A 54,909-nucleotide genomic window follows, 5' to 3' on the forward strand; every position below is an offset into this window, starting at 1 on the left:
TACTCTGTAAGTCACCCCACTGCTGAGAGGTTAGAAATGCAAACACATGCAACATATGGGCGGGATCTAACTTTTCGTAAACTTTACATGGCCTTGGGTGCTTTTCTATTCCAGGTAGGGGTTGAATGTGTGGTACTCCTTCACACACGGCCCATGTACGCACACATGGACCCACCAGGCGGACTCGTATATGTACCCCCTAGGCCTGGCTTGGTCGGGAACAACGTATTACATATCGTCGGACACCACAGAACAGAAAAGGACCCGCATGATATCATGACAAACATAAATATCGTATTTCATTCTTTCGTAACATAAAGGGGAAGTATCCCTATGCAAGTGACATACATATATGCATGAGGTCCCTTAACATACCTATCATGGCAATTACATGAGCATTGCTAACATCACATATACGTTTCTTACATTACATGACATATCACATAACTCACATTACGTGACATATTACATAACATGGAAATACATTCCAGTTCCATAAGCATTTCATGGCATGGCTCGATAATACTACGTATATCCATGGCATCGATCAACATTTTCATGGCATTTTACTAGTAGATCAACTATCTTTTCATAGCATAAACAGTCAACAGTCAACATCATCCATAACTTTTCATAGCGTAAACAGTCAACAGTCAACATAATCCATAACTTTTCATAGCGTCAACAGTCAACATAATCCATAACTTTTCACAGCGTAAACATTCAACATAATCCTTAACTTTTCATAGCGTCAACAGTCAACATAATCCATAACTTTTCATAGCGTAAACAGTCACATAATCCATACATCATATAGTCATCTCACATAAAATATGGTGCATGCAGGGGCTACAGGGCACGCACCATCATACAACACGTAGTAACCTAACTCCAACAGTAAGACCACTTACCTCGATGGTCTTGGTCGAAGTCACTCACAACAAGCTAATTCCAACGGTTAATTACGTCCTATAATAACCACATAAAAATTTATGAACCATTCATAATATACCCTAGCTAAATCTCATGCTATTTATCCAAATAAACTCCCAGCACAATCTGTCTTTGACGATTAGAAACCATACTGACCTCAGATAGAAAAACTAAGGGCAGAAATGGCTTTAGAAGGGCTGAAAGCCTTGGAATCGATATATTATAGTGATATTAAGCCGATAAGCTGAGCTGCCGAGTTGACCAAATAAGCCGCCAAGCTGAGCTGCGGGAGTTGATGGAGCCTAGCCACCGTACGCGTGCGGAGCCGCCAGGTTCTTTGGACGTGCGTCTGTGGAGTTGGGCCGCCGATGGAAACACGGTACGTATTCGTCCGTGGGCTGGTTCAGAGGCACCCGACCCGATTCCAACCCACGTCTTCCTTACCCGCTAGAAAGCGAAACCCTAATTTCTGCCTCCCCGCTTCCGATGACGCGCTGACTCCTTCACCTATTCTGACGCCTTTCCGTCACCAACGACCCACGACGTAACTTCTTGCTTTTGTCGGTCATGCAGCGTCTTCGACACAAGCACGACGATTCCGATGTCTATATCTTACTTCTACTCGAATCCTTTTTCCGAAATAGCAACCCTAGTGTTCCGAGAGAAAAGTTTGGAGAGAAAATTCTTTTCAAGGGATGTAAAAGGTTGGGCATAGAAATATAAAAATAATCTCAAAACATTTCCCAATAAGGCATTCTAGGGTTTTAGAATAAGGAAACTTACAGAAATAAGAATGTTTCTATTAGGCATTAAATGTCTAACCGAAAATTCCGCGATTTCGAAGGAGATTTCATGTGACCATTTAATTATTTATTTTATTTTATTTTCAAAAACTCGAATCGTTACACTGACCTAGGTCATCGTCTAGCAAACCTAGCTCTATGCAGATAAACATGCTCCACAGGGAGAACGCACAGTCAAACACCTAGAACTAAGACATATTATATCATGCACACAAACAAGCAAACAAGATTAATGGGTAAATAACATCTATTAATCACCTAGAGCACATATCGCAATATCTGATCTCCTTTTTAACACAATGGGAAGCATATCAAACAACATTCACCATAGATCTCATCAAAGGGGTAGTTTGGTAATTTCATACGTCATGCATAACATCCTGATTCATATTGTCCAACCCTATTTTAGTCATGCATATTCTCTTTCTACCTTAGCATAATACATAAAACAACATGTTTCTTTGAAATCTCAACCCAAAGACATACGTTAATTTTACCATAGCATACATATAGTACATACTTATCCAAAAATATCATTCCGAAGTCCTTAAGATTCGGTTTCTAACCACCTAAAGTAAGAAATACTCGCATGCTAGTACGTCCTAGCGATCCCTACCAGTATTACTTGTCTAAAGTCTGTGTGGTTACTTACTTGGATGACACGTGCCTTCCCGTGCTAGCTTTTCTGCTTGTTAGGAGTTATAAATTTCTAAAATCTCTCTCTCACGTGTTGTTACGTGTGCATTTGATTCCTCCGTTCAAAATTTCCATATTTCCAAACCTTTTTTTTTTTTTTTTTTTTTGACAAATTTGCGTGTAAACTCGAATTGAATTTTCAAGTTTCAACCTCCTTCCTCTAATGGTAGATCGAATTGGGGAGCTATGTTTGAGGCATCTTCTGATGGTGTTAATATAACACATGCGGAAGCAATTTGGATCTTAGGCACTTTTAGAACATCAATTATAGTAAATAACTAGCATGTTCATAAGTATTAAAACTTAATGAGTTTAGATACTAACCTTTTGTAGTTCAAACTCCTTTTTCCTCATGAACCGGTTTCGAACCACCACTAGTGTCTTCTCCACTATCCTCCGGCCTTAGAACGGGATTGTGGAATCCGATGAGTGACTAAACTTGGGAGGGATTTTGTATATGTGAAGAGAGTGTTTGTGAGAGGTTTTTCTCAAGGTTTTTCACCAAGAAGAAGAAGGCCTTCTATGTACCATGATCACTCTATTTAAAGAGTCATGTTTGCATGTTCATGCAAATTTGAGATCACCAAATTTTGACACTTAAAATTCCACTCAAATGTTTAGGATTATGTGGCAAGCATGCATGTTTTAGTTAACCAAATTTTGACACTCAAATTTCCACTCAAACTTGCGGGGTTTATTTGGCAAGGATGAAGTTTGGTTAAACCAAATTTTGACATCTCAAAATTCCACTAACATGGATTTTTCCATTAAATGAAGTCAACATTTTGACTTTCTTCATTTTAATTCAACAATTAATTTGAATAATTAATTTCAAATTAAAGTAATATTAAATTATTAATTAAACTATTTAATTAATATTTAATATTAACTCAATTTTGACATATATTTGATTAAAATATTTAAATCTTATTTAAATATCTCAAATTCTCTTTTTTTTTTTTAATTCGTAAATAAAACAAAAATGTGGTTAAATATATCGTATATATGTAGCGCATATTTCCTAATTTGAATTCGAACACTTCGAACTCACTCGTCACACTGTTCTATGGTTTAGCCCGATATGAGCTAGCAGAGAGACCTAATGGACCTATAGATCATGGGATCCAACGATCCAAGATTAACCGGTTAAACTCATTAACCTTGTTAACCAACATTCGTTAACTACTAGGACACTCCACTATAGCCTAGTAGTTGCACTCCCCTCACTATAGATATATTTCTATCCATTTGATATAACCATGATTAGTAAGTCAATTCTTCACAGGTTGTTCGTAACTAGAGCTGGGTCAATTTACCGTTTTACCCCTAAAGTTACTTCTTGTTCCTTATGTCTCACTGATCCTCTAATGAACAATTGGTTTGTGGTCCAACCAGTAAACTTAATCCCTCTCAGGCCAATGAGAGGGTGGGGCCCCTTGTTCAAGACCTGGAGTCAGTGCTTAAGGGAACTACCTCTCTTCTATCCCTAAAAGTGGGTAGGAGTGAATTTCATCTTGCACCCTACGTCCCCAACCATTCACCCAGTCTTACCCCTGAAATGGGAGGCCTATTGAGTCGGCGAACTAGAGCCACTCTCACCCATGCAAATCTAAGGATAATTCCGAATAAACAGGAGTTCATGGTTAGCTCAGGATTAAAACCGAGTTACCTAGGTTATCGAATGAAAAGAAAATCAGTCTCAACAGTAAACGACATTATAAAGTGAGAGTGGTTTTCTTCATGGTCCGATCTTATGCAATACTCATTGCATAGGACGCCCCCACTCACATGTCTCCACATGTACAATTTAGTAATCACATTGTTTATATCATATACAAAAGTGGGCCGTATCTATAGTGTCCCCAGAATATGGTACTCAGCCTTATCCTTATACTATAGATTATTTTGACTATATATACTTGAACTTGATCCACTCTTATGTCTCTACATATAGTTCAAGTAATCATACTATAGCCAGAGTGTTCTTAGTTTATTGGACTTAGATTAATGATCGTAAAGTTCACTTTATTCAATAACAATCTTTACTGAATAAACAACAATAATAACTTTATTGAAAATAGAATACATTTTTGTTTACAAACGATGAGTTTTAGGACATAAAACCCAACATCTTCAACATTCGATTCCTTTACCAAACTTGTGGGTAATCTTATTTAGAAGGTGTAAAAAATGAGTTTGAAAGAAAATGGTGGACTATGGCTCTCATATTTGTAAGAAATCCGAGAGTAAGTAACCCAAAATTTGAGTAGGAAAATGGTGGACTGTGACTCACGGTCGATTCTTGCTCCAAATGAAAGCCCCTACCATTGAAACCCTCGGAATCATCGTGAATTTGAGGTTGAGTTTTATGAATATTTCGCTGGAAACATCTTCTCTGATCAATGGACAACCGGTCTCCATTTTAAATTCTAGGCATTAGATTTGATGAGCCGTCTCCTCTAGAACATACTCAGATTTGATGAAGATTCAACGCTGAAAAATGAAGATACATTATATTTTCTACCGGATGCTCACTCTACGGTTCTGATTTTTGATCCGTGACATTTTTATAATTCTTTGAAGTTCAAAGGTATTTTGATACTTTCCCATTTTTCGAATATTTTTTAAAAAAATTCAAAATTTTTCTAAATATTCTTTACCATTGCTAATCATTTTTTCATTTGACCATCTTGATATTTCTTATAGATAAAGGAATTAAAAATTTGAGAAATTCCTTCGAAATTGTAAAAATGACACTTTTACCCTTTCGGCTTACTTTTTCCTTTCCAATCCTTTTCCAATGGCCCTAAATCCATATGAAACTTTATTGGGCGGCAATAATGCTACCTTCTTAACGTCCTTATGTGCCTTTTCTTTAGGCTCCTTTTCGGGTATTACATACTTACTTGGATGAAGCGTGCCTTTTTCGAACTTACTTTTCCACTTGTTGGAAGCTCCAAAATCAGAACAAAAAACAGTCGAACATAACAAAATAAAGATTACACACGTAGGAGAACATCCACGCGCACAACTCACGAGCAACGATGCACTTCTAAAGAAGAAATCATGCTCCAATTGTACCACGTGTCGTGCACCAATTGGTTATTTCAGGTCTAAGGGCATGTGTTGGATTAGTTTTTCCTCAAATTTTCCTATGCTGACCATGGCACACACAAAGTCAAGTTGGGTCAGATGCAAAGTGGTTCGGACGCAGGTGTGGAACTCAGATCAAGTCGAGTGGTTTGGGTCACTCGATAGCGTTACGACGCATTGTGCCTCTTGTTGTGAGAAACGTGTCACCTCCGATACCATATGCATTCACCAACCCTCCGCAAGACACGTATCGTCTTCTCTCCATCTTGTACAATTGTTTTCAAAATTTTTCAAACAAAACTCAAATCACTTACCATTTCTTGAAAAAAACGCTCGAAACTACTCTTTCCAATTCGATTCAACTCCAAATTTCTTCACGAAAAAACGTGCGATCATCATATTGAAATCTCGACTCTCAGAGTCTCGATAAAAATATTGAAATGAACGAGAGTCGATGATGGTTAGATGTCACGTGCTCCCACCAAAATATCACACAATCAAATTTGTAGGAAGAAAAACATTATCATGTCAATTAAAAATATCCACATGCGTTGAACATTGAAAGAACAATAGAGAAAGGTGGGAGTTCGTCTTTTTGTTGCCTCCTCCTATTTTCTCTCTCCTCGCTCTTCAAAACAAAAGGAAGAGAGAGAAAGAGAGTCATCAGCTCCGCGTCGGCGTTTGCCTCTCTGTCATTCCATTTTTTATTTTCCGTTTCTTCCCCTTTTCTTCACTTTCAATCCAAATCCAAACGCTAAAAAACCCCCCCATCAATTCCCAGACCCCAACACCAACTACAGGTACTCTCTCTATCTCTCTCTCTTGTTCTTCAATTTGATTTAGAGTTTCCAATCTGTTCATTTCTGGTACCAATTTCTTATATTCAGTTCGTTTGTAACTTTCTTTATTCGGTCAATTTCTGCTGAGTTTTCGCCGCTTGATTCTTTGATTTGTTTCAAAACGCGTATTGATGTGTGTTTTTTTTTTTTTTTTTTTTTTTTTTTTTTTTTTTTTTTTGTTTCGGTTCACGCTGATTTGGGGATTTGTTTTTATAATCCTTTTTTCTTGGATGTTTCTTATCGTGTTCTGATTTTGATTTCTCTTGCTTTTTTAATCGAAGCCTTGGAGTCTCAATAGGGATTTGCTAGTGACAACAATAATCCATCTCATCAATTTTAAATTCTCAAAGTGAATCACCTTTCACTAGTTTAAATCTTTTTAGTATCAGTTTCTGGAATATCTTGAGGATGATAAATAATAATAATGAAGTGATTTTCATCCAAAAAGTTTTTGTTTACCCAATTCAATGGCAGGTGAATTTCTTCAATTACATCAAGTTGTTTAGAAAGCCGTTAATCGTTTCTATGCAACCTTTTAAATCCTTGTTATTATGAACTGCTTGTTAGCTAGCTAGATGGAGTATATTGGACGAGTTTATTATTGTTAATAAATAACACTTCCATGACACTCTTAATGAAACTGTGGCATGATTGTGCAGGCTTATGCCCCTCCTCTTGGCTACCTATTATTACATCCGGATAACAGAAGTACTGAGGGTAATCAATATTGAAGGAAGAAAGTGAGAATGCGCAAGTGGTTTTGTTGTCTTTTTCAAGTTGAAGATCCTAATGAAACAAATGAAAATGAGCAATTGAAAAGCCCCAATAATTTTGGAGATGGTTAGTGTTCTTAGCTACTTTGTGAACACTTTGATCTTCTATATACTTTCTTCCACGCGAACATTTTCAAATTAATGAACCTCTTGAGTAGACACATTGCTCTAAGGATAATGTTTCTTCTGCACATACATGACCGTTTATTTATACAGTATTCAGCACCGTGCTGGTCGAAACTATTGGACTTCTCTGGTTGTTGGTCTGAATATTTGGATTTAGGAGGAACACATTGATCTGTAAAAGTCTTCTCATAAATTTTTATTTGTTCAAAGAAAATTTTTGTATCTTGTTTTTTAAAAAAGTCTACCCCCAGATGGCCTACCCAACTGGAATAGATCGACAGTTTCTATTTGGTTCATAAAGAAATTTATTCTGCTTACCCACTCTGTAGATTGGTGCAAAAGTTTGTTCATGTTCATACCAGTTTCTGGGCATGAATCAAGGGTTCTGTTGCAGTCAACACATGTTAGCAACTCTTTTAGCATTAGACTAGGAGACGTTATGTAACAGCCCAAGCTCACCGCTAGTAGATATTGTCTTCTTTGGGCTTTCCCTTTCAGGCTTCACCTCAAGGTTTTTAAAACGCGTCTGCTAGGGAGAAGTTTTCACTCTTATAAAGAATGTTTCGTTTCTCTCTCCAACCAATGTGAGATCTCACACCTTATCCAAGCGCACAACTCAGTGCTCCTTAGTGAGGTTATAACATATACATTTTTTCTTTGTTTTTCCCCTATGTCTTAGTGAGGTCTATAATTTTTTTTTTTGTCTCAACTTCCTAGTTCCTATATATATTTCTCTGTCTTTTGTTTCCCAATTGACTCAACATATTTACTCTTTTATGTATATCTTTTGAAATTTTATTGCTAATTCACTCAATTGGGCACGTTTTAGAACAATAGTGTACGTCCTGTTCATTTTTCTTCTCTCACCCATTTCCTGAATATGCTTGTTCCGCTGAAGCTGTACCATATTTGATGCATTTAGGTCGCCCAAAGGCCTCAAAAGCGCCAGCTCCTGTTGTAGATGGAACAGAAAAGGCAGCACCAACAATTGAAGTGCCTGCACTCTCCCCGGATGAACTGAAAGAAAAAACTGATAATTTTGGGTCCAAAGCATTGATTGGAGAAGGTTCTTATGGTAGAGTTTACTATGCGACCTTGACTAATGGGAAAAATGTGGCTGTAAAAAAGCTCGATGTTTCGTCTGAGCCTGACAGTAACGTTGAGTTTTTGACTCAGGTTTGTCAATTATTTTTTTGAACATTTTATCCATAGTGAATATCCTGTTTGATATCACTATCTAATATATGGTGTTTCAATATCCTTTGACTGCCAGGTTTCTACAGTATCAAGATTGAAACATGAAAATCTCGTGGAATTGCTTGGATATTGTGTCGAAGGAAATCTTCGTGTATTGGCATATGAATATGCAACCATGGGATCTTTGCATGATGTGTTACATGGTATCCCATCCTCTTAACTTATCTATATGGATATGTTACTTATAACTGATTGAAGATCAGGCAACTGATATAAGTCCCTCTCATGATTGAAGGAAGGAAGGGAGTACAAGGAGCACAACCTGGTCCAGTGCTCGACTGGTTGCAGCGAGTGAGAATTGCAGTTGATGCGGCCAAAGGGCTAGAATATTTGCATGAGAAGGTCCAACCGGCTATTATACACCGGGATATCAGGTCCAGCAATGTGCTTCTTTTCGAGGATTTTAAAGCTAAGGTAGCTGATTTTAACCTCTCCAATCAAGCCCCTGATATGGCAGCCCGTCTTCATTCAACTCGAGTTTTGGGAACTTTTGGATACCATGCTCCTGAGTAACGTTTCTAAAACTCTCTTCTCTTGTTCTTGGTTGATTGTATGAAGACCTCTAAATAGATGGTTCGGGAAACTTTTGTGCTTTTGAGAATCTTGTTCAATAGCATTTTTATCACTATTCTTGACAAATAAAATTTCAAGCAATGTCTTAATCTTGTGTGCTCAATTTTTCATTGATGCAAACCCTTTATTATTAACCTAACCAGAAACCTAAAGAAATGATAATGGATTGTCTTTCTGCAGATATGCAATGACTGGACAGCTAACACAAAAGAGCGATGTATACAGCTTTGGCGTAGTTCTACTTGAGCTTTTGACTGGTAGGAAACCTGTTGATCACACGATGCCCCGCGGACAACAAAGTTTAGTCACCTGGGTGAGTTTTGTATATTCCCTGTTAATTGTTTCTCATTCGTATCCTCTCAGTGTGCTTGAAAAGTCTTTCAAGAACTGTTCCGAGGCACCCTTCTCAAAACGAGGAGGCAAGTAAGGTGCCCTTGCAAAGGCTAGCCCTCCACGTCAGCTCTGAAAAGGCTGTTATGCTTTAGACGCACTGGAAAAACATTATCTGCCCTCCTGTCCAATTAGTGACAGTTGTTGTATTCAAAATATAGCTTGACGTATTTGATTCCTTTAGGCTACTCCGAGGCTAAGCGAGGACAAAGTGAAGCAATGTGTAGATCCAAGACTGAAGGGAGAATACCCTCCTAAAGGAGTTGCAAAGGTACTCATTGGAACAAAAAGTATATAAGCTTGGAGTTTGTTCAGCTGATTAACGAATCCACTTTTCTTGTTTGGTGATGCAGTTAGCAGCTGTAGCTGCATTGTGTGTGCAGTATGAATCCGAATTTCGACCAAATATGAGCATCGTCGTGAAAGCCCTCCAGCCACTTTTGAAACCCCCCGCACCTACCGGTCCACCTGCCCCAGAGTCTTGATGGAAATGCACATGGTTGGTTTCGTCTCGAAGTTTGAATTCTTGCGAATGCTTCAAATAGTTTCTCTCTTATATGCAGCGAAATTTGACTGGATAACTTCATGCATACCCCTTTTATTTCATTGTGTAAATGGCGAGTTCGGATGTGGAGAATTGTGGTACCGGGTTTCGAGCCTCGGGAGGTCTTAAGAAGAGTGATGATTGCTGGATGTGTGAAGTATCTGTTTCTGAATAATAATGGAATTCCCTCCATTTACACTTTCTTCTGTCTTCTCAAAACTGCAGAGTGCAGATTCACACGAGGCTTATAAGGTCTTTTCTTTTCTCTTGTTATATTTTGTTCTTCAACTCTGATCTAAACAGAAACTTGCTTTATGGATTTAGCTTTATATCGAAATGAACTTGAGTCCTATGGGGATTGAATTGAATGTGTATGTAAGGAAAATTTTGTGTGTAGTTACAATTTCTAAAATGTGTATGAGTATGTATATTTTTAAGGAGTTATTTCAGGTGTTGAAATGTTTCAAGAAGCAAAGTAATTGTAGGTAGTATTGCTTTAAGAATCATTAACTACGGACGTCGTGCCCACCCTTCTCTATTTCGAGGGATTCTTTATATTTAGGATTCTTAGCTTTTCTGACTCGTAATAGATGGCTAGGAACAAGAAGAGGCTCAGTAGTCTTTGTCGTTGCAGGTCCTTCTTTCTCCTTCCGTTGAGTCGGTTCTTTTTGTTTTATACTGCAACACGAAATCATGAAGAAACTGAAATAACTCAAAAAGAGAGTGGTGCTTAGGCATTGAGAGCGTCTGTTGTCTTTGTAGAGGAAGAGTAGGATTTTGAACTGGCCCCCTTTGCATGACCTAGAAAGAAAAATAAGTTCGTGCTACTTCAAGACACTATTGTGTTGGTCATGGGAGGGGTAGCCCCGACTTCCACAGGTCCTTGGTTCAATCTCTTAATGAGAATTGAGGTCCTTCCACGGGCGTTTCATTCACAGAACTTGCTTCCTTTGTATGGGTTGCCTCGTGGTTCTTTGAGTGCCAGTCGTGGAGAGAGGAATGTCATCAACTCTGTGAATGATTGATCCATCCATCCAATACCCATCTTGGCTGATTTATATATGTGTAGGCCTATATGGGTAGGCCATAGGGTAAAAGTTCCTATGTTTAATAAGTTGGCTAGAGTCTATTGACACCGATCGATTAATACGGTTCGAGACCAACAATATGAGGGACTAGTTGAAGTCTATCCAAGGGATTTAGAAAAAGTTGATTCGAGCATATGAACTATAAGATGGGCGAGTTAAAAGACCAAACCTCTAAGGGAGAAGAAGAGAACACCATTGTTGACGTTTGAAAAGGTTAATCATGACCGAAGTGCATGATTGGAAAACCCACTAGAGAGATAATGAGTTGGTTTATAACAATTAAGGAATGTCGAGTGTTTCTTAAAGAAAAAGTCCCTCTTTAAAGCTATTTTATAGACCTAATTTTAAGATGAGTATAGAAGTATATGTTAATTAATACCATATTGATGCTCGATATTGTTCATTTTGACAATTTGCTTTCTCGATTGCCCAACTTTCTATTGACGATAATGGTGCAATGTAACACTACTTGTCATTGCAGTTCACAAATTGTATTAGCATCTCTCTTAAATTGATTTTTAGGTTAAATTAATTGAAATACTTCTAAAATTTGTATGACGTCTAAAAAATACCTCTAAATTTTCAAAAGTTTCAACAGTACCCTTAAACTTTAAAAATTGTCTAAAAAAATGTTCCTATCATTAGTTTTTTATGGAAACCGTTAGTAATTTGTTTCAGAAATACTCTTAAACTTTTAATATTATTTCAAAAATATCCTTAAGTTTTAAAAAGTTTTATCAATACGTTTCAATTTTTAAAAAATTTCAGAAATACCTTAACCTATTATGTTAAAACAATATCAATAACAATATCTATGTAATTGTAAAAGTAGCATTTACACTTATCTTTTATATATATATATATCAAAACGAAAACCATTTATCATAATCCAACCCTTTTAATATTACTATTAATTCAATATTACTATTAAAGTTCATGAACATTTTTTAAATGTGGGGTTAATGGTAAATGTATTTTTTTAATTTTTTTTTTTCAAGTTCAAAATTGTTTTTGAAGTTTTTTTTTTTTAATTTTAAATTAAGGGTTTTAAGGAAATTTTTAAAAACTTAAAAGAATATTTTTTAAACACTTTTGAAAATTAAAAGAGTATTTTTGAAACTATTTTGAAAGTTTAAAATATTTTTGCAAACAATCTAACGTATTATTAAAACTTGTGAAAGTTCAAAGGAATTTCTTTCAGACAAAATACAAAGTTTTAAGGATACTTTTATTAATTTAATCTAATTTTTATGACCAATAGACTCAAAACCTATACCAATGAGCTATATACTTTTATTATTGAATTTGATTTGAGTGATTCAAGAGGTGTTGGAATCTTTATTACAAGCTTTATAGGGTGGAAGGTTCAAATTTCTGATAATTGTTAATAATTAAAGGTAGTTTTGTTATCCTCAAAACATTAATTAATTAATTAATTTGAGATTAAGGGCCAAAAAGCCAACACATATCATGTAGGCATAGAAGGACTCGGCAAAGACAGCGTGAGCGACGCTGAAAACAATGCATGTGGGTGTGGAACGTGTCAAGGAAGCAAATGTGCAGACCTTGAAGAGTAAGTTTGAGCCTATCTGCATGAAAGACGATGAGTCAATAGACGACTTTGCCATGAAGTTGACAACGATTGTCAGCAAAATCCGTTCATTAGGCGACATGGTGGAGGAGAGCTCCATCGTCAAGAAGTTCCTTCGAGTTGTTCTCCCAAGATTCATGTAGATTGTTACCTCCATCGAGTAGTTCGACGACCTCAAGAACATGTCAGTTGAGGAGGTCGTTGGGTCGTCTTAAGGTCCATGAGAAACACCTTTTACTCACACGAGTGGCTTGCACAAACGAAAAGGGATGATGCAACTGACCCTTCTTTTTCAAGTACGAGGGGACGTGACAGCCATAACAAGGAAAACAGAGGTCATGGACGTGGTGGCATACATGGCCGCAGACATGGTGGCAGAGGAGGTCATGACAATACCTCACAAACTCATGACAATGTCAACCCTTGGAAAGACAAGAGTATGATCAAGTGTTACTGGAAAAATATGGGCACTATAGGGTAGAGTGCCGCAAGAAGAATCGTAATGAGGAGGCAAATCTCACACTCACACAGGATCAAGAGCCTACACTGGTGTTGGCCGAGAAGATGTCCAACCTGTTGATGCTCAACGAAGAGAAGGTTATGGCAAATCTTCTCACAAAAGGAGAATACTGAGTGGAGACCAACATGTGGTACTTGACAACGGAGCAAGCAACCACATGACCAGAGATCGAACAAAGTTCAAGGAGCTTGATGAGAAGCTTATTGGAAATGTGAAGTTTGGCAATGGATCAATTGTACCGATCCAAGACGAAGGACTCATCTTGTTCCAGTGCAAGAATGGCGACCAACGTTTACTGACCAAGGTATACTATATCCCAAACTTGAAGAGTAACATTATCAGTCTTTGTCAGGTGACAGAAGAAGGAAACAAAGTGGAGTTAGTTGACTCGTTTATCAAGATGATCGACAGAAATGGAATCTTTTTGATGTAGGTAAAACGGTCGCATAACCTCTCTATTAACGGCACTTGCAGACCCAGCTTGACTATAGCATGCAAGACTTAGGCACGTGAACTTTCAAACACTCAAAATGATGGGAGAGAAGAAGATGGCTACAAGACTACTCAAAATCATACACCTGAACCAGCCATGTGAAAGTTACCTAGTCTCCAAACAAGCAAGATTGTCGTTCCTAGCTCAAACAAGTTTCTGTGCTGAGCGACCACTGCAACTGGTTCATGAAAAAATATGTGGCCCAATCACTTCATCATCGATTGCTGGTAATAAACATTTTCTCTTACTTGTTGATTATTATAGTCGTTGGATGTGGGTGTACATACTCAAAGAAAAAGGAGAGGCATTATGAACGTTCAAGAAATTCAAAAGACTCGTTCAAAACGGGTCTGATCACAAGTTGAAAACCTTGCGCACCCACCGAGATGGCGAGTTCTTACCTGAGAACTTCTCAAAGTTTTGCAAGGAGGAAGGTATCAAGCATCAACTCACTGCACCATACACTCCACAACAAAACAGTGTGGTCGAACAAAGAAATTGCACCATAATGAACACTGCAAGAAGCTTACTAAAAAACATGCAAGTCTCGACGATTTTCTGAGGCGAGGCAATACGTCATGCAGTTTATCTAATAAACTGTTTACCGACAAAGGCGCTGGACACTCGCAACCCCTACAAAGCATGGTTCAGCAAGACATCTCACTTCGAGTACCTAAGAGTCTTCAGTTGTACAAAACATGTTAAGACTGCAAAACCATATATCTAAAAGCTTGATGATAGAAGCCAAAAGATGGTGTACCTTGGCATAGAGGATGGAACCAAGGCACACAGATTGTATGATCCGCAACATTAGATTATGTAAGTAGAGACGTCATATTCGAAGAAGAGAAGAAGTGGGATTGGTGCAACATTGGCGATAACAAGCACACTGTTATAAAATTCACTGCTCTGGAAGAAGAGGGAGACACAACAGATCTAGAAAGTACACCAACAGTGACACCAAATCCACACATGTCATCACCGCCGTGACACCGAAAGACATGATGAATTTTCTGGAACCAGAGAGCTCAGGCGAAAGCACAGGAGGATCTACAACAGAAGATGGACTAAAGTACTTTTGTTCTCTTGCTGAAATTTATGCGAATACACTTGAAGAAGAATTGGATCCCGAAGAATTAGTGTTGCTCACGGTTAAGGAGTCGACAACCTACCATGAGACAGCAACTGAGACGATGTGGCAGGAGGCCATACAAAAAGAGCTTGAAGTCATTGAGAAGAACAAGACGTGAGCACTAGCTAACTTACTGCCCGGACACAAGCTCATCGGTTTGACGTGGGTGTTTAAGTTGAAGAAGAATAGTGAAGGAAATGTCATCAAGCATAAAGCAAGACTCGTGGCAAAGGGATATGGCTAGACTGGACACTCTAAGGTTGATTCTTGCCCTCGCAATTCAACACGGGTGGGAGGTCCATCACTTGGACATCAAATCAACATTCCTAAATGGCGACCTCCAAGAAGAAGTGTATGTTGCCAACCTGAAGGGTTCGTCATCAAAGTCGAAGAGCACAAAGTGTACAAGTTGTCAAAGGCCCTCTATGGTTTATGGCAAGCACCAAAGGGCGTGGAACATACATTTGGGCAAGAGGTTAAAGAGTCTAAACATGATGAAGTGCTCGCAAGAACAAGCAGTGTATACAAGAAACAATGGGGCTGAAACACTCATAGTTGGCGTGTACGTTGATGACCTGATCGTCACTGGTACAAGTGTGGAAGGTATCAAAGAGTTCAAGTAGCAAATAATGAAAGAATTTGAGATGACTGATCTCGAGTTACTCATGTTCTACCTCGATATTGAAGTGGACCAAAGGAAAGATTGTGTCATGCTAAAGTAATCAGCCTATGCTAAGAAGTTGTTGTTGCAATTTAAGATGGCAGAGTGCAACCCGACCAAGTATCCCATAGAAGCAAAGTTACAACTCGAGAAAGATGCTGAAGGAAGCTTGGTGAACGAGTAGTTAGCCAAATTGTGGACTAAGTTTTATGCTTTAATTAGGAAGATTCTTGAGGAAAAAGAGTGGATCTGCAGGATCCCAAATGAATTGCCTTATTCGAAAGAAGTCTTGTTCGTTGGAAGATCTATCTCGTGTCTGGTACTGCACGGTTCCACTAAGCCCCAAGAGTGCCATATTCTAGGAGCACAAACTATGTGATTGAATAAATCCTCCTCTATCTGTTGCGGGTCGAGGACTCCTTCTCCTTCCCCTTCTTCAAACTCCGATTCGTATTGTTCATAGAAAAATGCTCATAAGGTTTATGCTCTTCTCACAACTACAAGAACAAAGAGAATTGAAAAGTTCGCCTCAAATTTTTCCTTTGCTTCTTTTACCTGTTTCAACATATTTTGATCGTGGGTTAAATCCAACCGATGCAGCGAGCATATGATGGTGAAAGAACTGCAGAGGCCACTTCCATGCAGAACGGACCACGGTTACTCAACATCGCTACGATGAATTAAAGGAACTATGATCCAACTATTTACTACAACGATCTATTAGAACTGTACTTAGGCATCACTATGCAATTATATCACATCTGAATGGGTGTCTGTGACAAAAGCACTTAACATATAGATACTTGTCCTTAATTGTCCTTAATTGTGATTTGCTTCTTCCCCCACAAACCAACTAAAAGTACACCATGTAACGTTGTCAAAATAAATGAAAAAATATAAATAATTATGAGATTCTAACTTACATGTCTATTTACATTTATGTGAGTACCACCATATTTATATGTCTAATTTACATTAATCATTGCATTTTAACAAATTTTATACGCGTTTAAAATATGAAATTCTAATCAAATATCAGAAATTGATTGACTAATTAACTTGTGAAAAACTTGAAATTCGTACAACTATAAGTTTAGAGTTTTATTTAATCCAACTCCAAAGTTTAGGGATATAAATGGAATGTTTGTTCGTTCCATTTACAGATTTCATAAAATTAAAATAGATCATTGAACACACACCCTGCCTTGAAGCAAGTAAAGATTTAAGAGTTATTGTCCTCCCAAAGACATACAACCTAAGTGAAAACCCAAAATGTTCTGATAATGATTATAATCAAACTTATATTTTTAATTCAAATCCTAACAACTTCTGAATAAAAAACCAGGCCAACTTTCCACTAAAAATCACATCAGGAACAGTTCCTTGTTGTTTATAAGTTAAGATAGTCCATCAAAGTCAGCATGCTGAGACATGAATTAAAAAATTTCTCCATTCCCAATTAAGCAGACTTGATGACACCTTTCAAACAAAGAAAATGTATCTAATGTATAATATTTCCATTATATGTATAAGATATAGTTTTACCATAAGATCTGAATTGTAGCACTACATTTTCAAGGGGGGGAAGGATTTATAAAAATTAGAGATATTGGAAGGAAAGAGAAAAAAAATATTCATTATAATCAGTCTGGGGTAAAGAATTAATAATACATGTTACTAAGACCACAACTTGAAAAGAAGGTAAGAGCTATATAGACCTTGGTATATGATAATACCCATATTATTATTACCTAATCTAATTCTGTAGCAACAAAATTTTCATTTCCAAACCAACCTGAGGAACGCTCTACTGCAACCTTGGAGGGCCTCATCAAAAAAAAAAATTTATTGATAAAGGTTGAGACCCGTCGTCGTCGTCTTCGTATGGTCCGATGTACAAAATCCTGCAACAGAAGTTGATGTGATTTGATGTCGAACTCTAGCTTATAATGCCAAATTTCCAGATTACAACCTTGATCAGCCAAGAGGTCATATCTAGTGTGTGTACTGACTCTATTGGGATCAGAGTAGATAGATTATGGAATCACCAAACTTAACTATCTGGTGAATTTGGAGCTCCTTTTTTGCTAACTTGAGAAGTTAAATAGTAATTATAAAGAGTTATTATAAAAAGAAAGAGAAAAATAAAAGCATCAAAATACCATGTCCAGAAAAAGCTTAGGTTGGAAGAAGTGGCTTTCTCTCATCAGATTCAACAAGATGACTAGCCTGCAAATAAATCAAAGGCGAGTCATTCACGGTGCGTAATCCGAGAATTTTTCATAGAATACTCTGAAAACAAACTCGGAAGACGAGCCAAATCCCCACCTCTTCATTTGCTCCTGCTGCAATATTTACGAAGGAACCCTTTGACCTGGAAAGGAAAATCCCAAAAAACTAAATATCCAGAAAGAAAAACAATCCAAACAGGTTTTCCACCGAAGAACAAATCAGTCTCCATAGTGAGATCCCAAATCAGTTGGGAAGGAGAATGAAACACCAAGAGTGGAAACCTCTCCCTAGCAAATGCGTTTTAAAAAACTTTGAGGGAAAGCCCGAAAGGAAAAACCCAAAAATGACAATATCTGCTAGCAGTGAGCTTGGGTCGTTGGTTGAAATTGTTTTAAGTATAACAAAAATGAACCCCATGAAAACAAACCACACCAGATTGGTCTCACACTATGAATAAGTTCCTACCTCTGGTTATCCACATCCACCATTTCAGTAACCCCATTCTGCTCGTCTTTGACTTTTGAGAGGGGTGAGAAGAACTGAAACACAATATCAAGAATTAGTGGTCGATAATTACGTTCTTGATAGCATATTTAGTCTTTTCAGTGTTATCCCCACCACGAAGTACCTGGTGCATAGAGATGAACACTATAGATATTCCCAAGACAAAGTTCATAGTCAACTGATGACCAAACAAGATGGCCGACGCTATGCCTGTAAATATGGTAGCAACTGTTGAGGAGTACTTCTTCAGAATTGTATCTGCAAGATACAAAATAGAACTCTAATCAGACGTGAGATATTAATACATGGACAAAAGTGACCAGAAACTTGTAATATTAAAGCAGTTTTCTACATAAGAAAAATGAATGCTTTAATCAAAAAAATTATTAAGAAGCCTTTTAAAAGTTTAGTTTACCTGCATATTTGAAGAAGAAAGAGGATAGAATTCCTTGTGCTGCATTATTAGCTATAAGCAGCATTGTGGCTTTAGAATGACCTTGGAGTATATCAAAGCTGCTAGGACCTGACATATACAAAAAGCCAGAAAGCAGCTAATCAGAGCTCTAAAATGCCATTGAGCTAATACATTCACAATGAAGGCAGCCAAAATCAAAGACAACATCCTGAAAATGTTGAAAAAAAAGCATAATTGGCAGCTTTTGATCAAACATTCCAAACAAACCAGACATTTAATTCATTAAAAAATATCTAATCTGAAGAGAATTTAGTAAGAGAACAAAGTAAAGAATATAAAATTGCCACGTATGTTATCTAAACAAGATTTAAAATGACATCCGTTTTGTTAAGAACACAGATCAAAACAGTATGTTAAAAAGATGACTCAACGTGAAATTACATCTGCCAAGTCATGATCAGTATTATAAATATCTCGGTATCAAAAATAAAAAAGAACAAGAGACAAAATCCAAGATGTCGAAGCAGCATCTTCTGGAAGGAATCATACAAAGTCTTCTGCTTATTTATTTGGGAGGTAGTAAATAAGAGATTTATATCTTACCTTTCATAAGAACTGTTCCTAATATTCCCATGAAGTTGAATATCGCGCCATATCCATATAAAAACAGATTCTGCACTTCAATAGAAATCCCCCATTCAGAAGACAGACCCAATTATTGAGTAAGCAGATATAACGAACATTAAGAAACATGAAATATTTGTATAAGCTTAGAATGCTATGACATCAACATCAAAAAGAGAAGCTCTGAGATAAGGGAAATGCCACTCAATATCCCACACCCATTATCCCAAAGTCTAATCAAACGGAAATAGTTAGTGATAAAATACTTTATTGGCTACAGGTGTGGACAGGTATTCTTACTTTTCTACATAGAGAACGTATGAAACATAGAAACGTATCTATAGCTTATTCTCCAGATTAAATTTAACACAAGAATAGTATCATTACCTGAAGATAGATGCTAGTATCATACTGGCTCTTCAAAGCATATTCGTTATAAACAGAAGCTAGAGATGGAACAGTTACCTGTAAAAAAAAAAATTCAAATTACTTGAAAATATATAGAAACCAAAGGAAGAAGAACTAGCTTGTATGTAAGACAGTGCTAGCATTCTAGCCATGAAACAAGATCCACTTACAAAAATCAGTGTGTAGACATATGTGCTCATGGTAACTGTGAGACCCAAAGTGGAGGTATCAGGCATGGACCGCAACTGATTTACACTTATGCCAATAAGCAGCAGAGCAAGTGCTTCCCACTGGGGCAAATAAAAAATAAATATCAGTTCCATTACCTTCTTTGTTCTTCAATGGTAAGCCTAGATGGATGTTCAAGCCTTTCAGGCATAAGATACGGAGATCTACCTTTTGATTTATATGGTATTTTGAGTAGAATGTCTAAGACATTAAAAAAACAATTATGTGAAAGGTTTCTCCATACTGTTATCTCTTCATTGGTGAGGGAGACAAGACAAGCTTGAGAAACTAGTATAACATTCTAAGATAAGAAATAGATATTTAACACTTTTGTACTCTTTTTAACTTTTTCAATCATTAATGAAAATCTTTATTCCTTGTGGACAGGAAATAGTCCTTAGCCATTTGCTGGTGGTGATCACAATGTAATTGATGGAAACTTCCAGCCTCTCATTTATCATCTCTAAAATATCAGCACCAAAAAAGATTCCGTTTTTATAACTTGAAGAATCAAATGGCAGTGGGTTTCTTGAAAAAATAAATATGAAAGCCAACCCATAAAGGAAATAAAGAGCGACGGAATCCATCCCCTACTCGCTAACCTATTGTGAAGGACAGAGTTGGAACCTTTTGTTTAAAGAAAATTTTAATAAAAGAGAGTAGTTCATGATGCCAAAGGTTGAAACATCCAGAGTCGTTCCAATTCCATCATCCCAATAAAAGGTGTCACTTAGACACCTGGTGTCAGCTTTCTTGCAAATCTCCAAGTACATCTTACCCCTCCCTCCTTATTTCTGTCGAAGAATATGGAAGAGAAAGGTTCTAGAGAAAGTGAAGTTCTTCCTTCAGATGGTTGCCTTGGAAAAACTCAAACCAAATGACATCACAAAAGATTACTTTGTAGGATCTTTCTCCTAGTTGTACCATGAAGGTGAAGATTTCCAGAAATTCAATCAACCAAAACTCTGTTGTTGGTGTTCCCTTCCAAAACATAATTATTCCCTTTTGTGATCAATGTCAATCAGAGAGCTCTTAAGCTCAATGTCCTCTAATCTGCCTTTATTTTGTAGCTTTCCATATTTTAACAAAAATATATTTTTTTGGTCTTCTAACAATTTGGTTTATCGTTTAAATAGTAGTAATAATAATAATTCCTGATGCAGAAAAATGAAACAAGTAAAAGGTAATAAATAACCGAAGGTAATTACTTTCTATATTTGATTTTATAAACATATGCATAAACAATTGGATGTTATATTAGAACTAATTGCTAAACAATTGATACTTTTTCTCCACCCTCCATTGTAATAGCTCAACACATTGAGAAGGCAAAGATGGCAGAAGAAATATACTAACCTGAATAATAGAAAAATGTCGTCTCATAATCAACTTTAGCAAGACAGCAATCACCAAAACCTGAACAGGCCGTATCAATTAGAATAGTATTTTTGGAAAATCATATAAGATATATATGTTTTAAGGTTAAGACAAGCACAATTAGAGAATCCTCATCAATAATCAGACTCGTCACCCTATGTCCTAAGAGAAACCATTTTCTTCAAAGTCTCTATGTTTTACACACTCCACCAACCATTTTTTTTAGTATCTAAACCTAAACTGAAATTAGAAGAGTGGATGAACAACTTGGTTCTAGTACTAGCCTACTGCTAACACAGGAAGAAAATAAAAATTAGTTGCTGGAACTTTTCCTTTTAAGTAATGATGATACGTACAAAGAAAATGATGATGCAAGAGTTATATGAGAAACCTTTCACCTCCTACAGTGTTTTGATGCGCATGATGGATTTTTTTCCCTTCCAAATCATTCATATGCTTTACCATAACACAACAAGTCGTACCATTTTAAAAGCAGAGTAGAATATCATATGTAAGGGTGAAAATATATCCAACGGTTATCAATCAAAAACCAGCATTGATTCAAGCATGTGTTATAGTCAAACCATTGTACTAAAACACCAATTCCACAAGAATTAATTTTTCATGCATTGTTATACATGCGTACAATATATACAAACACACACATATATTTATATCTAAATTTCTGATATATGTTGTAGAAGTCCACCACAACAAACAGAGGATGGTGCAACAAGCATTATAGTTAAAGCACACATCAACTAATATCCCACAATGATTGTGCAAGCACTCACTGTTTATCCATTGTCGTATTTCATATATGTAGAATGGGCATCAAACCACCATTTGCTTTGTGGCCACAATGGTGTGTTCTTTGCAGATGACACGAGGAGGATCTTCACCATCTCTTATGGGGTGACTACCTTTGAAGTTGATGCTTTAGTTTGTTTGGGGTGGCATGGGTGCATCACAGGTATGGTTGTTCTTTGATAGAGGAATTCTAATGAACTCTTCTGTTCATAATAAGGGAAGAGGGTTATGGCAGGCATGTTATTTCACGACTTCAGAGTGTGTGGCTTGAGGAACAGTAAGGTCTTTATGGTGATTGAGTGATCTCTAGCGAATATGTCAGAGGTGGTGAGATTTAATGCATCTTGATTCGCTTCTGCGAATCAACCATCTTGTAACTATCGGTTAGATCTTATTCTTTTGGATTGGAATCCTTTCTAGTAGGTTGTGGTGGGTTCCTTTTGTGGGCACGTTTTTTTCTTTTTGTGTGTGTGCCCCTGTACATTCTTTCATTTTTCTTAATGAAAACTAGATTTCTTAAAATAAATAAAAAGAAAATAATAGACCAATATTCCATGATTACTACCTATGTGCATAACATATAAAGCCAAAATATTCGAGTAGTCACCCACCAAAATAACATTATGACTACAAAGGAATTTAAGTTTACAATTTTCCCTTTTCACCTACTAGGTAAAGTCATGGTGGTCAATGTATGTCCTTCCATTGTACACTACTCTTAGTTCTTATTTTTTTTAAAAAATGGAGTTTTCATTGGAAATAGGAATTGGATAATTAATAATTCTTGAGCAGGATGGGAAATGCCCATAAAGGTTATTACTTATGGGACATAACCATATCGGTACAGCATTACAAAACAACCTTGTCCAAACAAACAAGAACCTTTAAGTAAGATGAGAGTATTAGCGCATCAAGAGAGAGTCGCCAATCTTATGAGCTAAGCAAAAGAGAAGTTATAATACCACAACAAATACAGTAATTTACTGATAGACACAATACCTTTAAATTGCTAAGCATCTTCACAGTTGCAGGGTTGAAAGATAGCTGTATAGACAGTCACATGGTTAGTTATACATATCTAAAATTGTTCAAAGACAATATAATCTGACAGTGTAAAGTAATTCCAAGATGTATCCAGTTAAAAAAATAATAATAATAAATTAAAAAAAAAAAACAGAATTTATAAAATAAAACACTTCAATAGATATGAACAGTATACCTGCATGATAAACTTCAGGTAATTATTGATTGCATAGAGAAGTGCTGGCACAGCGAGAAGCACATTGTTACGTGCTGCCTGCAAAAGAAAACAAGACATCTTTGGCATTATACCTAGAAAAAGCTCCGGAACAGAAGAATAAATAAAGAAAAAAACAATATAATATTCATAAAAAGAATCTGAAGTTTACATTCAATTACTACCCTCAAGTAGAAGCGTCCATCCTTAAAGGAGACTAAAACCTTTCAGCACAGGTAAACTATTAAATGATCAGGAGAATCAAACAGCTTCAACAAGCAAACTGATTTCAGACCAACAATTAAGTACCAAACCCTCAACAATTAAGTACCAAACCTCAGTAAATTTTAAATTAGAAAAACTAAAATAAAAAGGGAAAATTGGCGCCGGAATTTCCAGTGCCAATGAGGGAACAAATGGGAGTTAAGAGTTTAACCGACACATTTGCAAGATGATATTTGGGACTTTTAGTAGGTGACAGGGCTTGGAAGGAGTCTGAGGCGTTTTAGACAGGTAATTTGGTTTTTAAGCTACTGATTAAGAAACCTGATGATTAAATCTCGTCTGAAAAATCGCATATTTTGGAACCCTTTATCAGAGCAATAATTGTGCACCAATTCGTGAATTATCTAGGAGAAATGGTAAAATTGATCGAGGGGTTTGAATCCATGAGGAATAGGTAAGAGTTTAGTCGAAGCAATTTAAGGAAATAAGATTGGGAAGGCCCTCATCGAAGGTCAAATTGGGAAGAAAATTGGAAAAAAAAAACCCATAAACTTTAGATGCACAAAACTTCTTGCGAAGTGAACCCTTTTGGAATGTTTTTTTTATGTGGAATCCTCTAGATGAGCTCTCCGATTTTGATGATAGAACCAAGTTGAATTTGAACCATAGAAGAAAACCTGCTTGGATAGAGAGGGTAATCACATTCTACAGGCAACTGGAGCTTGAAGACAAGGCGTGTGGGTGCACGTTGAGGAGCAAATGGGCGAGTTGGTTGCACACGTGTAGGCGTATGGAGCGCGTGAGGTTTGTCCACTTTTGCCTATTTGACCTCCGTTTGTTTGTTTTTCGATCCAATTTCAACTCATTCCTAATTTCTCTCATTGTAGGACTCATTTGAGGAATTTGGGGAAATTTGGATCGAGTTAGAAGTTGATTTGCATAGAAAGGAACATCGACACATGTAACACATAGTTGTTCGGAGATTCCGTTCAAGTTTTTGTTTGTAGGATAAGAATAAGCATGATTAGTGTATGAGTAGAGTTTAAATGCTTAATACGGATGATTTGTCCGTAGTAGCACGTCCCTCCTTAATTCAGCACTGTGATGTTTGTGATGTTTAGAATGGTATGCAAGGATGATTAGGGGTTTCACCAATTAACCCATAGTCATGAACATGTCTCCCAGGGACCTATATAATAATTTATATCTGGCAGTGGCTTGGGCGGTCAATCCCCTTTTATATTTGTGCAATGTGGGGAATAATAAGGGACGCCAGTATCATCTATTAGTGAACCTGTCTTGAGAAGCGAGGGTCTACATGTGTTCCTTATAAGTTGGTAGGTCCAGAAGATAGCCTGATGTAGGTGTCTTGCTATGCATTATATTGTAGGCCTAGTGGAGATCACAATATATGAACTTTATTGTGTCATTTGTATATTGTGTGAGTGCAATATGGGATTCCAACTGCCCCTTAGTTATGATCTTGCAACTTGAGGGCAAGGGACCACATAATCATGAGAGTTGGCGCACGAGGGTCACATCCTTATGAGGACATTATGGAGTCTATTAGGGGATGCTAACTAAACCTTGATACCCATCTCAGTTGACAGCACTCGTAATGTAATGATGATAGGAGTTGGAAAGAGGTTGCACCTTGAAATTGTGAAGCATAATTGAAGGGACTAGTGAGGAGTTATGCATAACGCCCTATAATTCTAAGATACTCTTAAAAAGGAAGTGGAGCTCTATGGAGCTAAAAGATGAGTGTCGGTAAACTAAAAAGAGTCTTGTTAGGGCTAAGTAATGTATACCGAACCAGAAACTAAGTTGAGTTTGGGGTGAGTTAGTATAGAAGAGACCGTGACTTAGTAATGAAACTTCAAGGACCTGTGACTTAGTAATGAAACTTCAAGGTTTGTGATAAGACATATTAGCAGATCAACTTAAGTTAAAACAATAAATCTCAAGAATGTATTATGAGCCTATAAGCAAGCTACTTAAAGAAGTATTTTTACACTCATTCATGCTACTTTTTTTTTTTTTTTTTCAGTTAATAATGGAGTTGCATGATCGGTACAGCAGCATGGTCGAGTTGCGGGGTTTTAGGGTTGAGTTAGATCTGAGTTTGGATTTTAATTTTGATGTTTTTTATTGTATATGTTATTGGTTTAAATGTTGTCCCCAAAGTCTTGTATATAAACTTCTATTGTTTTGTGGTAAATCTGCTTATGCATGCATGTTTTCAAATTGATTCAAACATTTACATCGTTTAAAATTTCCGTGTTAGTAGAGATGGTCCATGGCTCGGGTATATCGAAAAGCAGGACGTTAGATCCTCAGCTTAGAGAAGATTTCCATCAACCACTTTTGTACTATTTTTTAAAAACATTAGGCTCAAGAGAAACAGTGGATCTACACGAGTGTAGATTTGTCTCGAGGGGAGGTTTTTACTTTGTCTAGGTTAAACACCTCTATGGATGCCTGTGACCAAAGAGTTTTGTATTTATTCATTGCTTCTCATCATCCTCAACAATTGATGCGCTTTTATTTAGTGTTTGCTTGTTAGGCTTTTCACTTGGCTTTTGGGTTGGGCTTACATTTATATTTTGGGGTTTTATATTGTTTCATTTACAATGAGGTTATGGTTTATCTATCTCAATTCATGTAAATCTAAAATATTTTACTTTGAAAAGGCAAGCATAGAGATTATATTCAATAGAAACTATTGATAATCAATTTTTTTTAATAAGAAACATTAAAGATTAATATATTCAAACAAAAAGGCAGAGACAGCCTTAAGACTGGGTTAGAGAGACCGGGTTAGAGAGATTGCCAGTAATTAGATAATAGTTAAACTACTAATAATTAACTAGATAATATTCATGCGAGAAACTAACCTGCATAAATGTTGATATTGAGAGAAGAGGCTTTTCCCCAACTTTCTGATGTCTAGCCTGCACAATTCATAGCTAGAGTTAATACTAAGACAGATTCATGGGCCATGGGGTCTGTTCAGAAGCAATTCAATCAAGAAACTCAACACTTTTACGTGAAGTTAGATGAAAAGCTCTACCAAACCACAAATTCCAAAGTCATACTGAAACCAACTCATTTGAAAAATACAGGTCTTAGACAAAGAAAAAAAATTAGAGATGCCTTGGATTTGAAATCAAAATCAATTAAATTGTCTTACTTCAATGCTAAATAAGAAAAAGTTGTTTGCGTATCAAAAAAGCCGGTTCCTATATTTGATGGAATTACATTTATAGCTTAAACTAATTGTTTATCCAAATAACATAAGTGATCTAAAATGAAATCAACTTCTAGTTTTGTATGATTCAAAAACCTACTCGTGAGGAATTGTGGCATCGATCACCTATTACATACACCATGGGATGGCTTCCTAGTTGGCATTATGGTATGTGAAAACAACAAAAACACTTTTGGAAAATCGAATGCCATGGTGGTCACCCATCTAACTAAGATATTAAATTCCTTAAAAGTTTGTATGGAAACTAGATGTTACAAACTCAAGAAATTGTCTATAAGATTAGTCGAGGTCGTGTAAACAAGCTCAGGCACTCACAGATAAAAACAAAATTAACTATTACAAAGGATCACGCAATATAAAGCCCCCTCCCCCACAACTCCCTCCCAAACAAGCAGAAAAGTTCACCAGTCACTGTCTTTCTTATCACCCACAATATAATAAGAATTAAATTATTAATTTGTACCACAAACAAACAAAATTAGCAAACTGTATAAACTAACATGATTAGGTTTGAGATATCCATTCAAATTGAGCATTACAGGCTCAAAGCCACTTGAGAGTATAGTTCGTATATATTTAAAGGCAAATGATCAGTTTCCAAGATAATAAGTACCTGGATTATCAGCATAACAATAGCAAAGATAACCTTTGTAATCTCGGTCAAAAAGTTAACACTAATTGGACTGAACATGAATTTCCCATCCACCTTGGACATATAAACCAAAATAGGCTGGCAATGAAAATGAACCAGTGTTAGACATCTAAAAACCAGGTTAGATCACGTGAAAATTTGACTTTCTTAAACCAATCAAAATAGCATCAAACAAGAAAAGGAAGATTCATGTGGGGGTGCAAGCACCTTCTTGTCTGCTTTTACATGCAATACCATGAACAATTTTTCAAAATTGTGCAATCTTCTATATATATATATAAGCGTCTATTGTTTTATTTCTTGATAAGAAATAATTGACTAGATTGCTACATAAACATCACCACTTACTGAATTCTACTTGCTGTGAGGTAAGGACCGTTAATTTATAGAGACAATGGTGGCAGTTGTTCTATAGCACTTACATGCGTTATTGGCTATTTTCTAAGCGTTGTGAAGGTTGAACGTGCTAACAGAAAAATAGACATATCATATGGGCAAGTTGACAAAAGCAGCAATGATAAAGAAGGGGAGCATGTGGACACTGGCAACAAAGCACGTATACAAGGGGACCGAGAAGGAAGGCTGTTAAGGTTTCTTGATGGTCCAATTGGGCTTAAGGAATAACAGTAATTAGTATGATTTTCATTGTGGAATAAAATCGATGATAGGAAAGGTAGATATCCAAGAGTAAGGAGTAGAATTAGGTTCAGTACATCACAGAATGGACAGAACAACAAAAATTTATTTCTCAAAACCATCTCAAAAAGGAAAAGAAGGAAAAATACACACTAAATAAATATATAAAAATAAAATAAAAAAGCAGGATAACCATGGAAGCACAATCTTTTGCATGATTACATTTCACTGAGAATTCAATTAAGAAAATGCAAGTGTCAACAAAGATAAGTCAAGAATAAGTTGAGATATGGCAATCACCTGCATACCAACCAAGATACAATCACCTACAACCAGGAGGGTGTTTAAGGCTCGTTGCTTAGATGATATTCTGATCTTATGTTGATCATATGCCCTCGATATACCTTTGTTAGTCGGAGAAACCAACGGGGAGTGACAAACACAGCATTCTATCATTCCGTTCTTCATCAGCCTACCGCAAAACTATGCTTGCTCAGACTGACTATATCAAAAAAGCACGGCCAACTCTTATGTAATGAGATGAAATCCAACAGACCTAATCAATATCACCAACGAATGAAAAGTTAGTAACCAACACAGACCATTTGAAAAAGATATACATTGCAGCTAATGAAATTTATATTTCTTATACTAAAATTTTTTTATAAGAGAATTCTTATACTAAAATCAGATAGATACACTGCGGTAGTGCATATTGAGATCAGAAGAACAACATTGTACAACACAATCTCAAAAACTCGGAGGATATTTATTAACAACCGACTAAAAGTAACCACGCAAGACATTCATAGTTCCATAACATTATGATCAGCAAAGAGTCTAATCCCCATCCCCGCCATGACAATGGATGTTAAAACCCGAAAATCCTACCCAATCAGTTAAAATGATATAAAAAATAAATAAATAAAACCCGGCCATAGATCCATCAAGAACGAAATAAAATTCAGACAGATCTTATCAAAAGATCCCATTACTAGACGATTTCAAAGACGAAAAAAGGCCAATTTCAAGGATCCTCATCAAACCAACTCAACAAATTCAGCTACACTCAGTGCAGTCGTTTAAGCATCAAAAGAAATGTCTGAATCCACTCAAATCATAAAATCCACCTGTTCTAGACGCCTCCCGCCTCCAGAATCGAGCATTCAAGGAAGAATTAGCTCGCCGACAATTCCACCGACGGCAAAACTCGTTGGCTAGATCCAACACCTCAGCGACTGCAACAAAAACTCAAGACACGAAACACAGTGTTTTCAGATGAACATAGATTCGGAATCCTCTTCGCATTTATACTCTCTTCAGGAAAATTATATCTCTCTTCGTCTAACCTTATATGGAATTCGAATTGCTGACACATGCGAGGACGAAGCAATATGCACATTTCGCAGAGAGAGAGATCGCGCGAAACGTTTGTTGTTAGAGCTCTGTTTGTCTCTCTCTGTCTCTCTCTCTCTCTCTCTCTCTCTAACCTTTTTTTTTTTTTTTTTGGTTAAACCAAATTTTAAGTTCCTTGAATTTACATGACGTGTCTGCCGTCGTTCTGTTTAGGATGAAGGTGATGCAGCGATGGTGACAGACCAATCAACGGCTTGTTCTTTTCTTGAGCTTTAATTTTGTTTCTTTTTTTTCATTTTAATGCTTCAAAAAGTTTTTATTTTCGTCCCTCAATTTTAAGTTTTATTTTCATTTCTAATATATATTTATTTATTTATTTATTTTAGTTTTGAAATTTAGAAGATTTATTTTAATTTTAATAAATAAAACTTCAAATATATTAATTTGAACATATGTTTAAATAATACGATACCAATTATCATTTTAAATAAGCCACAAATATTAGGTTGATTATTAAAAAATTTATAGTATTTTTTATTTTTATTTTCTAAAGCTCAAATAACTTTAATTATTTTTTTTAAGAAGAAAAATACTTCACATTAATTACATTTTTCTATTTTTTCTAAAGATAAAATAGAGAAATTCGATTTATAAATGGAAATTGTAAGCATTTTTAGGTAAATATTGAACTAACTTTTTTTTTTTCTGGTCCTTTAGATTAGTTTAAATTTCTAATTTGGTCCCAAATTTTATTTTCGTAATTATTTCAAGTAATTAAATGTACTTTTTAATTTAATTTTTTTGTTTGAATTTTTTTTAACCTTTTTAAAGTCATATGTCAATAAAAAGAAAATAAAGTTTATAGTTTTTTTTTTTAATATTTTTTATAACTTTTAAATTGACCCAAAAAATAATACATAATAATATTTTTTATTTTTGTGTTCAATGTTCATTTATATATATATATATATATATAGTACAAGAGAATATAAATATTAAATCTTTTTAAATAAATGAATACATTGATTATTTTATAAGTTATTTTGACAAACCTAAATTGTAATACACTGAATTTGTTAAAAAAATAATAATAATAAATAAATAAATATAATAAAATATTTTTGTATAAATAAAGGAATAAGTCAATAATAATAAAAGAAAATAAATAAATACAGTGACAGCAGAGCTGCTGCCGCCATGGGGGAGATAAGGGAATGGACATGTGGTTGAGCATGAATAAAAGAAGGAAAGAAAATGGTAGAGAAATCGAGATGAAACTCGACCACATGTCTGTTAGATTCATAAGAGTGAGATTATTAAGTTGTAGAAGAAATCGAGATGAAATTGGAACGGTAGGATGCGAATGATTGGCACGTGAAGAACACGTGTGCGTGATTGCGAGTGAAGGTGCAGGTTATCTTGGTGCGTGTGAGCTTCGTTTGACCTCCAATTCATCCCGTTTGACTTATTTTGACCTGTATTATTAAGATTGGCCTATACTTATATTAGACATTGTGAATGTTATTTTACAATCGTGAGCGATTATGAGTTTAATGTAAATATATGTGTATGACATGGTTAATTTGCGATATCTATGGATGCATGAATAAGACATGAGCGTGTTATGAATACAAAATGGAAATGTTATATGAGTTGATCGGGTCATGGGTTATATATGAGTATTTTTAGTTTACTAATCTCCGCGGAATTCATGACCCTGTGTTGTGGTCTAAGTTAGGGATAATGAGAATTCCTGACCTTCGGATTATATTATGTTACAGGTCATCAGAGAGTTTACAAGACAGGTCATATGTGACCGAGAGTGAGTCTTGCATACAGTGTCCGAAAATTGAGATAAGCATATAAAGAGTTCGCAGTCTAAGCTTGAAGTAGCTGGAACACTTTTTAACGAACAAAAGATCTTAGTAAAAGAAACTAGGAGTCATTGGTGAATAAAACTTAAAATTTACGAGAAAGATGATTGTTAAAACTTATAAAAGACAAGTTAGCTACTTACCGAGTAAATTAATTACTCATCGAAATTATTTTTTTATAAATAAGCGTGATGTTGAGTGACCAAGGCAATGAAGCAACCGATATTGTTCGGGCTTGCTCCCTTGTGAAAAGAAACTCCCTCGGGAGGCCACGGGGAAATCGACCTTCTTTGTAGGTGAAACATTAGCCTTTGCAATTTCTTATCTTTCTTTTACTTGGTGTTCGTCTATTATGAGCCGGATCTCACATCCATAATACGTGAAATAACCCGTTATATAATATAAAATTAAATATAAGAAATTATAATATTGTAATATTGTTTTGGGATGCAGAAAGCATGTACTTTCACTCATTGTCTTCTCCATCTTTTCAGCCTTTATATGCTATGTCATGCACACCGTGCTTCACGTTCACTCCATGCTTATAAGAAATTATTAAGCCACTTATGTTATTCATGAAAGTTATGTTTACGAAAAAACGGAGGTACGACTTGCATCATACGTATATCTCATGACTTAAAGTTATGGAGACATCATACATTTTGTATAGCACGTGTATCGGGATACTTCCTTGTTATGATTAGTACGAACACGTACACTAGTACATTTCGATATTATTCATGCTCCTTCCCCTCTGCGGCTTTTTCGACAACGTGAGTGTACACTAGCTGAAGCCCCGGTCCAAGGATACATATACGGGCTTACATGGGGGTCAATGTGCAAATGCGTAGAGAAATACTGTACATACAATTCAGCATGAATTGGAAAGTAGAGACTAAGGCTATGACGTTTTACGAAATGATAGGTTCCATCATGATCACATGATTTTGAATGAGTTCGAGAAAATAAAAATAAATAAATAAATAAACATAAGCTTAAAAATATTTTATTTTTTAAATGTAATAATATTTGAAATAAATTAGTAATTATTATTATTTTATGAATTTAATAATATGTTAATTAAAACTCTTAATTTAATTATAGGTGAAAGGATAATAATAAAAATAAAATCCGTGTACATATAATTATTAATTTATTTAGTTGTAGGTGTGAGGCTGTGAGAGGGGGTGGGTGACGGTGGGGTGATTTGAAGATTACTCCACGTCGGGTAATTTGGAATTTCAGGTCGGCCGTTTCTTTCCCAACCAATGGCTGCCATTCCAAACAAATTCTTTAATTTAATTTTTTTTATAAAATTATTAACCTGCCATGTTTTATTTAATTAATCAATTAATTTATTTCCCTATTTTAGGGTTACCAAATTATCTAGCAACCAGCCTAATTAATTTTGTTCTCTATTGTTTTTTAATATTTTATTCAGTTCATATTTATTTTAATCTCGTAATCAGTTAGTCGTATTTATCTAATTTCGATCTTATTTAATATTGCATGTTCCAAATTAGGTTCAGTCCCCCCGACCCATTCAATATAAGAAATCTTCACTTCCTTATGCCACACAAATTTGAGTAATTCCAATAAAATTTGTCCATTTTCGAATAGATACTTATTTTCTTTGTTTGTTTCATAAGTTAGGGATAATATTATCCCATTAATTTTTATTAATTTTTTTTTTTTAAATCAAGCGGAGTTTTTAAGTATCTTCTTCTATATCCAATGGCTCCAGGTTAGATTTGTGCCACTATACATTTTTTTTTAGAGAGACGTGAAACCACATGGCTAGATTTAGTAGTTGGCTAGCATGCGGGGTTGCTCCCCTAGTTTCAGTTAGGGGTGTAAACTCAACCCGACAACTCGAACCAACCCAATTCGAACTATAAGGATTGGGTTGGGTTGGATTAGCAATTCGGGTAGGGTTGAGTTCATTTTTTCTAAATCCGAATTGACTCGGTTTGGTTTTGAGTTCGTGAGACAAAACTTTTGAATTGACCCGAGCCAAACATACATATATATTAAGAAACTTATGGTAATTATTGTTTTGTCAGGGTGGTACTTCGGCCAAAAATATCTTTATAGTATTTTTGTTATACACGTTATTTCAAACTAATCATTTTTATTATTCTTTTTGATTTAATGATCTATCCTTTATTTTTTTACTTTAACTAATTTTCTACGTTGTTTTTAGTTTTATGACAATGTTGAACTATGTTAATATGTTACCATTTTCGTTTGTTGTTCTTAATTGATTTTTTTTTTAAATAATTATAAATTGATTTGTGTTTGTTTGTGAACATTAATATATTTTATCTAAGATTGTATTCGAATAATTATAAATTGTGGATAAATAAAAAAATTTAAAAAATGAATTTTTTTTAACAACCCGAACCCAACCCAAAAATAGAGGGTTGGTTTGGGTTGAGTTATGAAAATTTTTAGGTTGGGTCGGGTTACAAATCCAACCAACCCGAACTTTTGTGTTGGGTCAAAAAAATCCCTCAACTCAACTCAACCCAACTCAGACCATGTACACCCCTTGTTTCAGTGTGATATTATGGCCCTGTGTTACGGGTTGTGAGCTAATCTTACACAGATAATGTTCATAAAAGATGATATCATATGATATGTATATAGTTATGATGAGGTCGCACATCAACCAAAGATACCGATCATTCATTATTGTGGTTATGCATGCTTAATAAGTATGAGAACAGAAAAGTTGGTTCACTCCAAAATATGATTTGCCGTCCAGAAGGTGCTAGCACCTAGTGTACGACTTCCAGACCCTATTGGGGTCTTTAACATATAAGAAAACTACTCGAAATTTCGAGGCTTTTCTTTGCTTGGATAACCAAAATGGTAGTCATATTGAATCGGCTACAAAAGTCATTTTCACCCATGCAAATCAAAGGACAATCTCTCACAGACAAGAGTTCATTACTCACTCAAGATTAAGATCGAGTCGCATATGGTCACCTTGTGAAATATTAATGTTCTTGATAAAAAAAAAATTATAAAGAGAGATAAAATATTTCATGGTCCAGTCTTATACAAACTCATTGTATATGAACTCTCATTCACATGTTTTCACATGAACGAATTGGATTAAATCATCTGTAACAATTACGAAGTGGGTCATATCAATAGCGTTACCATGATAAAGCACCCAATCTTATTAATATATTATAGATCCATTAAATTATTACTTGAATAAGATCTTTATGTATGTCAACTACATACGGTTCAAAATTACATTAATAACCTTGATTTTTTCATACCATAGATAATATTAAATTATAAATAGAATAATCTAAATTATCATTAAAAACTAAATAAACAATTAATTATTATTTAAAATAGTGGAAAAGATAATAATAATAATATTAGAAAAACTTCTTAATTCTAATAAAAAAAACATCATAACCAAAATTATCAAATATAAAATTTATATTCAAGGAAAAATATGTTATTAAAAGAAAAAAAACCTTAATTTAGGAAATATCATAATCAAATTTTCTTAATATAACAATTAATTAAGAAAAATATTAAAATGCATGATCAGGGTGGATGCTAGTGGCCTTGTGGGTTTAGGTTTCGGATCTGACCATATATTTCGGGTATGGGCCGGATCCAAGGATTCAGGTCCGATTTGAATCTTCTTCTCCAACTCACCAAAAATGGCCCAATAGGCCCATGGGCTAACTTCAGCCCAATTCCATATTCAGAATAATTAATATTTATTACTCAATAAACTTAAAAAACCTAAAATTAAAACATATTATTTATAATGAAATATAGATATTAAATTTTAATTATTTTAAATTATTTTAAATTTATAACTTAATAAAATATATTATTGGAGCTAAAAAAAAAAAAAAAAAAAAAAAAAAAAAAAATCAAGGGTGGGCGGAGATCACAGTGTTGTTGTTGCTGGCTTTGGCCGTTGAGCTACTACTACCCACTCACTCTCCTTTACTCTTCTCTGTCATCACTCCGTCTCGCCGGAAAATTCTTCCGCCTTCCGTCCATAAACAGCCACCGAAATGCTATTTGCTCGATCGTTTCTCCGCTCCCACCTCAAACCCTCCGACATTCCTCGCCATTCTCCGCCTTTTTCTTCCTTCTTTTCGTCTCTTTCAGCTTCTTCCGCTGCGTCTATTGAAGCCGATAGGCTTCTCAGAGATGGCCCCAGGAATAATTGGACTCGACAGGAGATTCGTGACATTTACGACTCTCCCGTTCTCGATCTGCTTTTCCATGGCGTCAGTACTCTCTCTCTCTCTATATATATATATATATGTGTGTAATGCAAACTTTTTGTTAGTACTGGTGGGAGAAACTGAAGCTATTTGTTTGAGATTTCTCGTTATTTTCTTTTGACTTGTTCGAGACATTGAGTTGGCCTGTAGTCTCAGGTTATCATGATTAGAACTATGTTTTTTCATCTTCCTAATGTTGACAATATTTTGTCTTAAGAGTTTTGCAGATACGATTTGTGGTTGATAGGTCTTTTAGTGGTTGAAGTTTTTCAATCTCTTCTCAAATCTATTACCTCTATCGCTAGAATTAAAACTGTAACCCTTACCACGATTTCTTACCTCAAATTTATTGTATCTGTTAAAGAGGAAATCATCCATGTACTCATCCACAACTTTTTTGCTTATAGATGTTGATTCTAATGGGGTTCTCCTTTGAGGCTTCAGTAGTATTTCCCAACATATAGAATTAGGTCCGTGATGCGAATGCGAATGCAAATTCATTTAAATGTTCGTAAAAAGTAACTTCCCTTACTCCTCTTGTACTATCATAGTTGCATAAAAAATAACCACTCCTAGAGAAACTATATCTCTTGAGAGAAATAAAACTTTTGGAGCATAACTCTGAAGCCACTGCACCAATGTTGTAGGCTGGTGCCTCTCTGAAAGTAACTTGTGTTCATTTCATAAATTGGTCTAATGGTCCAAGGGCGTTATACTTAATCAACATGCTACGAAATGGTGGTTGTTGCATTGGTCTTGTTCGTTTTTATGGCTAAATGCCTATTCATCCCTCTAAAGGCACAATGGATCTTCTAATATATCATGAAAATAAATAATTATCTATATATCTAACCTAATTCCAATTGTATACCTTGTTTTAGTAACCAATTATTTGCGTATGGAAACTTTGTACTGACAAATAATTTGGTGGAAACTGACCTATTACACAAGTAGTGTTACATTTTTTTTTATTTCCATATTGCAACTTGACCTCTTTCTAAATCATCTAGTTCTTAAATGGGTTTTACTTGAAGCACTATTTCCATACTTCTTCCCCTTTTTATTTTGTTTGCTTATTACATATATATACCTATTTATTGTTCTTCAGGCGCAAGTTCATAGGCACACACACAATTTCCGGGAGGTGCAGCAGTGTACCCTCCTTTCAATCAAAACAGGTGGGTGTAGTGAGGATTGTTCCTACTGTCCTCAATCATCGAGATATGACACTGGAGTGAAATCCCAAAAACTTATGACCAAGGATGTCGTGCTTGAGGCAGCCAAAAAGGTATCCCTTTTTAATTGTTGCAAATTGTTCTGTACATTTGCTAAGTTTCATTGCCGCGACTAACCAATAATAACCTTATGTATGTCTTAGATAAGTTAGACTTGGTACCCTTTGGCAGTCTTGTTATGCCATCTTCCTGATCCTTGGGTTTTTGTTGCCCCCTTATTGATCAAGAGACTTGTGAGGTTGTCAGTCTCCTTTCGATTGTTTTTACCTGGTTGTTTGCCATGGAAGAAAGGATTCTAGCTTTTAGCTTTCGACGCCCTTTAAGGGTTTCTCTAGCAGATTTTTCTTTTTTCTTTTTTTTTTCTTTTTTTTTTTTTTTTTTTTTTTTTTTTTCCGTTGCAGATTCCTTTCGCCCCTTCTCCCCACCAGGAAGCCAATGTATTTTCCTCTGTTTTGAAAGTTAAAATTCCTAAGAAAGTGATGTTCTTTTCTTTGACAAGTTTTACATGGGAGAGTAAATACTCAGAACCGTCTCGAAAGGTTCTCTTCTCTCCCTTGGTGTTGTAGCCTCAATGATGTGTTCTTTGTAGAAGGCAAGAAGAGGATCTTGACCATTTGCTTTGGGATTTTTATTCTGTTAGTTCTTTGTGGAATCCATTCCTTGTGACTTTCAAGATTGTGTTAGCTCATAATAGGGAATATCCATAAATTGTATGTTGGTATTTATGGTTACTCGGCATTAAATATATTTTATTAAACAAGGCTTTTATTCTAAAAATATTTAGGGCATCTAATGTGCACTGCACATGAAACTTCAATCTTCGTATGCTAAATCATGACATGCTTATTGGTAGACTTTTTGTGACTTAGTACTGGTGTCTTTCATATTTTTCGTTCTACCATTGATGTCGTTTTATATATATGTAACAGAGCTATACCTTAACTTTTCCTACTTTTTTGTTTTCATGCCTTTTCATGCCATGCGATCTTCTTTCTTTAAAAAGAAGTTGAAAAATCTAAAAAAGGAATAATTTTTTATTGCATATTATCTGTCCCTTGACCAACATTTAAAGCGTGTATTCACATTGTCTGGCAGGCAAAAGAGGCTGGTAGCACAAGATTTTGTATGGGTGCTGCATGGAGAGATACAATAGGAAGAAAAACTAATTTCAATCAGATCCTTGATTATGTAAAAGAAATAAGGTAACAAATTTCACCTTAAATAAGAAATAGCTACAAAGATAAGAAGACTGAAATAATTAGCTTACTTACAGAATACAGATTAAAGATAGATCAACAATAAAATGAGAATAAGTTCTTAACTTTTCCTGCTCCTGTCTGCTTAGAATGGTCAGGACAAAAATGTTTTTCATCATAGAGTGAATGATGGTCAGAGCAGAGCACTTAGAAAGATTTTGCAATGATTTAAAAAGCAAATTCAGCATGATTTGAAAGTCCCTAGTGTTACACATGATTTTTGCCTCTTTTATTTTCTTTAAATACTAGGAAAGAAAATGCTAGGATTCCTTTACTAAATTCAATCTCTTAAGCAAAGCCTTTGTCTTGTCTCTTTTTGCTTAATCTCTCTTTCAAGGCTTGCAGTTCGGTTTTCCGCATCTTTTGATAATTTATGTATATATGTAAAAGATTTCTGCAAGTGTTGAGATTAGCAAGGGTTGACTCTTTAAGTATTGTCCAATCAAGCTAGTGAAATGCATGATCGAGAAACTGAAACATTGGCAAGAATCGTCCACAATTATATCTCTTTTAACCTGAGTAATGACTCGTCCTTCGACATTCATTCTCAAATCAAATTCATCTGTGATGTATTAGAGAGATGGGGATGGAGGTCTGCTGCACTCTGGGCATGATAGAGAAGCAACAAGCTATTGACCTCAAGAAGGCCGGCCTCACAGCTTATAACCACAACCTCGACACATCAAGGGAATACTACCCAAATATTATTACCACGAGGAGTTATGATGAGCGTTTAAAAACTCTAGAATTTGTTCGTGATGCTGGAATCAATGTCTGCTCTGGTAATTTTTACATCTTTGATTTTAACTCAGATTTGCCGGGTTGTCTGTCTCCTCTTCAACATTTATACTACTACTTAATGACATATTGACAAATTTATTGAATATTCCTAGATTTATAACTTATTTATCAGAAAAAGTTTATTAATGTATAACTACTAGAAGAAATGGCTTATGAAAGAGAGGGGGAAACCCCCACAAACCATGAGACTACAAAAGGGCTGCCCATTTGGCATTTGGAAACTATTTAGGATTCATAACACATATAAGGGAAAATGTTCAGCTTGGTCAGTAAGCCTAGAAGTGTACTAAAAGTTATAATTGTGACAATTTGAAGAGGATAATATTTATTCAAGGGAGACATAGATATAGCCTTACGATGGTTTAAGGTTTCATCCATTAGTAGACCAACTATCCCAATGGTTATAAATGGTGAAGGGATCCGAGGACGTTAAGTTTCTGAAGATCTCCACGGCTTCTAGGTTCTTGATTTGGAGTATTCACTTCCCTGATGATGTAGGGAAAGGAATGTTAATGAAGGGAGACGTGTATTCCTTTGTTTGCTTTTGAAACAATTAATTTATATTGATTAGTATTGGCGTTCTATGATTTTTTTCTAGTTCTCTAATGGGGCCATATAAACATTCCAGAGACTTTTTCCTTTTTCCTTTTTCCTTGGCCGCTATATGGTGTACACTTTCTTTTGTATGATAGAAAAATACTCTATTGATGTGATGAAATATACCAAGAAAATTTCTGGGAGCCTTAGAATTTTTGCAACTCCATCCTCTTCCTCCCCTTTTGTACTATATTTTTATGGCATTGGTACTTTCACTGCTTAATAAGAACTTGGTGAAATCCTTAATTTCTGGCAATAGGAGGAATAATTGGGCTTGGAGAGGCAGAAGAGGACCGTGTCGGTTTACTGCATACCTTGGCGACTCTGCCCACACACCCTGAGAGTGTTCCCATCAATGCGCTGGTTGCAGTGAAAGGAACTCCTCTTCAAGATCAAAAAGTAGCTGATATTTGTTGCACAAACCTTATTTAGACACCACTACTTCACTTCTTATGAAAGCTATTGCTTTGGTTTCTATAGTGAATGCTTTTCTTGCCTTTCTTTCTTTTCAGCCTGTTGAAATATGGGAGATGATTCGAATGATCGCCACAGCACGGATCACCATGCCAAAAGCAATGGTAAGGCTGTCTGCAGGTCGAGTGAAGTTCTCCGTGCCGGAGCAGGCGTTATGCTTCCTTGCAGGAGCGAATTCTATCTTCACCGGGGAGAAACTGCTAACGACGCCAAATAACGACTTTGATGCTGATCAACACATGTTCAAGATGCTGGGTTTGATTCCAAAAGCTCCCAGTTTCACTGATGGTGCTGAGAAAGCCCCTGAAGAAGAGTCATTACAAGAAGCTGCTTCCAATTAATTCATAAGCCACTGGCTCTCCAATCAATTCTCTCTCTCTCTCTCTCTCTCTCTCTCAATCTTTATTTCTTTGCTTTTTTCTCCATTTTGGGTTTGTTAATCCATAGATTTGCAGTTGGTATCTATTAGATGTGAGCTTAAAAGAGAAAGTGAAGAGGTAATGAACACTTTTCCTTGTGTTAGAGTAGTTACACGTACTTGTTTTACAAGTCATCACTTCATGATTAATGTTTAGGAAATCTTTATCATTCCCATTGCCTTTTGTTTGTTAATTTAAATGATAGGAGTGGTTATTAATGTATAATAATTATAGTTTTATAAAATTATTTGACTATTCTCCCTTTGGCATAAATGTTTGTTGGTATCATCTCTCAAATGAAGAATTTGGAGGCTTTTTTCTCATAACCTTAGAGACAAAATTATGATTTTTTTTCACTATAATAAAATGAGGTTAGTGGAAAGCAGTTGTTCTAATTCTTAGCTTATTCTTATCGTGTTTGAATTTTTTGGGTGTATATTGGTTGAGTTGAGAAAAATCTTTTAGATAAATTTGAAATTTCGAGTTTGTTGGGTTAGTGACCTGAGCAACTTAAATAAATTTCACAATCCTACTTGAGCAACTCGAATGTGTTGTGAATTTAAGTTGTTGGAGTGTTTTTTTAATTATTAAAAAAATCTTATTTATCTACCTCAAATATCCGAAAAAAGTCTAACCCAACCCATGTTTAGGTTGGGTAATTTGGATCAGTCGAGTTCTTGGGTCATTTAGCCCATAGTTTCATTAAGAACTAAGATAAAATGTGAATGATTCTCATACCACTATTATGGAAGTGTTAGCTCAATTGATTAAAAAGTATACTCGACTAAGTGGTTAGGGGTTTGAACCTTTAAAAGACGAGACATTTACATCATAAAACATGAAATCTTAGATTCCAATTCTTTATTTAGATCAATATTCACTATTCAAGATGGTTGTGCCACCACTTTCTTGTTTGGAAAGTAGGTTTATTTCACAATTTTTTTAGTAAACTTTTCATCTTTACTTAGAAATGCATTTAAATTTTAGGTCAAATTTTAAATAAATTTAGAAACACATTTCAATTTTAGGTCAAGTTTTAAAAACAACTAGTAATTTTCAAAATTTAGCATAGTTTTTAAAAATAATTTTAAAACATGTAGCAAGAAAATTTAGGTACAAAGAGTGTTTATAAACTTAATCTAAAAAATAAATAAATACAATTTGAATGTTGTATGAATGGCTCGTACCTTGTGGTCACAACGCTTGTCATATTTTGTGATTTGTATAGTGTGTTACATTATGTGTGCTGATTTAAGTTATAATATAAGTTATGTTATGATATTATGCTATGACATGATTATGATATATTATGAAATTACGTTGAGAAATTAATGTTGTATGATGCGTGAGCCTACATATGTCACACTTTTTATTATGTTAGCATGTTCACCATATGCCTATGAGACATTTATGCACCATTTATGTTAACTATGAAAGATATGTTCAGTATACATATGCATGTCTCGTAGGAACGCTATGACATGAAAAGAATGAAGATATGACTTGCATCATAAGTATATGTTATGATTTGATACTATAGGATCTCATGCATTTTGTCATGTGTATCGAGATACTTCTTCATCATGATCAGTATAGAAGCGTACATTATGATATTTACGTATGCCATGATATTATGCCGGCTCCTTTCCTTCCGTAGCTCTAGTAGTGTGAGATTCGCTAATCGAATGTGAGCCCAATTGGTGGGTACATGTGCGCGTGCGTGGGCCGTGTGTAGAAAAGTATTACACATCTAATTCCGCTCGGACTGAAAAGTAGAGTTCAAAGTCAAGATGTTTTTATGAAAAGATAGATCCCATCATGATTGCATGTGATTGTATTTCGCGACCTCTACTTACTAAGTATTTCTTTAAATATTCAAGCACTTATTTTTTCTTTTTTTTTGCAAGTAAAGGTAAGGCATCAGTAAAGCATCCCTTGTACAAACGATGACATCGATATGGAGGTCATGGGAATGAAATTAGGGTAGTTTTACTTACATTTAATGTTGTAGCCATTAGGTCATATAAGGCATTTTCATGCTTTTGAAATTCTTATTATTTCGATTTTTGCAAATATTGTTAACATCACGTTTACATTTATTTTAAATATATTTTGCAAAGGTTGGAGTCCACGACAACGTTTACATATTATTGTTCTAAATAGATTTTCACACACATTAAACATGTCATGCATATAGTAACATCTCTATTTTATTAGGAAACATAGAGTCGTTATATTTAAATAAACATAAAATTAAAAGTTAAAAATTATTTTTTATACCAATTTAAAAGTTAAATAAATTTATTTTCTTCTCTCATTTACTTTTTTAGGTAATAGAAGTTGCATGCTTACTCACAAAAAGATATAATAAGAATAACCATAAGTATATAAACGTGATTCAATTTAAAATCAACTCAAAATCAAATCAAAATTTCTTCTTCCAAAATTTAATGAAAGTTGTTTTTTGATGTTTATATGTCAAATATTTTTTCAAATTTCTTACTTCGTATGGAAGAATCAAAACTATATTATTATTAAAATAAGTTTTAAAATATGATGATAATAAAAGACTTCCGCAAGTGACATTTTTATGATATAATTTTTATGACATTTTTATAATATTTCAATAATATTCAACCCTTCAGGAATATCAAATATGATGCTAAGTAACCGTATACCATTTTCTAAATACCACAACTCACCTAACTAATTGCTGATATCTAATTATCGTGCATTTTAATCTTTGCTATATTTTCAAGTACCTATTTGAGTTTTTTTAGTATAAGTGGAAGGTGAAGATTCGAACCTCCAACTTCAAAGGTACACATTTCGATCACATCTTCACATAAATAAATCAAAGAAATCTGAAAGTCCAAACTGCAAATTGCTGATTAACATTACATCTCGCCAAAGTTAGTCTCTAAAGACTTGGAATGAATGTAAAAAAGATCCAAATCCACCAAACAACAGAGCAACAAAAAGCTCTTATCTATATAATAATATTCCTGAGAGAAATAAATTTAAAAAAAAAAAAAAAAAAAATCAATCAATCAATCAAGCCCTTCTAAAGCTCTATTCTATAAAAAGGAGAGAAGAAAAAGGAAAAACTATAATGAACCCAGGTGACCACCAGCAGTACTGTTCCCCCAACACTTTATAAACATATCAAAGAAATATACATGTGTAACATATATATATATATATATATATATATATATATATATATATATATATATATATATATATCAATCAATGGTTTAAAGAATGAAGAGGAAATATGGCCATAATAATGAAAATAAAGATTTTCCTTTATTTCCAAAACTCGCCTGATGAAGCGCGGCAATCAAAGGTTTCGGGGGATAGAACGACGACGAGCAAGCTGAGAGAACTACTAAGTTTCCATGTCTCTGGTGAGCTCCTGATGCATAAGCCAATTATAAGAAACTGTGAATACTTAGATGAAAATAAAGGGAACAGGAATATCTATAACTTCCATTCCTTAGACATCATATTAATTTGGACGTTTGAATTAGTGAACGCTTCTACCTGCTGCTCCTGAGTTGTCACTGTAGCACTCTCGCTAGAGTCCAGGTACAAGCAGACTACGGCACAATCATCCACCTTGGCAGTAGGGTACTTCGATCTCCATGCTCGAGAAGCCGTGTCCACAACGATACGAGCTGCAGAGGATCTTGGAGAAGATGCAACAATTGCCACAACCTCTTCGTTTGAAAGTACATCCCAAACCTGCGAAAGGGTAATAAAGAAGGAACATCTTAGATTTTAAATAAAAGTTAGGTTCACAAATAGATCCAGACAGATAATATGGCCTTCTTGCTTTCTTTTAGGCTCGAGATATGGGTTTCTGATTCCAACTAATCCCTAATGGTAACGAGGAGAACAAGAATGTTTCACAGGTCAATAAGAAAGATTGCAACAGTCCATGCTGTTGTTACGTTTGAGGTTTCTATTTTTAATGTAAATTAGAGCTAAACAAAGTAAATTGATATTCACTTCAGTGCCTCATTTGGGTTTCTAGCTGTAACATGTTAAGCGATTTTCCTCTTGTTTGAATACTAAAAATTTCGGATCGTTTTTCCCTTCTTTCTGGTTGGCATGGTGCGACCCATGTTTCCCTAATAGCTTCTTCTTGTTCATTAATTCCTCTAGATGAAATCGTTTTTCTAATTAAAATGAGGACGAGGATGAGGAAAAAGAAAGTATATTTTTTCATAAAAGTTGATTTTAAGCCAATAATCAATGAAAATTGCAAATGATCAAAATATTGAGACAAGGTTAAATGGTTAGACATCTTACCCCATCGGTAGCCAGTACAACAAACTCATCTTTCTCATTAAGATGATGACAAGAAACATCAGGGACGGCTATCAAGCCAAAGTCTTTCAAACAGAAATCTCCGAAGGCTCTGGCCATAGCAAGGCCAGGAGAATCACTGTCGGGAAGCCAAACCCGAAAAGTCTCAGGTTCATTTTGAAGAGCAAAGATTCTTCCTTTGCAAAGTCTGATCCTTTCAGCTTCTCCTATCAAAAGAAGAAACAAAATGTTTTATACACACAAACAAACAATACTCTTGCATAAACTTTCTATTCGAGATCCCGAACTGTTTTCGCAAAAAGTAATTATGATGATTGTCATACCATTGCACCAAAAAAGTAAAAAAATCTATAGGACTCTGAGTAAATTAGTAAATTAGTAAATCATAAACCTGTGTTATGTTGGTCCTTTTCTGCAAACATGAACGCTCAGAACATGACAATGGAAAAATAGGAAAAGAAGAGAACAAAGAACATGGACAGCGTTAAGAAATTCTAAAAGGTTTTCTTGCTGCTGGAGGTTTTCATCTTTATCTTCAAATGCTTAACGAAATTCCATATAATGAAACAGGGCATCGACCCTTTATTTCTATTTTAGACGTTACAGTAACCATCATATGATCAACCTAACCACTGTTTCCTTATTCAGAGGAGGAATCAGAATTTCAAGATCAATAGATAATTCTAATGGACGCAATCAACAGTTCTCTACAATAATGTTAGTGCCCATGTGCCATTGGCATATTGTGTCTACAGATTTTGATGAAAAGGAAATTTTCAAGTTGATATCAATTATTAGCATCAAATCAAACGAAGTATCTAGGACACCTTATTGACCATTCAATTCATCAGAAAAACTTGATGGTAAATGCCCTTCCATCATAACACTACTGATTACCTATTTGTTTAATCACTGAACACCCAGAGACATGGGTGGTTTAATATTTTATTCCATATAATCTGATGAGTATCATATATTCATCACCCAATTTTAGGGCACATGTTCACTCGAAAAATGAAGTGATTTTCTGAAAGATGCTAACAAGCAACTCAAAAAGGTGCTTTGGAAGAAATTTCTGGAGAAAAACTTCTTCATAGCGAAAGGTACAAACAAAGACTAATTATATTTAGGAATACAGCACCATATGTACACACAAATGTAAGACAACACACGGAAAAATACATCGATAGCTACTGGGAGAGTGAAGAGAGTAAAGGCATACTTGGAAGATTTGGCTTGAGGTCCACAGTCAACTGAACTGCAATGAGGGAGTTCGATTGATCTCTGGTACCTAAAACAGCCCTCGAGTCCCCGACATTTCCGATGATAAGATCCCGACCCTGTTTATCACAAGAAGAGTAAAAAGAGAAAAGATCACAAACCATATATAGTCTCTGCACTTTTGATCAAATCAATCGATATATGGATGTAAATTTACACCTGTTTGATCAAAGCAACTGATGTTGTACCACTGGTATAGCAATCGATATATGGATGTAGTTTAAGCTCCTTGTCCATCACCTTAAAAGCCTTCAGAAAAGACTCTTTCAACATGACATGAATGTCATTGGAACTGCCCAGACGACCAGGATCGCAATGAGAGGTTCCAGAATCCTTGTTAACCAGCACTGGTGGAGAGACTTGACATCCCAATTCCCATTGTGCACTCAGTTTTAGAGGAAGAGAGTCTCTGACTTTCTTTGCAACCATATGGCCGAAAGGACCATGTCCATCAAAGACTCCGCAAAATATTGTATCTGCTTTTGAACCAAAATTCTGAAAAAGGGAAGCTATTATTCAGATGTAACAATGAAATATGCAGAAAAATAAAACATTACAGAGTAAAATTTACTTTAAAATTCATTGAAACGAGTAGGCATGGGAAACCTAAGAGCAATGGACAATAGAAACCTTACAGAGGCAACAATTCACTTTTACACGAAATTACATATCAACAATTTTACTAGAAAAGTGGATTTTGGTAATGCTGTATTTGCCTTTTTTGTCAAGGAGTTGGTGTTATTTTTTTCCCCTTTTGATATAAAGTTGTATAGCTGTATATAATAAAGACATACAGTTACACAATTTTATATTAAAAGGAAAAAATGTAACATCAACTCCCTTACAAAAATTGCTAAAAAAATTTAATCATATTCATGAAGAACGTAAGAAGATGATAACCTGAATATCAAACCTAACTTTTCATCCTATTCATTGTTCAAAAGCAGATGCTCAACAAATTATTTATCTAGTCCACAGCTTTAAATATGATCCTAAGCTAAAATGAGATCACAGTCCACCTAAAACCAAACGCCAGACACGACGAAGAACTGAAAGCAAATGAAACATGAATACTCAACTGATATTAACCACGACCGAGGAATTTCCATACCTCAAGGTCCAATTACAAGAACGAGAGTCAAGAAGGTACAACAAACCTTGTACACTTATATTCAAGCTATGGTGAGCTCAACACATGATGGATATTTTAACATGCAACAGAAAATGTATACTAAACCATTAAAATTCAAAGGCGATGACACCATATTACGAGCAAAGTTTGAGGGAGAGAATCAAACCTCCCAAACAATCATAGCGTCCTGATTGATGCCTTTCTTGCCTTGCCTAGTAAAGAGCGAGGCATGATCAGTTGATCCATTCAAAAACATCCGGCCAGGAACTCGATGAAGCGACATCTCCCTTGGAGAGTCAATAGAGGGAGAAGAACACTTTTTCGTAATCTTCCTATTGGAGTTGCTTCTGGTAACAACGCCATCACCACGAGAAGTGGAAGCGATCTCAGAATAAGGGATCGCGTGATTATTGCGGTCCCCAGAGAGGCACGATCCCATACCGAGGGCCCTAACAACTTTAAGAAAACACTCCAGACCTACCAAACAGTCAGAACCACGCAATTCCACAGACGACGCCGTCGTGAAACTTTCAATTCGATGATTGGTTGCAATAAATTTCTATTGGAAAACCGATAGAAATCCTCTACATACACTTTCGAACAAAATCAGCAGCACATTTGTCAAAAAAAGAAAAAAGAACGGCAGAACGAATAATCAAATTTGCCACATGAAACCTGACGATGTAGCGATTAAAGAACGATTCATCACGCACGAAAACAAAACAAATCGATTCAATGCTTCAAAGCTACATAAGAAAACAAGAAAAACACACGGATTAGACTTAAATTTCGTCGGAAAGACACAAAAACAAAAACGCCAGAAAAGATCAAAACACGATTGAAGTAATTGACATAACGACGACGATGAAAAAAAAGAAACGACAAACAGACCAAAGGCAAGGAGAAATCACTGAAAAGTTCGAAGACGACAGAACGGAAAAAAAAAAAAAAAAGCGAACAAACAGTTCTAAGATCTTCAAACAACACTTTACCTGAATGGACATAAAGATTTAGTGAGAGTGTTGGAGATGTGAGAAGAAAACAAAGTTGCGATTTGACGAATTGTTCTTCGTCCTGAAGAACATCATCGAGTTGCATAACCAAATTCCTGTAAATCGTTCCAATCCCGAAGTCAAATTCCTAAATACAATTGTTTCTTTATATTCTTTCTTCGGCTATATCCTCTCTCTCTCGATTTCCTTATCCAAATTATTAATGATACTCCGATTTAAATAATCTTAGAAACTCGTTTCTGAATAATTTTAGAAACCGATTATGAAAAATCATCACGCTCATCAACATATCATGGATGCCAAAAATCCCAATTCCTAAAACGAAATTTCAAAATTAATTAATTTCTTTAAATAAAACCCAATTCCTATGAGAGAAAATTGGAATTTAGAAACTAAAATATAATAAATTTTACCATTTAAAAATTAATAAATTTCTTTTTCTTTTAATATTAATTTTTTTTTATCAATGTTTTTAAGACCCTAAGTCATTAAAATTTTAAAATAAATTGATTTTTTATTTTTATTTTTGAGAATTTAGTTAATAATTTAAATATTTATTTGAGAAATATTAAAAGGAAATAGAGAGAAAAGGGGTATAAATTTCGAAATCAGAAAATAAATAAGGAAAGTATTATTTTATTATTTATTTATTTATGAGTAATGAAAGGAAAGAAGATAAAATAAAATAAAATAAAATAAAATAAAATATGACAACCAAAAAATAGAGGTTTGGAAGGAAAGAAAATTTTATAAAAGAGGTTGAGAATATTTATTAAATATTTATTTGAAATTTAAAATTTAGCTACTTAAATGTTAGGTTGAATGGTCGGGTCGTTTTTTTTAGTTATTTTTATTTTTAAAAAAAAATCTAACTAAAATTTCATAGGGTTGAAATATTAAATATTTACAAATTTTACTAACCAAGTTAGTGTAACGACTTGAAATTTTTCGCTTAATTTAAGGTTTTATTGTATACATATCTTGAACATTGAATGCGGAAATACTTCATTTAAACTTTAATACAATGTCACCTTCATCTTAAAACACAGTCATGGACTTACGTGTTACGAAAACACCTTTAAAGATGACACAATAAAAGACTAAATAAAATAAATAAACGTTTCAATTAAAAACATCTCATTCTAGTCTAAGTCTAAGAAAATAAATACGACTATCTTATGCATGTGTCATGGTCTTGAGTTGCAATGTCGTCGTCAGTCGTACAAGAATGTCTTTCCTTAACCTGAAATAGAAGTAGCACGTGACTTTAGTATTTAAAGAAATACTTAGTAAGTGACCCCAATATTGGAGGTTAAATGCAAGAACATGCGAATGCAATGACGAGACCTGTCATAAGAGTCTATTTTCCTCCTACACTATCCTAACGGGTAACTTGGATGTGTACTATATACTCTAGAGATATGGCGGGGTTTGGTTGGATTAGATTGTAACCCTATTTTCAAATTGGATGGGTTGACCGATCAAAAAAATGTAACTCGCAATCTAAACATAATTTTCGATTTAAAAACTTCATACCACCTTCAAACTATTTTAAAAACTTCAAAAATATCTTTATCGTTAATACATGAATTATTTTTTAAATATGATATCATGGAAAATGTATTATTGAACTTTTTAAAATTTTGAAAGGCATTAATAAACTTTTTTAAATAAACATTATTAAAAGGTTACCTTTTGAGAGACCTACTCCCCACAGAAACTGTCTACATGAGACTGTCCCTTGGCCCGTAGGTCGTGACATAAGGTTAGAAGCTCGTAGGTCGTGATACAAGGTTAGAATTCTAGCTCTTCCATAGTAGTATCTTACTTATGGCTCAGGCCCCCTGGAAGGGGACCTTCTTCACCCTCCACCTAAGCTGCGCAGGAAAGGCCCCAAGCCAATCCTAAGGAACAGTGAAGCTTCATAGGGTCTTTCTGTCCAGGTACAGGTAGTCCGCATCTTCACAGGAAACAGTAAACAGTGTAAGATAAGAGACATTTATTCACAAGTTTAAGATATTTTTATCGATTTATCTCTTAATTAATTTTTTTTTTAATTAGTGATATTATTTAATAAAACAGTAATTAATTAATATGTATTATTTAATGAGATGAGGATGAATTTATTTGCTTTGTGTGGGAGAAGAGCAGATGATGATGATTTAGAATTCCTCAACTTTTCAAATGAACCTATCCAAATATCAGTCCACTCCACACTCATAAAACAAAAACTTTATCCTAAAAATTAAATACTATTTTTTAAATATTAAATAATTTGTAAAAATAAAACTAATCAAATATTTACTGTCTTATAATTACGTAAATACGTAAATTGATGTATAATTCTTACGACAATATTTACTAAAACCATTCTACGGAAGAAAAAATCTATATTTATAATCATTTAAATAATCAAATAAATGATCAAATATGTTACTTATATTAAACCGTAATACAAGGTTAAATATCATATAAGATATTTGACTGTAATAAATGGTCAAATATGATGTATATGACTCGAAATATGTAAAATAAAAGAATATTGTGGATTAGTCTCGAACGTTTTTTATTTATTTTAATAAATGTGGGAGTGGAATACCGAACTTTCTCGAGATAAGGAATCGATGGCTTAATTGTTGAACTATATTAACGTCGAAAAATTGTGGAGCGTTGAAAGTGAATTAATTATGATCGGGTCATTAAAAATAAGATTTTTTTTTTTTTTTTTTTTTTTTTTAATTATTGAAAAGGTGAAAGCGTGGTTTGCCTTTTAATAAAGAGACAATGATTGGGTAAAGATGAGTTGGAGAAGATAAGGTAATGGGAAAGATTCGGCAAACGGACGCCGTCTTCTTTTTCTATTTCTATTTATTCTTTTCTAAATATATTAAAATAAATAAATATTAATATTCAAAAAATATTTAAACAATGTTTGGTCCCATAATTTATTTTGTGACGGATTGACGTGTGTTATGTTATGTTTGTTGAGGATTGTTGGGAGGGAGTCCCACGTTGGTCATGGTCATGGGTTGGAATACATTTCCATTGGTACGAGGTATGAGGTCTTTTGGGGAAGCCCAAAAGCCCCGATTCAAGAAAAAAGTTTTAGAAAGTGGGGGCAGAGAGATTTCGAAAGAGAGTTTTGAAAGCAAGGTTTGAGAAATTGAAATTGGTGTGATATGAGAATGTAAGCAAAAGGCAACAACAACGGCTTATTGCATATAGCTATCGGGTAGGGAGAAGTTGACAACTAATCATATTTCCCTATAGTACATTTTGGGGCATTTTAGCCCTTACACGGGTGTACACATGATTTTGGTGAACGGTCATATACCCTCGTACTGACCCAATATGAAATGGTAAAGACCTATCTAGGATGAAAGCCTATAAGAGGGGTTTGGAACGGGCATGCAACCATGGACAACATGTCCTAGACAAACAAAACCTGGACATTTGTCATGCGGCCATTGACAACACGCCTTGGACATGCATGACTGTGATATCCTCTCCCACTCAATTGGTTGACATCCCTATCAACCGACCCAAACAAGCAAGACTAGGACTCAATTGGTTGACGTCCCTATCAATCGACCCAAACAAGCAAGACTAGGACATCTATCATGCGGCCATAAGCAACATGCTTTGGACAAGCATGATCGTGACATCCTCCCCCACTCAATTGGTTGATGTCTCTGTCAACCAAGTCGTTCAACTCTGTATTGTAGGCTGAGGTTGACTTTCAGGTCTCTTCAATGTGTTTCCATTGTGGATAATATCATACCATTGTGGAGAGTCGTGACTCCTAACATGGTTATGTTATGACGTATGATATATTATGTTTTAATGAAAGAGCCATTGTGTGTATGTGCATCAGAATACTTCTCCATTATGATGAGAACAACTATGGGGACCTCATACATTGTGTGCCAATACTTCTCTCCATTATGATGAGTACAGACGCGCACATTAGAATTAATGTACACCATGATATTATGCGCGCTCATTTCCAATAGTGTGAGTGTACATTAGTTGAAGACGAGGTCCAAGGGATACGTATACAAGCTCTAGGGTCCGTGTGTGCGTACGTAGACCGCGTATAGAGAAGTATTGCACACCCAACCGGCCCGAACTGGAAAGTAAGACCAAGGCCATTGATTGCTGGCGAACTAGAATTTTAGGACATAACCTAATATTCACATGGCAATGTTCGTACTTTCGCTAGATTGCATCCCACTATTTTGCCAACCAATACACCACAAGCTCCACTCCAAGGAAAGAAATAACGTCTTTAGCAATCACATTTCATTTCAATAGCTTTTTTTTCCGTTGAGAGCGGAATTCTTGTTTTAAGTTCGGAATTTTTGTTTTAAGCTCTTCCAAGTGTCCACCGTACATCGACCATTGAATGTTCATGTACTTGGACCTTCATTACAATATTGCATCATCAGCTAGATGCATTGTTGTTAATGTGACCTTCGTTTCTTCTGTCACGATGTTTGTGGCTCGAAAGTACTTTTCGAAGTCAAAGATAAAGTTCTCTAGGGTCTTGGCATCTCGAACCCCACAAAAGAGCTTGGGCTTTGGGACCTTTATCTTGTTGAATTGGAGACACCCCTAGCTGGTGTTTGCTTCTCGGTCGCTCTCATGGTGAGGTTTAAGCTTGCGCTTAGATCTGTCGTTTTAGCCCTAACCACTCCAAGGGTTGTTCTCAAATCCTCAGACATTTCGAGACCATCTGAATGATCGCTTATTGGGCATATTTTAAGCCTTCGATGCGTTCTTTCATTCAGGCAACAAAGCACATCGAGTTATCCCCACATTCATATCCTCCAGCAGTTGTGGCCTTGTCTTCTAGGGCCTCGACCCTAATCATTAATTCACGGACAAACATTGCCTCAAGGCGACCTGCCATCTCATTGATTATGTCCGCTTTAGCGGCAATCCCATTCATGCACAACTCCACAAGCCCCATTACATTAGGAACTTCACTCATGCAGAGTAAATGGTCTTCGATCTCTACCAATCGGTCAACTTGGGACTTGCCCAATTATTTTGCAGCGGACATGTTTGTATACTACGATTCTAGGAGCCAACTTGTCACAATCTCACTCTTGTGGCAGCCGGACAATGATTGTACAACAATTGTTCTAACCCAACAAACAAGGTAGCCGTGAGAAATTCCAACTTCGCGTACAATGTAGGCATATGCTCGAGCCTCAAAAAGAAACGGACTCGAAAAGAACCACTCAAAATAAACCAAGTTTAAACATAAAAGCTAGTCTATGGCCCTCGTTCCTAAGTACGCTCTTGTCCATGACCAGCTCCTAGTTACCTGGAAAAAAAATAATAAATATGAAATGAGTACAAACTCAGTAAGTATCCTACTTGTATATTCTCGATCGCGACATTAAACTATAATGTTAAGTCTTACTGGATTTTGAGGGGCTTGGCACTTAGAGCTCTCCTGGTTGCATGTCACTGGAAACTTCACCTAAAGTAGCCCTTAATTCTTCTCTCAGGAACACGAGTGGTGCAATCATGATCGTGTCATCCTACTGGTAAATCTTAGTGCAAGGCAACCTAACGAGATCCCATAGACATGAAAACTTACTAGTGCCTTGATAATCTCATTTCAAGGTTGTGTACAAAGTTCCACATTATGTAGGTGTCTTAAAAGTTGTAAAACAGGGTTATTATGGGCGAAGGGTATTATGGTCAATGGCTACCAAATTTCACACATGACTTTAACAAACCATAATATGTCCAGTATTAAAATTTCATACGAAACCGAGTTCGTTTAGGGGTCAATTTAACGTAACTTAATTTTCGAGCAGAATATTTCGTTTAAGCCCTTAACTCAAAGTTCTTAAAGTTTTTCTTTCATGTACCATTAATTCATACTTGAATTAGAGTTAGTGAAATATAAGCGATTCCTACAAGTATTTCTTAAGAAAAGTTTAAGATGGCTACTTACCTCTTGCTCGGTGTTCGGGGCCTCGTTTCATAAGTTTTTGATACTCGATTTTCTCCAAAAAAAAAAATTTGGCAGCCTTCTTAGTGATTCTAGTTTGTGGAACCATTGAGAATTTTATGAGAACCGGTCAAAAAATAATCCATGATAAATCAAGGAGGGACAAGATTTTGGGCTGAACCGGGCCACGTCATTATCTTCTTCCTCCCCCAAGGGAAGAAGACGCACGCGTCCGATGTCCGCCACCAAAAAGCGGCCTTCTCCAGCCCATTCTAGGCTGTTTCTCTCCTCGATTCCTTTACGAAACTTAAAGATGAATTGTCAACGAAAAGTTTGGGATTAGTATCTTAAATTTTAGTGGACTATATCGTAAGTTATGGGCGTCCAAACTAGAGAGAAAACTTTGATACTCCACTGCACCAAACCTAGAAAATCCTCCTTATATTTCACTTAAGCTATAGCTATAGGAATGAACTCTAAGGGACGACTTGACTTGCATGGTTGAGGCTAATTTTGAGATCTCTTTCCAGGTCTGCAATTCAACCTAGAACGCAAAATTTCCTTTTCTTGGGCAACTCGATTCAGAGAGAATTAATCCTCAACTGCTACTTCCGTTATACTCAACTGTAAACCAAGATTCTTGGCTTTCTCCTTCTTCTCCCTTCCAAAACCCTAGCTCCTTCCTCTTTTTCTTATTTTCATTATGTCTAGTCATCTTCAAACCCCTCGAGTAGGAGTATGGGCAAAATGACCATTTTGC

The 54,909-nt window shown here is 35.3% G+C and overlaps 4 protein-coding genes across 9 annotated transcripts; 2 read left to right on the forward strand and 2 right to left on the reverse strand.

Annotated features, from left to right (window-relative positions):
- The first annotated feature begins 6,137 nt into the window (after nt 1-6,137).
- LOC111807220 (protein CYTOSOLIC ABA RECEPTOR KINASE 5) lies at nt 6,138-10,423 on the forward strand. 2 transcript variants are annotated; one of them, XM_087129019.1, is made up of 9 exons: nt 6,138-6,325; nt 7,024-7,204; nt 8,186-8,439; nt 8,537-8,663; nt 8,756-9,029; nt 9,274-9,406; nt 9,668-9,754; nt 9,837-9,982; nt 10,029-10,423. In XM_087129019.1, exons 2-8 carry the CDS (start codon nt 7,111-7,113, stop codon nt 9,966-9,968), a joined length of 1,101 nt encoding a protein of 366 aa, XP_086985145.1. In that variant the 5' UTR covers nt 6,138-6,325; nt 7,024-7,110; the 3' UTR covers nt 9,969-9,982; nt 10,029-10,423. The 2 variants fall into 2 exon arrangements, with proteins under 2 accessions (XP_086985145.1, XP_086985146.1); XM_087129020.1 differs by having other exon boundaries at nt 10,047-10,423.
- A 6,705-nt stretch (nt 10,424-17,128) lies between these two features.
- On the reverse strand, nt 17,129-29,640 carry LOC111807069 (CMP-sialic acid transporter 3). 4 transcript variants are annotated; one of them, XR_015423171.1, is made up of 18 exons: nt 29,481-29,640; nt 29,262-29,369; nt 28,432-28,687; nt 27,457-27,573; nt 26,470-26,526; nt 23,330-23,407; nt 23,110-23,154; nt 21,280-21,339; nt 19,866-19,985; nt 19,675-19,752; nt 19,267-19,336; nt 18,664-18,771; nt 18,373-18,506; nt 18,210-18,283; nt 17,841-17,886; nt 17,675-17,741; nt 17,485-17,603; nt 17,129-17,416 (listed from the first exon to the last, which is right to left on the reverse strand). XR_015423171.1 is itself a non-coding variant. In XM_087129085.1 (17 exons), exons 3-16 carry the CDS (start codon nt 28,597-28,599, stop codon nt 17,691-17,693), a joined length of 1,206 nt encoding a protein of 401 aa, XP_086985211.1. In that variant the 5' UTR covers nt 28,600-28,687; nt 29,262-29,369; nt 29,481-29,640; the 3' UTR covers nt 17,129-17,416; nt 17,675-17,690. The 4 variants fall into 4 exon arrangements, 3 of the variants coding, with proteins under 3 accessions (XP_086985211.1, XP_086985212.1, XP_086985213.1); XM_087129085.1 differs by lacking the exon at nt 17,485-17,603; XM_087129086.1 differs by lacking the exon at nt 17,485-17,603 and having other exon boundaries at nt 29,262-29,381; nt 29,481-29,631.
- A 5,644-nt stretch (nt 29,641-35,284) lies between these two features.
- On the forward strand, nt 35,285-40,586 carry BIO2 (Radical SAM superfamily protein). Its single transcript, XM_023693372.2, has 6 exons — nt 35,285-35,638; nt 36,744-36,923; nt 37,966-38,072; nt 38,703-38,908; nt 39,784-39,923; nt 40,037-40,586. Exons 1-6 carry the CDS (start codon nt 35,420-35,422, stop codon nt 40,337-40,339), a joined length of 1,155 nt encoding a protein of 384 aa, XP_023549140.2. The 5' UTR covers nt 35,285-35,419; the 3' UTR covers nt 40,340-40,586.
- Nucleotides 40,587-43,647: 3,061 nt separating this feature from the next.
- Nucleotides 43,648-48,609, reverse strand: LOC111807570 (putative protein phosphatase 2C 33). 2 transcript variants are annotated; one of them, XM_023693348.2, is made up of 7 exons: nt 48,158-48,609; nt 47,332-47,911; nt 46,193-46,528; nt 45,975-46,092; nt 44,735-44,958; nt 43,964-44,164; nt 43,648-43,835 (listed from the first exon to the last, which is right to left on the reverse strand). In XM_023693348.2, the coding sequence occupies exons 2-7, from the start codon at nt 47,602-47,604 to the stop codon at nt 43,809-43,811; spliced, it is 1,179 nt and encodes a 392-aa protein (XP_023549116.2). In that variant the 5' UTR covers nt 47,605-47,911; nt 48,158-48,609; the 3' UTR covers nt 43,648-43,808. The 2 variants fall into 2 exon arrangements, with proteins under 2 accessions (XP_023549116.2, XP_086985429.1); XM_087129303.1 differs by lacking the exons at nt 47,332-47,911; nt 48,158-48,609 and adding an exon at nt 46,605-47,159.
- Nucleotides 48,610-54,909: the final 6,300 nt, after the last annotated feature.

Source organism: Cucurbita pepo, chromosome 12, assembly GCF_057944985.1.
Source record: "Cucurbita pepo subsp. pepo isolate OVF chromosome 12, ASM5794498v1, whole genome shotgun sequence".
NCBI lineage: Eukaryota > Viridiplantae > Streptophyta > Magnoliopsida > Cucurbitales > Cucurbitaceae > Cucurbita > Cucurbita pepo.

What these genes read in the sequence shown, in the direction of transcription:
- LOC111807570 (XM_023693348.2), bottom strand. Translation starts at nt 47,604, where the DNA reads ATGGGATCGTGCCTCTCTGGGGACCGCAATAATCACGCGATCCCTTAT. An exon ending in ACGCTATGATTGTTTGGGAG is followed by an intron (nt 46,529 to 47,331) that starts GTTTGATTCTCT and finishes TCCCTTTTTCAG; the next exon opens with AATTTTGGTTCAAAAGCAGA. An exon ending in CAGTTGCTTTGATCAAACAG is followed by an intron (nt 46,093 to 46,192) that starts GTGTAAATTTAC and finishes TGTGATAAACAG; the next exon opens with GGTCGGGATCTTATCATCGG.
- LOC111807069 (XM_087129085.1), bottom strand. Translation starts at nt 28,599, where the DNA reads ATGAAGAACGGAATGATAGAATGCTGTGTTTGTCACTCCCCGTTGGTT. An exon ending in TGTTCATCTCTATGCACCAG is followed by an intron (nt 18,284 to 18,372) that starts GTACTTCGTGGT and finishes ATTGTGTTTCAG; the next exon opens with TTCTTCTCACCCCTCTCAAA. An exon ending in GTGGATGTGGATAACCAGAG is followed by an intron (nt 17,887 to 18,209) that starts GTAGGAACTTAT and finishes TTTCCTTTCCAG; the next exon opens with GTCAAAGGGTTCCTTCGTAA.
- BIO2 (XM_023693372.2), top strand. Translation starts at nt 35,420, where the DNA reads ATGCTATTTGCTCGATCGTTTCTCCGCTCCCACCTCAAACCCTCCGAC. An exon ending in TCGATCTGCTTTTCCATGGC is followed by an intron (nt 35,639 to 36,743) that starts GTCAGTACTCTC and finishes ATTGTTCTTCAG; the next exon opens with GCGCAAGTTCATAGGCACAC. An exon ending in GATTATGTAAAAGAAATAAG is followed by an intron (nt 38,073 to 38,702) that starts GTAACAAATTTC and finishes GTGATGTATTAG; the next exon opens with AGAGATGGGGATGGAGGTCT.
- LOC111807220 (XM_087129019.1), top strand. Translation starts at nt 7,111, where the DNA reads ATGCGCAAGTGGTTTTGTTGTCTTTTTCAAGTTGAAGATCCTAATGAA. An exon ending in ACGTTGAGTTTTTGACTCAG is followed by an intron (nt 8,440 to 8,536) that starts GTTTGTCAATTA and finishes TTTGACTGCCAG; the next exon opens with GTTTCTACAGTATCAAGATT. An exon ending in AACAAAGTTTAGTCACCTGG is followed by an intron (nt 9,407 to 9,667) that starts GTGAGTTTTGTA and finishes TGATTCCTTTAG; the next exon opens with GCTACTCCGAGGCTAAGCGA.